The sequence below is a fragment of the Telopea speciosissima genome, chromosome 7 (genome assembly GCF_018873765.1).
Source record: "Telopea speciosissima isolate NSW1024214 ecotype Mountain lineage chromosome 7, Tspe_v1, whole genome shotgun sequence".
Classification (NCBI taxonomy): domain Eukaryota; kingdom Viridiplantae; phylum Streptophyta; class Magnoliopsida; order Proteales; family Proteaceae; genus Telopea; species Telopea speciosissima.
In genome coordinates this window covers 31,539,922-31,603,487 of record NC_057922.1, presented here as the reverse complement: position 1 = coordinate 31,603,487, position 63,566 = coordinate 31,539,922, and the positions used below count along the sequence as shown (strand labels likewise).

General features: G+C 37.9%; 4 protein-coding genes and 1 pseudogene across 4 annotated transcripts; 4 read left to right on the top strand and 1 right to left on the bottom strand.

Moving 5' to 3' along the window:
* Positions 1 to 3,486: 3,486 nt before the first annotated feature.
* On the bottom strand, positions 3,487 to 8,080 carry LOC122666646 (ribonucleoside-diphosphate reductase small chain A). Its single transcript, XM_043862685.1, has 9 exons — positions 7,881 to 8,080; positions 6,704 to 6,864; positions 6,161 to 6,209; positions 5,944 to 6,070; positions 5,056 to 5,121; positions 4,815 to 4,931; positions 4,480 to 4,642; positions 4,326 to 4,396; positions 3,487 to 3,782 (listed from the first exon to the last, which is right to left on the bottom strand). The coding sequence occupies exons 1-9, from the start codon at positions 8,038 to 8,040 to the stop codon at positions 3,668 to 3,670; spliced, it is 1,029 nt and encodes a 342-aa protein (XP_043718620.1). The 5' UTR covers positions 8,041 to 8,080; the 3' UTR covers positions 3,487 to 3,667.
* Positions 8,081 to 16,037: 7,957 nt separating this feature from the next.
* LOC122669704 lies at positions 16,038 to 19,258 on the top strand (annotated as a pseudogene).
* A 5,599-nt stretch (positions 19,259 to 24,857) lies between these two features.
* Positions 24,858 to 25,589, top strand: LOC122668455. Its single transcript, XM_043865018.1, has one exon. It carries the CDS (start codon positions 24,858 to 24,860, stop codon positions 25,587 to 25,589), a length of 732 nt encoding a protein of 243 aa, XP_043720953.1.
* Positions 25,590 to 31,303: 5,714 nt separating this feature from the next.
* On the top strand, positions 31,304 to 35,309 carry LOC122669703 (endo-1,3;1,4-beta-D-glucanase-like). Its single transcript, XM_043866538.1, has 7 exons — positions 31,304 to 31,524; positions 32,928 to 32,949; positions 33,508 to 33,637; positions 33,812 to 33,902; positions 34,034 to 34,123; positions 34,302 to 34,390; positions 35,143 to 35,309. The coding sequence occupies exons 1-7, from the start codon at positions 31,377 to 31,379 to the stop codon at positions 35,281 to 35,283; spliced, it is 711 nt and encodes a 236-aa protein (XP_043722473.1). The 5' UTR covers positions 31,304 to 31,376; the 3' UTR covers positions 35,284 to 35,309.
* Positions 35,310 to 45,959: 10,650 nt separating this feature from the next.
* On the top strand, positions 45,960 to 57,743 carry LOC122669705 (endo-1,3;1,4-beta-D-glucanase-like). The gene is made up of 8 exons (XM_043866539.1): positions 45,960 to 45,981; positions 54,692 to 54,841; positions 55,992 to 56,013; positions 56,214 to 56,340; positions 56,446 to 56,536; positions 56,660 to 56,749; positions 56,878 to 56,978; positions 57,601 to 57,743. The coding sequence occupies exons 2-8, from the start codon at positions 54,694 to 54,696 to the stop codon at positions 57,739 to 57,741; spliced, it is 720 nt and encodes a 239-aa protein (XP_043722474.1). The 5' UTR covers positions 45,960 to 45,981; positions 54,692 to 54,693; the 3' UTR covers positions 57,742 to 57,743.
* Positions 57,744 to 63,566: the final 5,823 nt, after the last annotated feature.

Here is a 63,566-nt window from a genome sequence, read left to right as displayed (position 1 = left end):
TAAAAACCCACTCCTAGTGGTTCACATCTTCCTCCCCCTTAACTATCCAAAAAAAAAAAATAGCGAAGCCTAAAAGGACCCTTTTTTAACGTTAACGTATCGAGAGGGTATTTTGGAAAATACAAAACCCTAGGAGGGGATTGTGAACCCTAGGATGGTGGGTGAAACATCGTCCTCTATGGGTGGAGGAAAACTTAGTCCTAATAAATAAACAAAGCATCCGTTTGTAGGGAGAGGAGAAGTGGCATCACGTTGGTTCCAATAAACTAATAAACCTGCCTAGTTGCCCACTTGGCCACTCACATTTCTCCTCTTATTTAATATTAAAAAAATATATGAAGATACAGAGTGCCATTCCAGTCAATAAAATCGCAAGTTAGGCCAATTATAAGGAGAAAGTATAAGTTATTATTATGGTGAAAGTTGAATGGATATTTTAACCTAATAGCATAACTAATATTTGGGCAAGAGATCGCTATCTAGTTGTCATTATCTAGTTGTATAGCACTTGCACCGATGCGGGAAGGCCAATAAGAGCATGTACAAGAGCATTTAAATGAATGATTTTTAGTAAATTGGGGGTTGAACGGTAATTTTGTGTGGTCTTATTTCTAGGTGTAGGAACTACGCGATTGATTAGCATTTTTTTTCCCTTAATATTGAAAAAAATATTAATTGAATTTTTCACCTAGCAAAGCACACCAAATTATTGAATTTGGTGAGACTTCCATGTTATCTATCAAATACACATACCTCCTCAACCATGCAAGGATAGTGCTCAATTTTATGACCCAAACCATGCTTCTTCGCCATATTAGATAACTGAAACCATTCCTCCTCAACTAATCCTAAATAACCACTTATTGGAAATGTTAGGTCGTCCTCACTAATACATCATCTCATTTTCTCATGTCATCGATTTACCTCATTTTTTTAATCTCACGTTATTTATTTATAAAAAAGAGAGGGAGAGATAGTGGAGGAGACACTTTTTCTTTCTCTTAAATTGTATCGAGTGTGCGAGAATTCTAATTTTTTCCCTCTTGTGTTAGTGTGGGGATCAATGGAGAGAGAGAGAGAGAGAGAGAGTCTTTGTGTTCCTCATATCTGATTGTGGCATGATGACATTCCCCCTCTATCAAGGAAAAGTATATATTGTGGGTTTTTCTACATTTGTGACATTGCCCCTCTATCAAGGAAAAGTATATATTGTGGGTTTTTCTACATTTGTGACATTGCCCCTCTATCAAGGAAAAGTATATATTGTGGGTTTGTTTACATTTGTCACATCGAGGTGAAAGTACGGTAATCTTATGAATCAACCTATTTAGTAAGCTATTTTGTATCCAAGAGTGGTGTTTATTCTTGATGTTTGATAGCCTCTAGCATTGACTAAAGAGGATTGTAACTCTACTATTTTCTCATGGTGAAAGTTTTATCTGAACGAAGTCATGTGATTTTTCTCTTTCTCCTTGGAAATGTTTTCCACATTAAATTTCGTATGTTCTTTTTTTATTGTCTTGATTTGATTTATTTACGTACGTTATTAGCTTAATGTGGCGGAAATTCGTCCCACACTAATCAACACGTAAATTTTCCACACTAATCAGCACGTACGAAATCGAAATGTGTAACAAAGACTCACGGAAAAGTGAAAGTGTAAAGACACGAGATTTACTTGGTTTGGCACGATAGCTTATGTCTATGGGGCAATAACACCTCACTTCACTAGTACAAGAAAAATTACAACACATACCCCTCACTCACAATATTGTATGTGGGACCAACTCAACAAGAAAACTCACTCACAATACAATTCTCACTAATTCTCTAAGAGAATCATACACAGAAAATAACACTCAGAGTACCCTACAAGTGAAACCCAAACCCAAACTCAAAAACCCTTCTCAACTCTATGTTTGGGTTCTCCGTTCTTAGTTCTCTATTTAGTGAACTCATCATCCTACCATAATTTATAGTTGAAGGGAAGGAGAGATGGACGAGAGAAGGCCGTTCCTGCACCCACTCCTTGGTCGATAAGGGCTCTGCCGAGACCCTGGACTTCTCTCATTTGAAACCTTCTTCTCGTTTTTCTTTTGCATTGCATTGATTGCAATTCTGTAGTTGCCAACCAAATATATAGTGCATTTGACATTATATTGCCGACACATAAGACCTTTGTGTGTGAAAGAGGAAATCAGGTAAGCTGCATCATTTACTATTTTGTGTTTATCTCATTTAATGTTGCTGACTTCAATACTTTGAATGCATTTCTATTACACTTAATATATACTTAATCATTGTGTTTCCCCATTAACTTACACACAAATGAGAAAATATTTGTTTTTCCAACAGAAAAAAACTCCTATAATGTTATAGGTTAGGCTCTCCCCAAAACAAAGGGAAAACTTTCCATCGTCCGGATATGCAAGCCCGAATATTATGGCGTTCCACAAGGCCACATCTTTCTTTTGTCTTGAAAAAAAAAACTAGAAATGTGAGCAATGACCATGGGGTAGATATCCACAGAATTTCATCTCTCAGTCCATCAAAAGTATGGTTCAAGATTTCGCGAAATATCGCCGATATATCGGCATATTTCAAAAATCTTGACACTACCGAGACAAAATGGACATACGAAATGAAAAGGTACAAATTTTGGTGAAATTTCGTGATATTTCAAGATATTTCAGGATTTACATGGTAATTATGGATTACTACACTCGTTTCTTTTTCGAAATTATACCGTGCTCCACGTATGTCCTTCAGACAGAGAGCAATGAACGTCGACTCCAATGGAGCATGAGTGGGGTCGATCCAGGACGATATAGCAATTATTACTAGGATTTCTTTTATGACAGTTGTGAGTTGTGAATTGTGACTTTGTGTATTGACTTTTGAGTATTGAACTAATGACTTTTATGGAGTTTATGAGTTATGACTTATGAGCTTATGCACTTATGATTTTATGAGTTCAAAGTTTAAACTAAAGGCTACATTTGATTTTATTTTTATTTCATTACTGTGTTTAAGTTTGTTATTATGTCTTTTAGTACTTATACAATGTGTATTTAACCATTTATACATCAGGATCCGACTGTATACTGTCAATCAAGGGTGCAAACCCAAAACACCACTTTGAGTTCACTTTTTTTTGCAATATGAAGGTCTAAATGTGTTTATTTAGCTTAAATAAGGGTGTACATGAAGTATCATGACTTAATATGATAAAAAAATCCACCTAAATAGACTGCCAAAAATGGCAGAAAAATACCATATTTCGGCAAAATTTCGATAAATTTCGACCTGCCCGAAATGGCGAGACGAGATGAGATCTTGAACTATGATCAAAAGTAACATCCACTAGACAAGCCGATCAACACAAATTGCAAGAATCAAGTTGGGTACTAATGAAGTTCCATCTCTATTGTCTAAAGACCTATTCCATCATGTATTGCTTCTCCATTAGAGTTTCACTGTTCCAGCTTTACATAAATATGAACAATAAAAATGCATAGTGGTTATCAATCTTGAAACAATGCATACACAATAGTGTGAAAGGGAAACTAATAGAATGCAACTTCCTTGCAAGCAATTAGTTACAAAAAAGTTGATGCCTTTTCAACATCTCCAAAATGCTTGTATGAGTATATAGCCCAATTAACCACTAGAAGTCCTCATCCATTTTGAAGACATAATTTCCTCCTCCATTCTGTAGGCTAGACATCACAGAAGCCTTCTGATAGTCACCCACTCTTCTTTCAAAGAAGTTTGCTTTTCCTCTGCATAATTGAAACATACACATTGCTAAGGTCAGAAATATAAAATCATCACCACTGGGGTGCCTTTCATCCAGACTACAAATTTAGATCCACCAATGCATCGATATCTATATCCATTTTGAGTAAGCTTATCAATTTAATAATTAAAATTTGAGCAGCTATGATAAAAATGTCGAGCCATGAAAGATTTATGTATTTCAACCTGTTGTTAATGTTAATTGGTTGGATCTTTGGTCCGTGGCCATCAATATGATGGTCCACATTTCAAATTAGCCAAGATTGATAACTCTGAAGCCATTTGTGGGGCAGGTAAGCCTGGATGAAATGCATAATCAATCAACTTCCAGGGTATAATTCCCATCAAATTCATGAGAGAAACCTAAGATTTCCTTCCCATGGATAGTAATTATATATAGCAACTACACAGCAGAAGAAGAGAAAAACTCAGATAGGAAAAGGACCTGCCAGACTGGTATGAATAATTACTTAAATGAGTTTGTAGGAGTTAAATAGAACAAATGTAGGTGTATGCACAATACTCACTGCAAGGAAATAAACTCCATCCAATCAAAAGGATTTTCTGTATTATATTTCTTCTGGCATCCTAAAGCAACCTGAAAAAGGTAGAAACATTTAACCTGATGTTCCAACCAGAAAGATATTTGAAGTGCTAAATAAATACTTAGACGATGATTACCAGAAGGCGATCCGCAACAAACTTTATGTACTGGCTCATGAGAACTGAGTTCATGCCAATCAATGCACAAGGGAGGGCATCACAAACAAACTGAGTTTCAATTTCCACAGCTTCATGCACGATTTGATGAACCTTTTGTTGATTTAGTTGTCTATGTAACAAACTGTGAAAAAGAACTTAAATAAATAACTATCTTCAGATTTTTATTCGGGGGGGGGGGGGGGGGAGAGGGGAGGCCAAACAAACACATGAGCACATATCTGGATGACAGAGAACCACAGACAGAGTTTAGCTCAATCACATAGCAAATATGAAAGGTGAACAAGCCTGCCTACCTGTACAAGAGGCATGCAAAGTCACAGTGGAGACCCTCATCTCTCGAAATAAGCTCATTTGAGAATGTCAACCCCGGCATTAGACCCCTCTTTTTCAGCCAGAAAATGGCACAGAAGCTGAGAAGAACAAAGGAATTTGATCTCTATGCTATCCCCTTTCATTTTTATAGGCAACCATGGTACATAAAATCATTCATCTGACAAAAAAGTAAGATAGGTCATGACTGAGAAGGAAGCTTACCTTCCCGAGAAAAATATTCCTTCAACACAGGAAAAGGCAACAAGTCTCTCTGCAAAAGAACTTGAGCTGCACATGAAATTAACGAAATAAAATGGTTGAAAACATAAATTTGTTACATTTCCACAAGTACAGAGAATGCAATTAAGTGTATATATTAGGCATATATATACTTTCAGAGTGCATAGCTCATTCGAAGATGCCATCTCAATCAGCATTGAGATTTATTTCTGTACACAAAACTTGAGCTTCCCACCCTCCTCAAAGTACAGAATGAGATAGCTGTAATATTTTAATAGGAAATGTCTAATAAGTAAACATGAACTCTTAGATATGGCATTTTCTTATTCCCTTTAACCCAATACCTGCTGAGGGCACATCCAAGTAACACTCCACCCCCTGAAGTATGATGGCCGGTGAGACAGGATTTCATAGATACAATATGGCACACAGATTTACCAAAAGTAATGTGGCTTTGAAAGAGTTGTTAAGATGAATTATGTTGCAGAAGCAAACAGACAAACTCAAACATGATAAAAAGAAAGTGAGCCTAGTAAATACATTTGGCAGAAGCGATAAACAGGAGTTTTACTGTACTATAAGCCACAAAAATAAAGTAAGTGATGCATACAAAAAAGGTTCAAAATGGCCTATATTCTTGAGGCCTGGGTGTATTTTGCTGATCTTAAGTAGTGCCACATATTAGATGATAATTGTAGTGGTTAACTTTTACACTTGGATACACAATGGTGATATATCATGTCAGATTATTCAAATTTCAGTTCAGATACTAAAATATCATGTCCTTGCCATATCTAGAACATATGACTAACTAAATACGTGCATACATTTTATATGAAGGATGAGGGAAAACTACAATGGACGGAATACCTTTCAAGCCAATCCAAGGCCCATTTGGCCTTTCTCGCAACACAGGGAATGTTTTCAATAGCATTAAACAACCTATGCTTCTCCTTTGAGTCCTTGATGTATGTCTCCAAAAGTAAGCTATACATCTCTGAGAAGAGAAAATAAAAAGATCCACAATCACACCTTGCCATATCCCTAACAGGGTAAAAAATCCTTAACTTCACTTACAAATCTCTACCAGAATGAATATTCTCCATGGCAATTTGAAAACCGTAGAATGCCCGAGCCTACAGGGGATCAGAAGCATTGCTTGAGTAAGACAACTTTAGAAAGAAAATGTGAGAAATTCCAAAGAATTAAAACAAAATGAGAAAATACAGCGAGTTTTTATAATAAGAATATTATTGTACTCCATCATTTTTTATTATATACATTGTCATAGGTGATGAAAACAGGATAAGCTTTGCTTCTGACCACAGATATCCATTTAGTTACTGTAAAACTAAGAAAATGAGTAGTTTTATACGAATCATACTCTATGATGATCTATTTCATTAAAGTGCAGACAGTTAAATGACTATATTTAGTTTACTAATGAAATGAACCAAGTTCACCCAACCGATTGGAAAACAAACTTTGAGCACTCTATATATCGATAGCTCGTATCCATAAATTAGTAAGACATTGAAAGAAACACTTGATTGTTCTATGTTTCAGAAACCATACACATGCGGAAACAAACTTGACTGATGGCACTAGACCATATAGAGGTCAAAGGTACCTCTGGAACTTGAACGTCTTTTAGAAATCTGGCAGCCAAATTCTCCAACACAATGCCATCAGATGAAGCAAAAAATGCCAGTACATGGCTTATAAAATGCTTCTCAGAATCAGACAAAGTTTCCCACTGTTGAACATCATAAGAGAGATCAACCTCCTCCGCTGCAAGCCCATTTCAGCTCAGAAAATGAATGGTCAAAATATTTGAAATAAAGAGTATATAAACATACATTCCAATAACATGAAATGTTTAGGGAGAAATGAGGTTGGTAGAGTAGAACTATAAATGGATACCTTTCCAAACAAAATAAACAAATGTAAACTGGGATTAACCAACCACCAGACCAATCCTTTCCCACTCTCAGAGCAGAGTCCCACAGGGCCAGCTCAATGTAATTGTAAAAGGAACAAAATAAGAAACAAGAAAGGAAACTAAAGTAAGGGGGAGTGGGGTTATCAAAGAAAGTTCAGAAAAAAAATTTATGTGAGCTATATAATTTTGGGAAGAACAAGGACGAGAGAAAACCTGAACACTCAATTATAATGTGACAGGGAAAACAAGAGCAGGTTAGAAATTGAGGTGAACTTAAAGGCTAAAGCAATATAAAACTGCAACTAAAAGGTTATGGAAATATGGTAACTTGAAAAAAATATTCCTAACAATATGATCACAGGGATAGTGAAGGATTGAAAGTACGTACAGAAACGACATATATCAAAGGACTCAAAAAACAATGAACTTTCGCATTGATTAAATGACGGCAAAACCAAATTCAGAAACGAATTCCGGAGTGGGACAAATTCAAAGACGTTTAGAGAAAAAAGAGAAAAGGACTATATTGGTGTTCCTGCAATGTAAGTTCTTCCGAATTCCAATAAGCCCAACCAATGAGATTCCACCAACAAAAAAAAAAGACGAAAATAGAGAGAGAGAGAGAGAGAGAGGTGAAAGGGGGTGGAGGAGGAGGAAGAAAAGGACCCATATCGGGAAACACAAGATATATCCCAAAAAAATTCGAAAAACCAACATCCGAGAGAGAGAGAGAGAGAGGAAGTTTGAATTCATAATGTAAACAACTTTGTAGATGTGCAGGAGAAATTTAATAACAAAAGCAAAAAACCAGAATTCCAGAGAAGAGGGAGTAGTACAAGAACAGAGGAACAGAGGAAGAGAATACCAGTCCAAAAGCTAGCTTCGGCTTTCTTGTACATCTCCCATAGCTGCCTATACCTGATAGGAAACATACAAAACCTCTGCGATTGCTCCATTAAAATTGGCTCTTCTTCTCCCTTATCATGTAACCGTCCTTCTTCCACGCCGTTTACCAGAGAACCCATCTCGCAGAATTCCTCAAAACTCAAGAAGAATTCGATAGAAACTATAAAACCCTTCTAAAACCCACAAGCAACAACGCGGACAGATTAGCTGATAACGAGAAACGTAAGATGGATTGATTGAATAAAATATCCTCTGTTTTTTTCTCTTCGTTTTCTTGGTTGGTTGGTTGGTTGGTCGGTCATTGGTGCTTCCTTTTCTCCTGTGTTCTGAGATAACCCATCGTCATAGGGAAGTTTTCTGTTCCGGTAAGCAGTTCCTTCCGTGTAGTTGTGATTTAAGACTGTTGGATTGGTATCTAATACACGTCTTGCTTAAATAATGTCATCGTAATCAAAGGCGCAGCTGGCCCAATTTCACATCCAGAAATCTCGGCCGTAAAAATTAGTAGGACCACAAGGAAAGCAAGTTGCTTCGACGTGGACCGCATTTTCAAGCACATTCGTCTTTGTCATATGACATGTCCGTCAGGAGGAGGGGATTGGGGGGTGGGGTTGGTTGAGAATCCAAATAATTGAGAGGGGAAGAGGGGGTCATCTGTAAAATTGGTGATTCTAATCATGGTTTCCAGAATCGGAATAGGAATTGGATCGGTGGAATCTGTCGATTCGGACGATTTGGCCGATTTTGTCGATTCTTCTTTATTTTTGGCCGATTATGGTCGATTCTGATTCAGCACTGGAATCAGTTGATTCGGAATCAGCACTGATTCCGCAATTCTACTTTTCAAAACATTGATTGTATTTCTATCGTTTGGCCTATAACTTACTCGTACATTTTATGGTCTAGGGTGCTCAAATTTTTTTTTTTTATTTTTCACATAAGCCTATATATATTTTTATAAAATTTAAATATATTTCATATTAATCAAATATTTTTTTAAATAATGGACAATTTATTAAAAAGGGGAGGGTTTTCATGCATGGCCACATAAGGTGGAGATTGGTTACAAAGTGTCAAATAAGGGGATTTTTAGTCATTTTCTGCCCCCGCTTGTGAGAAGGGGGATAGGACTCTGTATGGTGCCTGGCTGTGCATAGATCCTTTTGCCTAATAAAAAAATATTAAAAAAACAACACAGTCGAATGACGATTTTACGGAAATGCAAAGAAAAAGAGAAATCACACACACCCAAGACAAGATTTTTACGTGGTTCACCCCCAAGTAGGAAGCTACATCCACTGCCGAGCAATAGTATGAATCCACTATTTCTGTGAAGCAATACAAACCCTCACTCACCCATCTCTCAAAGAGATAACTACAATATATAGGAAAACCCTAATCTAGAAAGTACAAAACTACCCCTAGAGACCACCCAGTTTGGTTCGGACCTGAACCAACATAGGGTGAAATACATATAAAATCAAAGATCTCAACGAGCTCTACCAGAGTCAACACCTGTGGCCCTATCGTATGCACTTTTTGGCCATTCTAGCACGTTTCGAGGCCTAAAAAATGTAGTCTTTCGCGATGAAGTCGGTTGATTAGGACAACATAGTATCTTTTAGGAACCGTACATGTACCTCTGGAAATCGAATGCTTTTATTCCTCCAAGTCGATGTGCGAGATCATATTCTTCTACTCTTGCTGATGCCCCAACTCCATTTCAAGCTGCCTCACTCGATTTTTCCACTCCGCTCCGAAGATCGGGATTTCTTTTGACGAATGGATGGAATGATTGGCATAGAGAGACGGCTATGCTTTAGTGAAGAGTTCAAGAAAGAGAAGGGTAAGAAGTGGGGTAGAGGAATTGGTCGACTCATCAAGCCCATGACCTGAAGATTACAAGTTCGAATCTTGTCTCCGCCGAATCACAGTCTCAAGTTTGCCGCTCTCTGAGTAAAAAAACGGATTTAAAATCTCAGTGCTCCTAGTGTTTCTTGTGAAATTATATTTTTCTTTAGATCAGACATATGTCTAACCCAGTTAAAGTTTGCACAATTCCATCAAACATACGAATCATACACTACAAATTCCGACTATCTTTGTGTAGCATTATTTGTCATTCTGACCATACTTTTATTACATGCATTTTATGTAGTAATTGATATATCACTGAATGAATACATATGAAATGAACAACCAGAATCTAAAATAATCGGAATTTTTTTGTACTTGGTGAAGTAGTGAGATAAATATTTCCATCACTTCAAAACCTTTCCACTATAGCACATTTGATAATTTATTTCCATTATGATTCTTGTCTTCTTTCTCTTTTTTATCCTCCCTTATGGTTTAAAAAATATTCAATTTTAAATCACCTTCCTTCTCACAATAATACAAAATATTTTACGACATTTTTGACTTGAAGTTACTTTTAATATTACCGAAATCCTCATGTTTGTCATTTGATCTGTCTTTGCCCATCACCATGTGTAACCAAAGCACTACCCTCCTCTAACGATCTCTCATCTTCTTTTTTTTTTCCACCATGTCTTATTCATCATCAAAGCGACAATAACTTCTTCAAGCTTGATAATATAATTATCAAGCAAAGCAACAATAACTTTCTTAAGCTTGATAATATAATTATCAAACTTCTACCAAAAAAAAAAGAAAAGATACTACAATTATCAAACAAAAGTATTGTTACGATAATGATCAAATGAATAAGATAATGAAAACCAAGAGAAAACAGAGGTGGAAATTTATTTTGTTGGAAGAATCATAAAAGAAGTGTTCAACCGGGAATTAGGTAAATATAAATTAAATTTAGGGTATTGACAAAAAATTTCCCCAAAAGTAGATGGTCAATCTCTGGTTAGGTACTTAGGATTGTTAAGGGTATCAATTGGTCTGACATGATCAGTTTCAGTGGGGCCTAGTCCGTCCCTACCAATTTAAGACCCCATACCGTTTCCTCTTGTTTAGGTAATCAGGCCTCGTAGGCTAAGGCATAAATATGTTTCTATCCAGTCAGTAGGTTACCGATACATAATCAGGCTAGTCAAGCTATAATCGTGCCAGAAATGGGCTATATTCTATAATAAGGTTAAATGTGATTAAAGGCGCTAATCCAGCTATAAACAATCGATTATCAGTCGGTCTCGATCGGACAACTATAGAGCAAGAGTCTAAAACTTGAGTTTTGACTAGGTTTCGATCAGCCACAAAAACGAGTTCGTCTCGGTTTCGACCATATCTCGGTTGAAACTTGAGACTTTCTCCATGCTAACTCGAACCTTGGTTTCGAGGCCTAGAAGTTGTTTTTTTGTTCTAATTCTTGTTGTACTGCCTATTTTAGACATTTTAAACTCAATTCATGCATTAGTTTCACACAGAGAACACTAAAAATATTACTTGTGATTTTGATCCAAGTTCGATACTGGATATTGTTCTTGGACATAGTATCAAATAAGGTTTGACTGGAACATAACTCCTTTAATATAAATGAGATTTAAGCAATCTTGGATTTGTTAGAAAGCTTTATTTTGATAGCTTTTCAATAAGTCCAAGATTGCTTAAATCTGATTTATATTGAAGGAGTTATGTGTTAGAATATTTTATTATATTCTTACTTATTAGGTGGGCTCTATTAATTGTGGCAGTTACTATTTCTTAGTGGTTGGTCTAATAAGGTAGATATGCAATATCTTGGGGATCTAATATGGACTAGCTAGTGTGGGCTCACAGATCACCGTTAGATCTATAATGGGAAGATCTATGGAGATCTGTATAAATGGGAAGCTAGGTCCCCTCTAACCCTAATGATCAATCACAATATTGAAATACCATTATGGAGAAATGATGTCTCTAAGGTTCTACCATTGAGCAAGTGCTAAAGGGGAGTTTATAGGAGAAGATCCTTGCTTCAAGGGAGACTAAAGATCTATTCCGCTGCGTTCTTCATCGTCTCCATGGATCCTAAAGAAGGTACGATCCCATGAACGATTCTGTCACATACTTTGTTGTGTTCTTGATCTGTCTATATGCGATCCTGTTTGGATTTAATCTTACATGTGGTATCAGAGCCAATATAGATTAAATTATGAACCTATATGGATTGATTTGCGACTTCCGTTCCATGTGATTTTGATTCAATCTGTCGAAATTTTTTTTTGGGGTTTTCTGTTGAACCCGTAAGTTTTTCGGCCACTGTCAGAATTTTCGATCGGCGAAATTTGAAACCAACCATACGGGGTTAAAGGTCTCGGCGTCGCGAGCATTTTGGTATGTGGATCGCCGTTGGAGGCCTCCGGACGCGCCCTCACGCATCGGCGGACTCTGGAGGGTGATATCACTCGCTCGGCTGGGTTTTAAAAAAAAAAAAAAAAAAAGTGACCATGACCCGTATGGGTCAAACCGGTAACAGTGACCCTGGCCCATTGGGTCAACCCGGTAACCCGAGACGACCCATTTGGGTCAACCCGGTATCCAAACCACGGTCTATTAGGGTCGACCCGGGAACCTCGACACGATGACCCGTCTTTTTGATCCATTAGGTTGACTCTTTGACCCGGGTTGGCCGTTGACCGGTCCGGTTCACGTGGGTGAACCGCTTTGGACCGAACTTGAACCCGGATTGATTCTGGAATCTTTGACCGCACGTGGTTTGCACGTGCAAACTTTGAACGGCGCGTGAGGGAGCGTGGGAGCTCCGTTTGGGGCGTTTCAGGTGTCGTTGGATTCGTCTTAGAATTCCCTACATTTTGATATGTAATTTGGATATATTTGATGCCTCGGGATTTATGAAAAATTGTAAAATAGTGATTTTGGGTTACTTTTCCACCCTTTTGCATGGTTTCTAGAATTTTTATTATAATTCTGGAATTTTCTGTTATAATGATGTAATTTATGCATGCTCTATATTGTTAGAATGTTCACTTTTGTAATCTAGCAATTTTGGTTAATTATGTTTGATCGCCTTTTGCAATCCCAAACTTTTTCAAACGATGTGATTGGCATATGTTGTAATTTTTGGACAATTCAGCCCCTTGTCATCTGGTCTAAAATTACATACAATATGATTTGTGTGAGTAACATAAAGTATGTCCCTATATGGGAGAATTTCATAGATTTGATTAAGTGGTGACCGCCAAAGTGGCACTCTTGATTAGGTTTATGGAATATCGGTCTCATATGGTAATGGGATTTCTCTGGTTCTAATGCATAGTTATACACCCAAAGGTGGTAATTGTGTATTAGTGCTTAGAGGGTCACATATGCAGCATATGGTTGAGGATTAACTGACCCAAGAAGTCTATACACCCAAAGGTGGTAGATTATCGAGGATTAGAATATATTCTCATGGCTGCTGGCGTGTGAGGAGGTTATTACAACTGTATATCATGAATTCTGCCCAAAGGTGTTTGCATGGTGATGCTTGTGAACTCTCCAAAAGGTGTACTTATATGGTTTTCAAAGTTACACATTACTCACATTGTGCTAATAATATACATTGTTTGATTTTTTGTCACTTTTTCTGAAATAATATGGTTACCATTGAGATTCTTACTGAGTTAAATTTTAAGAAGTGGTAAGAGGACATTATGTTTGCCATGGAAATGGTAGATATGCATACGTCCCTTGTACTGGATAGGCCAGTAAACCTATAACTGATAGTACTGAAGATGAAAAATTCGTGCATGCTGCATGGGAAAAGAGTAATCACTTAGCTGTACTATCTATAAAGAACATCATAAAAGTGGTTTGCCTGATAAATGTACTGCTAAGGAATTGCTAAATGCAATTTTCAACAGATACAAAGTTTCAACGAATGCTGAAATTGGGACACTTCTGTAATAGTTGTTTAATATGAAATATGATGGTTCTAGGGGTGTTAGGGATTACATTATTAGGATGGTTGATTACCAAACTAAACTCAAGGCCTTGAACATTCCTCTTTCAGATGCCCTAATTGTCCATCAAGCTCTAAATACCGTACCATCTGAATTTGACATCATTCAAACCAATTACATTTCCCAAGATGGAGTCTGGAGTATTAATGACCTAATTTTTAGGGTTGTGTCTGAGGAAGAGAAACTGAAGAAAGACAAAAAGTCTGCTGCCCTGTTTACTTCCAAAGCCCGTATGAGTAAAAAGTCTAAATACCATACTCATAAATCTGCCAATAAACAGTTCAATCAGACTAATAATTTGTGACCTCAGAAAGACTCTTTGAAGAAAGAGAGTGATCGCTGCTTCTTTTGCAAGAAGAAGGGTCCCATGAAGAATGACTGCGATAAATACAAGGCTTGGTTACTCAAGCCCAAGCAGTCATCAGGTAATGATTCTTTGATTTTTGTTTGTGAATCTAATCTATCAGAAGTTCCATCCAGTTCTTGCTGGCTAGATAGCAGTGCAACTAACCATGTTGCTTTTACCATATAGGGGTTCATAAATCGGAGGAGGCTAAATAAGGATGAATCCAGGCTGGTCGTAGGAAATGATGGACATTCTGTCGTAGAGTTCGTGGGAGATGTCATTTTATTATTAGATTTTGGTTTTAAAGTGACTTTAAATGACACTTTTTATGTACCGTCCTCAGGCGGAATTTAATTTTGGTTTCAGTTTTGGACATTAGTGGTTTCCATTTTGAAATAAAGAACACTATGGTTAATTTATTTTTTAATTCAACTAAAGTTGGTTCCTGCCTTATGTCCAATGGATTGTACAGATTGTGTTTGTCTCTCAATGATATCTACGTCTCCTGTAATATTGAAAGCGTTATTTTCAAAATACCTTTACTTAAAGAACGGTCTTTCACATTGTGACATAAGAGGCTAGGTCATATTTCTAAGGCAAGAGTGGACAGGCTGAGATCATATTTCTAAGGCAAGAATGGACAGGTTGATAAAGTCTGACATCCTACCTACTCTCGAAAGTGATCTAGAAACTTGTGTAGACTGTTGTAAGGGAAAGATAACCAAAATAAAGAAGAAAACCGCATTCCGTAGTTCTGACCTGTTGGAGGTCAGTCACACTGACTTCAGTGGTCCCTACTGGTCAAACTTAATTTAGTGTGCGCGAATACTATCAAAATCGCTCTGAATGAAAATATTTTTTTGGACATCAAAACAAATGAATATTTTACCACACTTTTGGTTTTTAGCAATGTTTTACCATATTAAGATTTATGAAATTTTTAGATTTGAGAAAAACCCCAGTATTAGAAAATTGAAAATTGCATCTACCGTAAAAAATCCAGTTTTTGTTCTTGAATTGGAAGGTTGAGTTTTTTTTCTTTTGGAATTTGATTTTTTAATTATTTTAATGGATTCAAATAGGGGGTATTTACTTATTTATGAATAATATTTTAAGTAAATGAATGATATTAGACATAACTAACTGTCTGTCCTGGTTTTCGATCTGGTTTCTGACATAAATATCAGTTTGTCCTAGTTTTGAGCCAAGTTTCCCTTAGTTTCGATGGACATGTGTTGAAACTATCGAAATATGGTCGAAATTGGTCGAAACCCGATCGAATCCAAGGATTTTATAAAATACTCCTTCAACTCGTCTTGAATACCTGAGAAACCAAGTTAATTCGGTGGTTTCGACAAGTTTTGATCGAATTTTTGTTCAATGCTATAGAGTCACTACTTCGCATTGAAAACACCCGTTATTAATCAGTTGATACTTGAGCCCGACACATTCAGAAATTAATCGGGCCGATCTGATGCTTCTTCAACCAGTCAATTTAGGTCGAATCTACTGGTACGGGCCAACTTTTGATACGCCTTTGGCCGGCACTAGGCTCATTTACTAACTTGCTATCATGTATCGTCTTACATACCAGACACCGATACCATTCTAGATTGCATTCACCTTCTTCCTCGATACAGAAATGCAATCTTTCCACCAAATGAGTACTGGATCCCCAAAAGCTCCTTCCTCCAAAACCTAAGCCCTCACCAATCACCATGCCCCAACCTCCCCTAGACGAAGCTTCATCATATAACCCTCCTTGAACCCGGGACAGAAAGATTAGTTTGGTGATGTAAGAGGTGAAGTCACTCTTCTTTCCTTCCTTGATCCTTTTCTCTTTCTATAAGTCTCTTCCCCCCCCCCCCCCCCTTCTCTGTGCATGTCCCTCCATTACACTTGAGATGGCGAACCCTCAATGCGTTGAGAATGCACCAATACTCAGTGCAACCTGTGGAGAAGGGTTTGTGGAAGAATTTGCAGGCCTCAATACATACTTCACCGGCTCTCCAGATTCCAAACTCGCGATAATCTAAATTTCTGACGTTTTCGGTAACTACCCACTTCAATCCTTTTTACTGGTAGTAATGGGTATTTCTAATTATTGCTGTTTAATTCTCAGTCATAGTTTCAATTATTCTCTTCTTAGTGATTCTTGCTTGTTATCCGTATCTTTTAGCTTCTTTGAATTATAATCGTTTTCTTCTTTTCTTTAAATCTCTGGAGATGAGTGTTTGTTATACATAAACCCTGATAGGACTTAATGGTAGTTCTAATCAACACAGTGGGTACAAGTTAATTGCTATTGTGTCTTGAACTTCTGCAGGATATGAAGCACCAAACTTCAGGTACGGTGAATTCCCACATCTCAGTCTCCAAACTATCAAGTCTCTCAATTACGGATAAAATGTTTACTTGAGGAATGGGGAATTCTAATCTGCGCCAAAATTTCTAAATTCATCCTTGACGGGCAAAATATACTTCATGTTGCTTAATTTGTTTTCTCAGCATCTTTGCTTACATAATGACAGTTTGTCTTTTCATTTCATTCTTAAATAAAATTAAGGAGGGAATAAGAGGGTTTAGGTTGCCCCTGGAATATACAAGAGTGACAGTATAAAAAAGACTTCTGGTATGTACAAACCCATACAAAAAGAAGACCAAAGATTAGCCTGAAACAATCAGGTTCTGTTCAGCTTCCAAACTTGAACAGTTCATTCATCATCTGAACTTGCCTCTGTAGTGGCCCAATGTATGCTCCAGCACTTTGAGAACCAAATTCATTAAAGTTCTCTCCTTCACCTACTGGATTTTGGAAAAAAAACTTTCCCAATGCTAAAACAGATGCGAGTTTAATGTAGAAAATCTATTGGTATTGTTTTCCAAACTTTTGGGAAATAAAATGAAGCGTTGGGATCACGGCAAAGAAATGCCCATCCCTGCCATCTCTGCCGGCTTAATAGTAGTAGTAGGGGAGTGAATCCCACATAGTCCAATAGATCTTATTTGAATGTTCTGGAATGTCTTCCCCTCCTATAGATTCTAATTCCCTTATCAGTAAAGTTTGTTATTCGGTAAGCTTCTGAAGAAAAGAAGAAGATTGCAGGGTTTCTAGTCAATTTATTTGGAGCACATCTTTTCTGTTGAGAGAGAGAGATCCACATCCTACATCTTTCTTTAAGCATTTAAGTTCTGGTTTTCCACCACTAGTAGCGTATTTAACATTTTTCTGTTAAAGGAAGCTTGCAGACCAAGTTGCAGCTGCTGGATTCTTGGTACTTGTTCCTGATTTCTTCTATGGGGATCCATATGATATGCAAAAAAATTATCCTGACTGGCGAGAGGCTCATGGAATGGTTGGTCTTTGTCCTTATTCCTTTTTTGATAAGTAGTTGGTCTCTGATCTTATTGGTCCATTGTTGAATAAATATACAAGAACACTTCAGGAAGCCAGAAGAGGGTAAAGGGTGGAAGCAGTGGGACACTTAGGAGCAAAAAGTTTGATTAATGGTGAAACTTTGATATCCAAATTAAATTTTCCAATGATCTTGGTTGAGTGCAATTTGTTATTATTTCATTGGTTAACCTATCTTCATCAGAAAAAGAAAATCTCATTTAATCTTCTTCTGGAATAATTGAGTTCATACCAAATGCCACATTCTTGTAGGATAAAGGATTTGAAGATGCGAAACCTGTTATTTCAGCTCTAAAAAGTAAGGGTTTATCTGCAATTGGTGCAGCTGGGTTTTGCTGGGGTGGTAAGTTTTTGAACCCCATCTCTTTGATGATGTAGATTCTTTCTCTCTGGATACTTTAGCCTTGGGCTTATGTGAAGGACAAGGTTGACTGACTGATAAACTCACCTAAATATGTCTTATGGACTACAAGATTTGACATTGTATATTCATGACAGGAAAGGTTGTCTCGGAACTCGCAAAGTCGGATGAAATCCAGGCTGCAGTGCTGTTGCATCCTTCGCGTGTCACAGTTGATGATATCAGAGGTAAGTTCATTGAATTTAAGCTTCTTCTAGGCCATTGAAAGTATCTCAATTTTTTATTTATTTGTTTGGTCTGCAATTTTTTCAGAAGTGAAGCCTCCAATTACTATATTGGGAGCTGAGATTGATCGTGCCTCTTCACCTGAACTCTTGAAAGAGTTTGAGGATATGTTATCTGCAAAACCTGAGGTAAGAAATCTCTGAAAAAAGATCTCAAGCAAATAGGATTGGGTAGCTAGGTTAAATAACCATAGATCAGAATTGGTGGAATCGACTGACCCCAATTTCGATTATGCCTGATTCTTAAAATCCTTATTGGAATCGGCCATGAATGCACTTAAATCTTCTTTCTTGGTCATTTCCCCCCTTCTTTTAGTCAGTAAGTAGTAGAAAATCAATGAAACTTACCTCTTGTTGGTAGATCTACAAGATTTCTGAATTAAAAACTCTAAAAATTAAAAATATGTGAAAATCTGTAGATCTACAAGATTTCTGAATTAAAAACTCTAAAAATTAAAAATATGTGAAAATCTTTGTTTCTTCTTCCTGATTCCATTTTCTAAGGTTTTGACCAACTCCGACCAATTCCAATCCAATCTGAATCAAAAGCAATGAGGGCCAATCCTGTGCCCAAACAGGATTTTAGACCTTGCTGGGCAGCTTGGTACTGATTTGGGATAAGGTTATCAGCTCCTTGATTGTCTGCTCTCCTCACCATTGCTGATGTCCTCTTTACGTCTTGCCATTGTTTGATTTCTTAAATGTTGGTTATCTAAATAAGTGGTTGAGTATACAGTTAATCTTTTTGCCGAGTAATTGGTAGTTTTTATACAGGTAAATTGCTTTGTGAAAATATATCCTGGTGTTGAACATGGATGGACGGTGAGATATGACATTGGTGATGAATCGGCTGTAAAGAGTGCTGAAGAGGCCCATGAGGACATGTTAAACTGGTTCATTAAGCATGTCAAGTAAGATAAGATTTACACTATAGGATGGTGGATTTGTAGTAGAATGACGGTTGTTGTACTATATAGTTTATCTTAGTAACTTATGAGACAATCAACCTCTAGAATGGGTTTCTAATTTTCTTTTCTTCTTTCTGTCTTCCCCCCTCTCCCCTCTTTCCTCTTTCTTCTTTCCTTTCGTTTTTCCCCCTTTGATAGGAGGGGGAGGTAGTGATTACTTGTTCTTAGATGAAGATAGGTTACTGTGATTACATGTATTTTACCAAAGTATTGAATAGGTTTTATGGTATGGTGTCAATAATGTTGTCAAAGTTTATGGATGTGAAAATGATATTATGTTGGTCAATCATAAAAAATACAAAATAAATTTTATAAGGGTAATTACAAGTTGATTAGCTAGAAAACTACTTTTCTGATGAAACAAATATCATTTGGGTGGAAACACCTAAAATGTGGAATTCAATACTGCTAGCTACCTTTATCTAAGCTCAAAAATCCTGTATATTTGTAAAGCTTCACATGTGGAAAATAACTTAAAGTTACTTTCCCTTTGATGGAGGTTGTTGTGGTCTCTATGAACTTTCCTTGACTTTGGCCTTTTATGTTAATGAAGTTAGGCTTGAGTGCACCATATTAAATAGTTTAATGGGCCTTAAAGTTTGACAAAACAAGTGGATGGGCCACTGGGTTCAGCTGTCAAGCATATAAGAATGGGTCAAGGTTCATTTTGCAAGTATAGTCCATATAAACTGGATTGGATGTATAGAGAGACCCAATAATAAGTACTAAAGTGCAAAGTGATCGACCATCACTTCTTTACTTCCGCAATGTAAAATATTTGTGGGGAAAGGGTTACCTACTACTCCAATGGGAGGAATCTCACATACCACACCAATGGTGGCGGCACGGGGAATAGTATAATCCATATAGGCCCACATAGTCAGGTAAGAATGGGGGTTTTTGTGGTAATATGGTTAAGGTAGTTGACTTCATGGATTTAACAGTAGAACTGGTCCAAACAGAGTTGAACAAAAGAGTGATTAATGAAGAAAATGAAAGTCGGTTCAGATGCTAATTGTTAGGTGAAGACAAGACAGGTTTTTAACCCATGTTTTGGTATAGATCCTCTGCTGTTGGTTAAAAGAGTGATTGTTTTGATATATATATGAACTCCTATTGTTTGCATGGATCAAGAAACTGTGGATTCATTGAGGCTAAGTTGGGGATTGAATTGCAATGAAGCATTGGAAAACTCAGCCAGTCTCTAAATTGGCCCAAGTGATCTAAACAGGCCAGACTTGCTTTGAAACATTCATGGAGGCAAGGGTTGCATTGGTACGAACCGCAGGTTTAGTAGAACCAACCCTGCATGGACCGTTTTTTCTGATTTCACACCAGACCAATTTTTTTATTTACTATTTTTCTGGGGTCGTAGCAAAGAAATATCAGTTCTTTTCCTATTACACCTAGCAGAAATAGGAAGACCATTAGCTACCGAAATAAAGGATCTATCCTTCTTGGTGATACACACACATGTTCATAAGATCTTACAATAATTTTGATATCCCACAAAATAGTAAAAGGGGAAGAGTTTTCTGTCCGGAAGTGTGGCACTTGTGCCAGCATGGGGGCCAATGGGGAACACATGTGGAAGCATCAACAGAAGTGGGATTTCTGCCTTTCATAGAGGTGGGGTGATCATTTTGCCTTATCCTGTGTTTGGGTGCAGGAACCACACTCTAGGACACAGTTTTTTTTTCCTATAGTAAAAAGTAAAAACCTCCCATGGCAACTTGTATGTGTCTTGATTCAACCAATGTACCAACTCCTCACAATAAGAATCGAGATTCCCCGATTTGATGACTCTCAATTCCTAAAACCCTGGTTCCACAATACCTCCCACAAAAAAACGAATTGTACCGTCAAGGGTTAAGTTGATTCAGTAGAATTTTTTTTTTTGGTGAAAAGCAATTCTATTGTAAGGGGGCAAGAGGATGTTCAAGGCATCCCGATTACAAGCGTCCAGGTGCCAAAGAGTGAAAAGAGACCAATCTATCTTGAGAATGAGCGACAAATTTTGCTTCTCTAGGGATACAAACAAAATAAACAAATGGAAATTGGGAGCCAAACCACTGGATGTCCTTCAAAATACCATCAACGGTGATAGGAGGGTTCGTCCATAGATTGCCCAACAGGGAGATGACTGTTGCGTTGTCTAATTCAATAATCAAGTTGGAGTCTAGGGTTGTCTAATTCAATAATCAAGTTGAAGACCCAGAAGAACTGCCAACGCTTCCCCTATTAAGGCGTCAGAGAAAGATGAGGGATCCGAAAGAGGTCGAAGCAAAACGCCAAGATCATCACACCAAACCACCCCCAAACCCCCTTCGAAGAATTTGGAAGCAAGGCCGCATCACAGTTAAGCTTAATGGAGCCGGACAGGGGAGGATACTAGTTCTTTGTTGAAACCTGACCACATCGAGAAGGGTCAAGTTGAGGAGAATCACTTAGCTGATATTTATAAATTCCAGTAAAGCCTTTTGAGCTTTAGAGACTACGTCTATTAGAGAGCAATCCACAACTTTGAAGAAGAGCTCATTTCTTGATAAAGAAGATTAGCCCAAGACCTTATTCCCCAATCTTTTACTTGAAAAATTATGACGATCCCAAGATTGCACAAGCAAAGACAGCTTCAAAACTTCATCGAAAGACACACCAAATGATAGTTCAGTACTCTCGAACCATGTTGCTTGTGCAAAGGGGCACTCCAATAACACATGATCCATTGATTCAATTGCATGGCCGCATCTATGACTATAAAATCTAAATATGGGTTTTCACATAATCCCTAGTGGTGTCCCATACAAGAACTAGAATACGAATCAAACAATCAACGGTGAATGGAAGCGTACCTTGCACCTTGGTATATTGAAGATGATTCGATGCAGTTTTCAATGGATTTCTGCTCCCTGATCTTGGATCTTCCACAGCACTTCAAGCCTCTTTGTTTGCTCTCTAACTTTAGTGGTAAGTGGAGAAGAACGAATGAATGCTGTAGGGACTCAGATTAAGTATATATAATAATACTGTCCTGACCCTAAACCCTAAACCCTAAACCACCATGGGTTGGGCCAGCATATCCCTAAACTTGAGAGTGAACCGAACCGATCTGTGTAACTTAATTCCTACCAACCGATCAACCCAAATAATCAATTTAGTCCAAATCTTACAATCTCTCACTTGGGCTACATTAATTATGAGGAAGTCTTTCAATTGGTGTGGCCATGGAATCTCATTACTATAACCACTCTTACTTTGATCCAGTTGAAAAACCCGCTCATGTCGAACAACAACAGAAAATACACTTCAACATACGGCATACAACTTTCTGTCAGTACAAACATAAATGAATTTATCAACATGAATCATGTGGGATATTAACATGGAAATAGTGACATGCACTGCATCTTGACAAATGTCATTCCATGCAGGTCCTTAACTTTGATATTAACCTAACTTTGGCAACCGCCTATAATCTGGGGTTAACATCTAACTGTAGCAAATACTGCCTATGAACTGTGGCAAAACCGCCTATGAACTGTGACAAATAAAACCATGAGTACCAACAAACAAATATATGATGGAATTACTTTGCATAAAATAAATGCAGATGTCAAATAATGAATACAACCAACATCCATCAAACTATGCTCAAATAAATGAGCTAAAATATCAAACATAAAAGAATAACCAACATGAAGTAAAACTCCCACTAACTAAGCATATCGAATGACTCAGTAATACCCATGTTCGAGACATGGCCTTTGAACACTCCCACTGGCAAAGCCTTAGTAAGAGGATCTGCCAACATGCTGTCAGTCTTCAAGTGCTCAACTAAAATTTGTTTTTCACTAATTTTCTCCCTCACCTTCTAGTTCTAGTAGGGGACACCACTAGGGATTATGTGAAAACCCATATTTAGATTTTACATTTGGCATCAGAGCCACCCATACAGGGCTGGAATCGAATAAAACATGTTTATTAAATTGATTTGAGTTTTGGTTTTAAAAAATAAAAAAAACAAAAACTAGGCAACCGGGGTAGTGCACGCCCACGGTGAAGTTTCCGCTATGTTTGGTGCCATGAACGACTCTTTCTCATGGCCTGTCATAGATTCAATCATAAGTTTTATTATGATATTCAATCTGTAAGCATGAAAGACTAGATCTGAAAATGGATTTAAGTTCCTACGGAAACAGTTCTATTTGAAGTTATAACAAGTGAAAAAGATCAAGATGAGAAATCGTATTGCAGAATGATGGGGTTTGTGGCCTTCGCCGGAATCTTGGGCCGCCATCACGGTGCTTTGGCCGTTGATCGCGGCTTTTTCGTTGCGGCAAAACCCTAAAACGGTTAAATATTTTTTTTTGGTTTCCGTTTTGCTTTTCCGTTAAAGACGATGGTGCTTTGCGTGGTTTTGGGGAAGATGAGGGAATATTCCCTCATATTCCCTAATCCACTAACTTTTTTTAATAAAAAAAAAAAAAAAAACCAAAAGGCAAATAGTTAAAAGTAAATAAAGTTAAAACAGGGTCAAACGGTTATAAAGGATTTAGTTTGAATTGGGTCAAACCAAACCCAAAGGGAACCAAACCTGGTGGACCAAACCAGTTCAAGGCATACTCGACCCGGTTCGAGTACTCGGGTCGACCCGAGAACCCGTTAAATGACCCGAAAAAGTGACCCATCGGGTCGTCGACGACCCGACAGGAGAACCGCCGGAATTCGATCGCCGACGGCATAAACTTCGGTGGATGACTGGTGTTGAAAAAGAAAAAAAGAAAAAAAAAAGGGGGTTTGGTTTGATTTATTTATTATTTCAGATTCTGTTATTTCTGTTTCTGTTATGAAACAAAATGAATTTTAGAATTGTTTCTGTTTTGAAACATATTGCTGTTTCTGTCTCTGTTTCTGTATTTCTGTTTCAGAACAGAATATATGTTCCAAAACTGTTTTGAGACTAATCTAGCATGGTTTTTGTTTTTGTTTTTGCTCCGACCTGTTCTGAAATTTTTTTTAAATGTTCTAATCTTGTAAATGTGCGATATTATGCCGCATTTGGTTTCTAATATTTAAGAAACACATTGAATTGTATGTTCCCATACATGTACATATATTCACAAATCTCCAATAGAGAAAAACATGATAGGATTGAGTGGAATCCACTAAAGTGGTACATTTGATTCGATTGTGTATTTTCCTAACAGTAAAGATAGCAATTTCCCAAAGGTAATGTCATCAAGTATAGGCATATGCACATGTATAAGAAGAGACACTAGCTTAGGGATTCTTTTGCCCAAAAGTGATTGAATTTCCAAAAGTTAGTGTTCTTTTCACAGTAAAGATGGCATTTTCCCAAAGGTGATGTCATCAAATTTGTAGTGTTTAACACCTGTAAAAGAAGGGACATGACTTAGGGGTTCTTTGGCCTAAAGGTAATTGAATTTTCAAAAGTTGATGTTATCTTCACAGTCAATAAAAAAAAAAAATAATAAAAATAAGAGAACAAGTAAATTTCTATTCCAAAGGATAGGGATACAGTTGATATTATAACTCTTATTAAAAACACATTGCTGTTATTGCTTATTTTGAATTTTGATTACTGTTTTAAACTAGCATGCACTGTGTTGATTATTGTCCTTGTAAGATGGCTATTCCTTCCAGTTATTTGTCCTCTATCCCAATTCTCACTGGAGATAACTATCAGAAATGGGTGGAAGATTTGAAACTGCATTTGGGTCTCCTAGACTTAGACTTGGCACTCAGGGAGCCTAAACCTAGCCCTCTCACTAATAATAATACCACTGAGGAAAAAACCAAATTTGAGAAATGGGATAATGCAAACAGAAAGTGCATTTTAGTTGTGAAAAAGGCAGTTCCTGAGACTATACGTGGGAATGTCGAAGTCAAAGACACTGTTGTAGAGTTCCTGAATGCTATAAAGGTTAAGTTTGAACTTAACACAAATGCTGAATCAAGTGACTTGATGAGTAAACTGATGAATCCTCATTATGATGGAGGCAATGTTAGGGAATACGTCTTGGGCTTAGCTACTATTGCTGCCAAGCTGGGGGATCTTGACATCAAAATAAGTGATGATCCTGTTGTGCATATTGCACTGCATACCCTTCCTGGTCCATACAAGGTTCTCCAATCTACTTATACTGCACTGAGGGACAAGTGGAGTTTGGATGAGCTTATCTCCATTTGCACCCAAGAGGAGAGAAAGCTAAAACAGAACAAAGTTGAGAGTGCAAATGCAACTTTTCATAGGGGATCTAGTGGTGGACCAATTAGGAGGGACAAGAAGTTTACCAAGAAAGGGAGGTTCAATCCTTATGGCAAGACAAGGGGCACTCAACAGTCCAAGGCATCTTAGAATGCTCAGGGTTCCACAGATAAGAAGGACACAGGCAATATAGAGTGTTTTTTGTGCCACAAGAAGGGACATTACAAGAAGGACTGTTTCATTTACAAGGGATGGTTACAGAAGAAGAAGAATTCTAGTATTGATCTATCACTTGTTTGTTTTGAATCTTTTGCTATTGATGCTCCTATGAATTCTTGGTGGATTGATTCTGCATCCTCAATACATGTCACTCATTCCTTGCAGGGGCTAATAAGCAAGAGGGTGCCAAGCAAGGATGAGGTGCACGTGTTCGTTGGCAATGGAGAGCGAGTAGAAATTGAAGCCATTGGAGTAGTTAGGATTTATTTGAGTTTAGACTTTTTTATTGATTTGAACAATACAGTTTATGTTCCCTCCATGAGGAGAAATTTGATTTCAGTTTCTACTCTTATTAGAGATGATTATTCTTTTAATTTCAATAAAGATAGTTTTACATTATCTCATGGCTCTAGTATTATTGGTAATGGATGCTTAGTTGATGGGTTTTATAAATTGAATCATGAGTCTTCGTAGGTGATGAATGTCGGCACCAAGCGCCCTATTATTAATGAAAAATCTTACACTTTGTGGCACAAACGGTTGGGGCATATCTCCAAGGAGAGGATAGATAGACTTATGAAGGATGACATCTTGACTGAACTTGATTCACATGACATGCGTGTATGTGTGGATTGCATAAAGGGGAAAATGGTTAAGTCTAGAAAAAAGAAGGTAGTTCGAAGTAAGGAATTGTTGGAGCTCATTCACACAGATATTTGTGGGCCTTTTTCTACACCTACCCTTGGAGGTCATCGATACTTAGTACCTTTATTGATGACTTTTCTCGTTATGGGTATGTGTATATTATTTCTGAAAAATCTAATGCCCTAGATGTTTTCATAATCTTTAAAGCTGAAGTGGAGAATTTTCTTTCTAAGAAAATCAAGGTTGTCAGGTCTGATAGAGGTGGTGAGTACTATGGGAAGCATGGTGATACAGATCAATACCTAGGACCATTTGCCAAATATCTACAGGAGCATGGAATATCTCATCAATATTCTATGTTTGGGACACCACAACAAAATGGTGTTGCAGAAAGGAGAAATCGTACATTGAAAGACATGGTGCAGAGTATGATCAGCAATAGTGGTCTACTAGAATCTTTATGGGGTGAGGCACTTAAGGCTGCCACTTATATTCTTAATCGGGTACCAAGCAAATCGATTTTCAAAATCCCTTATGAGCTTTGGATTGGCAGGAAGCCCAGCCTTAGACACTTGCATGTTTGGGGTTATAGGGCGGAAGCAAAATTGTACAACCCAAACGAAAAGGTGTTTGATCCCAAAATTGTCAGTGGTTATTTTGTGGGATACCCTGAAAGATCAAAAGGCTTCAGATTTTATTGTCCTCACTCAGGCACCAGACTAGTTGAGACTAATGTTGCTAAATTCATTAAAGATGATGTTGAAACTTCTGAGGCACGCAATCTTGTGTTTAAGGAAGAGAAGATTGAGATTCCAGTTGAGACAGTTCATTCTACTGAGCTACCCTTGATGACTAGAGATAATTTACCAGAGCCTGTTGTTGAGGCTAATGGTGATGATGTGATTGATGACACAGTTTTACCAGATGTACCTGCAGTTGAGGTTGAGCCAGCATTACCACCAGAAAGACCTATAAGACCGGTTAGGGCTCGAAGGCCAGCCATTCCTTCAGACTATATTGTTTATCTGAATGAATGTGATTTTGACATAGGAGAAGAAGAAGATCCAGTTAGTTTTGAGTAATCCATTAGCAGCAAGAATTCTTCTAAGTGGAAAGAAGCTATGGAGGATGAATTGTTATCCATGAGTAACAATGGTGTCTGGGAGTTGGTTGAAATACCAAAGGGCTGTAAAGCCATAGACTGCAAATGGGTTTACAAAACCAAGAAAGATTCTAAGGACAATGTTGACTGCTACAAGGCAAGACTAGTGGCAAAAGGGTTTATACAGAAGGAAGGAGTTGACTTCAAGGAGACCTTCTCACCGGTGTCATCAAAGGATTCCTTTAGGATTATCATGGCACTTGTGGTATATTATAACTTGGAGCTACATTAGATGGACGTTTAAACAGCTTTCCTAAATAAAAATTTGGATGAGGATGTCTATATGCTTCAACCAGAAGGTTTTGAATGTAAAGGGAAAGAGAGCATGGTTTGCAAACTCAAGAAGTCGATATATGATTTGAAGCAAGCTTCAAGGCAGTAGTACTTAAAGTTCAATGATGTTGTTACATCTTTGGGCTTTGCTGAGAATGCCATGGATCACTGCATTTATCAGAAGGTCAGTGGGAGTAGATTCATATTTCTGGTACTCTATGTTGATGATATTCTCCTAGCTAGCAGTGACATGGCTTTGCTTCTCGAAACGAAGTGTTTTCTATCTGAGAAATTTGAGATGAAGGACATGGGTGAAAGTAAATTTGTCCTTGACATTGATATTGTTCGTGACAGAAAGCGAGGACTTTTGAGATTATCTCAAAGAGCATATATTGATCGAGTTCTCAACAGGTTCAATATGTCCAAGTGTTCAGTTGGGGATGTGCCTATCAGCAAAGGCGACAAGTTGAACAAGGAGCAATGTCCCAAAAATGAAGTTGTAAAAGATTTCATGACAAACATACCATATGCTTCAGCAGTAGGGAGTTTGATGTATGCACAGGTTTGTACTCATCCCGACATATCATTTGTTGTATGTGTGTTGGGCAGATTCCAATCCAATGCCGGCTTGGCTCATTGGACGGCTGCCAAAAAGGTCATGCGGTATTTGTAAAGGACCAAAGACTCTATGCTTGTATACCACAGGTGTGATCAGCTTGAGGTAGTGGGATATTCAGATTTAGACTATGGTGGGTGTACTGATGATCTAAAGTCTACTTCAGGTTACATTTTTATGTTGGTAGGGGGTGCCATTTCTTGGAGAAGCGCAAAACAAACTATTTTGGCTTCATCCACAATGCAGACGGAGTTTGTATCGCTTTATGAGGCTACCAAACAAGCTGTGTGGTTGAGGAATTTCATTTCTGAGTTGAAGATCATGGATTTCATATCAAGACCTTTGATGATATATTGTGATAACAACTCTGCTGTTTTCTACTCCAAGAATAACAAGAAGTCTAGCAGTTCCAAACATATTGAGATCAAGTATCTTCTGGTGAGGAAGAAAATTAGTGAAAAATAAATTTCAGTTGAGTACTTGAAGACTGACAGCATGTTGGCAGATCCTCTTACTAAGACTTTGCCAGTGGGAGTGTTCAAAGGCCATGTCTCGAACATGGGTATTACTGAGTCATTCAATATGCTTGGTTAGTGGGAGTTTTACTTCTTGTTGGTTATTCTTTTATGTTTGATATTTTAGCTCGTTTATTTGAGCATAGTTTGATGGATGTTGGTTGTATTCATTATTTGACATCTGCATTTATTTTGTGCAAAGTAATTCCATCATATATTTGTTTGTTGGTACTTATGGTTTTATTTACCACAGTTCATAGGCGGTTTTGCCACAGTTCATAGGTAGTATTTGCCATAGTTCATAAGCAGTATTTGCCATAATTTATAGGCGATTTTGTCACAGTTAGATGTTAACCTCAGATTATAGGCGGTTGCCAAAGTTAGGTTAATATCAAAGTTAATGACCTGCATGGAATGACATTTGTCAAGATACAATACATGTCACTATTTTCATGTTAATATCCCACAGGATTCATGTTGATAAATTCATTTATGTTTGTAATGACAGAAAGTTGTATGTCATATGTTGAGGTATATTTTCTATTGTTGTTCGACATGAGTGGATTTTTCAATTGGATCAAACTAAGAGTGGTTATAGTAATAAGATTCCATGGCCACACCACTTGAAAGACATCCTCATAATTAATGTAACCCAAGTGGGAGATTGTAAGATTTGGGCTAAATTAATTATTTGGGTTGATCGGTTGGTGGGAATTAAGTTACACAGATCAGTTCGGTTCACTTTCAAGTTTAGGGATATGCTGGTCCAACCCATGGTGGTTTAGGATTTAGGGTCAGGACAGTATTATTATGTATACGTAATCTGGATACCCACAACATTCATTCGTTCTTCTCCACTTACCACTAAAGTTAGAGAGTAAACAAAGAGACTTGAAGTACTGTGGAAGATCCAGGATCAGGGAGTAGAAATCCGTTGGGAACTGCATCGAATCGTCTTCAATATACCACGGTGCAAGGTACGCTTCCATTCACCGTTAATTATTTGATTCGTATTCTAATTCTTGTATGGAACACCACTAGGGTTTATGTGAAAACCCATATTTAAATTTTACAATGACACCTTGGATCGATTGGAAGTTTACGTTTATGTAGATCCTCACCCGATGTTGTGCCCTCCGTGCAAGTTCCCCATATGAAAGATTTGATCTTGGGGAGATCGAGTTGACTCAGTATGATCACCGTCGAAAATATTAGAGAATCTTAAATGAAAAGAATGGTGCATTGGGTCCTCTTTTGGGCTACGCCGTCGCCTTGTTGTATGGTGATGGCCTACCAGTTTTAACGTCTATTCTGGATTTAAGAAGCGACATGAACTGTGCTTATGGCATGAGGTGAACAATGAAGAATCTCATGGGCCATGCATGATGGCTAAGTTTCAATTCGATCGATCGTGGCAGCAACCTCTTTTAAGTTTTCACTTTTCACTTTTCAGGGATGAATGAAATAGAGTTTCAGAGCCGTTAAGGGGCCACATTAGTGAGCTGCGTGAGTCATGCTTACATAATGCTTTGAATCTATAGCATGGGCCCATCAGCCCATGGTCATGCTTCAGTCCTATTCTATTAGTTATAATTTTTTTTTTTTTTTTTTTTGTGGTTCTTACCAAAAAAAAATAAAAGAAAAAAAATTGTTTTGGTGGCCAATACAAAAAATAAATATTTTTTATAAGTCTTTAATTATTTCATTCAAATTTATTGGTCTAATTTATATATGTATATAATCATTCAGATATCTGTTTTAACTTATTGGAAAATTTCTGAAAATTCCATAAGTTGGCTAAGTTGGCAAAAACTGAAACAATAATTTAGGTTTAGGTTTAGGTTTAGGTTTAGGTTTATGTTGTTTTATCCATGTTACAATAGTTAGTGACGTTTGGAAAATCACTAGACAGATCTGAGCTGTCAATTTTCATGGGTTTTTCTTTTTTAAACCGTTTAATTCGGCTGATTCGATTCGGTTTTTATTTTTTTTTGGGGAACAGTTTAGTCAATAGATCCTACCTAGGGCAGAACTTGAATATTTTATATGGCATAGCTCCTACATAAATGGAAATGAGGATCTGGAATGTCAGGTTTGGAGAAGTGGTACTGGTAGTGGTAGCTAGCCAAGAGATTAATCGATTTTTTTTATTATTATTATTCTTAAAATTCCGTTTAAAATATATTTTAGAAAATAAAAAAATTAATATTGTACATTTAGTCAATTCTACTAGAATATTTAAAGGAGATTTTCAATCTCAAGATCCATCCAATGGTCCAGGCCTCAGGAAAAACTTCCTCCAGTAGTTTCCTGTGCTGATGTAACAAATGATGCCAATTGGGTCGTCCTTTTTCATTTCTGCCACTCTCTCTCCTCTATAAAGAGCCGACTTCCCTCTCCAGTTCTTCCCAACTCGCAGGAACGATTGGGTGTGTTATCTCTGCTTCTCTTTTCATTTTTTCTTTCTCTGCTAGTTTGTTTGAATCGTAAAAAGGCAAAGTAGAGAGATGTCAGGGCCTCAATGCTGTGAAAACCCACCTACCCTCGACCCAAACTCTGGGAAAGGAACTGTTGAAGAATTTGGAGGACTGAAGAGCTACCTCACTGGTTCATTGGATTCCAAGTCTGCTATCCTTCTTGTCTCTGACATTTTTGGTAATTACTACCCTACTTCAACACTTCCATCTTATGTTCTTGCTCTTCTTCCTCCTCAAAATTATTGTTCATAAATCGATTTTTTTTTTTTTTTTTTTTTGGGGGGCGGGGGCGGGGCTTGAATTGGTTTGTGTTGTTGGTGTTCTTCACAATTTGGATGAACTATAAACTTCAAATTTAGATAACACCTTCCCAAAAAAAAAAGGGCAATTTTCTAAATTTACGAGATAAGAAAAATAATTATAAAATAAATAGGTTTACAAGACAAAATAAGTGTAAAATAAAGTCAAAACCTACTTGTTTTGTAAATAATTTTTGGGAAGTAGTTTTCTGTTCCGGAGTGTGGCCTTCGCCGGCACTCCCATGTGTTTATTTCTCTCCTCCTTAAAACAAGGGGACAGAGGTGTCTTTTCACATGGGGAGGAAAGAGATAGACTCATGGGAGTGCTAGCGTAGGCCACACTCCCGGACAGAGATCTTTTTCTCTCCCGCGTCCCCCCCCCCACCCAAAAAAAAAATCTAAAGAAGAGAGAAAAACTGGAGAATAAGTTATGTTGGTCATCATGGTTGTATTTATAATAACGATCCACGTAAACATCACTGGCACTGTAGATGATTCTTTGATTGGTTTCATACTCATCAGGGTTTAAAAACTCAGAATTGGGATCCGGATCAACCCTGGCCGATTTTGATCCTAATCAGATCGGAATTGGTCAGGATCAGTGAAGAATTAGTCAGAATCGGTCCAAAGTTGCCCTAATTCTAGATTTTGGAATGGAATCGGACAGTCTGGAATTCTAAAACCATGATACTCATAACCCATTTTTTTAGTCATCTTTACTTTACCTCCCCCCCTCCTTTTGTTTGTTTAGACCTCAATTTTCTCATCTTTGTTTTTTTTGAATCCATATAGCTGACCCCACTAAATTGGGATAAGACTGTGTTTGTTATTTTTACATGAAGATTTTTCGTCGTGTAATTTTTTTTCTTAACTTTTTCAATGCATTTGTTAGTATTTTGCATTAAAACAAACAGTGAAAAATCCTATTTTACAGGAGAAATTTTCTTTTCCCAGCCATTTTACCTGAAAACAAACAGACCTCGGAGAAGTTTTACAGATTTCAGTTTTTTTATTTTGGTTCATTATGGATCGGGCCTGGGCCTAGCATCTGTTAGATTTGGTTCTGGAATGTGCCCAGTTTAAGGCCTGGATTGATGTTGTTAGAATTCGGGCCCATGCTTCATATGCTGCCCCATGAACCCTCCTTAGACCCTAGCCTGTATTGTCATTATCTATTGATGTTGTTAAAGTTATCTTTAATGAATTTTATCCTTTACTTTGTCATTCTCTGAACTTTTTACTTTTGTCATTCTCTGAACTTTACATGCATGGTCCTTTGCAGGATTTGCAGCACCAAACTTGAGGTATCACAAATTCTTGACTCTTCTTTTACCAGTTAATATTTTTTCCTTGTACTTCTTCTTCTGCAATATATAGGGGAGAACGTTCTCTGTGGGGGAGCACAGGGGCCTTGCACGTGGCAGCCAATGAGAGCCCGTGCTGGCATTTGAGGGGGGGGAGGCGAAATTACCGCCTTTCATGGGAAGTGGGGTGACCATTTCGCCCCCCAACTGTGTCTGGGCATTGCCATCCTCCCCACCCCCCACCCCACACACACACACACACAACATTTTCCCTATATATATAAACAGGAAGAATGAAGGCAATTTTGTTATGATCTGGTTGTTTTCTTGTTATGATCTGATTTCTTTCTTCTATGTTCTTCCTCACTCATATTTTACTGTTTCTGCAGCATTCCCCTTTTTGAACCCAAAAAATTTACCATTTACAGTTTATTGGTTTATTTCTGTTGATAAATCTGATTTATTTGAGAATGATTAATATTGAATTTATATGTTGACTTGATTTAGCTCATCATCTATACTTGGAAACTAATATTGATAGAGCCTTATATTGTAAAGGAAGCTGGCAGACAAAATTGCAGATGTGGGATATTTTGTGGTGGTTCCTGAATTCATGCATGATGATCCCTATGACCCTGACAATGCTGAGAGACCTCTAATGGTATGGCTACAACAAGATCACGGATGGGTTAGTTTCTTCATCTTATTACGCCGAATGGCATGACTTCTCCCCTTGTTCAGTTTTGATTTCGACAATTTATCAGCACATTAAGGTTATTATGTACATTGATGATTTACTTGGTAGCTCTGTACTTTCTTTCCTTGTTACATTTTAAGATGCAATTGCTTTATATTCCTGTAGGAAAAAGGAGTTGAGGAGGCTAAACCAATTGTTGAAGCTATAAAAAGTAAAGGCTTTACCACAATTGGGGCTGCTGGCTTTTGCTGGGGTGGTGAGACATCTCTTTATTTTATTTTTATTTTTGGTTTCTTTCAAGGCAGCATGGACTTAGACTTTTACTATTAAGTATACTTAATTTATTTACTAGCACAGCTATCTAAGATACTTGAATTTCTTTGTCAGCCAAGGTGGTTGTGGAACTAGCAAAGGAAGGTTATATTCAAGCTGCAGTGCTTTGCCATCCTTCATTTGTCACTGTAGATGACATCAAGGGTATGTATGGACTTTGATAGTATAAAATCTTCAAGATTGTTTCCTTATTTCATCAAAATTTGTACATGCAAGGTACCTGTGATATGCAACAAACAGATTTGATATTATATGTGCTAGCTATTGAATCGTTTATTTGGCTCTGAGCTAATAATGTACACAATGGTTGGGTTATTTTCAGATGTTAAGGCTCCCATGGCAGTCCTTGGAGCTGAAATTGACAACTTCTCTCCACCAGATACTGTGAGACAATTTGAGGGAGCTTTAACGGTAATGATCACCAAAATTTAATAGTGTTAATGTTATGACTGGCAGAATTTTTCTGTTGCCTTTTTTTTTCATTTTGTTTATGACAAATTATTACAGTTCAGTAGTAGCATTTTCTATTTATTGTTTTATTTCCTTTTCATACTCTTAGGGGAGGACAGGCTTCATTATAATGTCTTGAGAGCATATTAACCTACTACCTGTTCATCATTCTGATTCCTCTCCTAGAGGAAGGGAGGAATCTCTGGATTCTATTATTGTACATAAGATCTTGAGACCAGATCTTGTAAATCTGGTATAAATACCACTTGTTCCATTAATGCATTCTGGTTTTCCCCCAATTACATCTGAAGGGGTTTTGATGAGTTAGTTCCAAATTGCAGATTTGAAATGAAGTCCATCACATTCACTGTCTGACTGCTTTTCTACATTGCTTCCCTAGATCCAAGTAACAAACAGGTTAAACTAACTGGATTGTTACTTACATTATATTTTTGAAAAGGACCAGGAGATGTGATTGTGTAATGAAGAGCTTAGCTAACTAAGGGTCTTTGTACTGTCGTCCTAGAATTAGATTGTCCCCTGCATTGATACAATCACATTGCTTCATCAATTGGATTTCTATTTTTAATCTGACCAACTTCCATCCATTTTTTAGAATCCTCTTGTATATCTGCTACACTGCATACAGTAAGTAAGGTGGAAGATTTCTGTCCTGATTAGTCATTAAATTGGTTTTTGGTCATCATACACAGGTTGATGGATATGTGAAAATTTTCCCTGGGGTAGCACATGGATGGACAGTGAGGTACGAAGTTGATGATGTAGAAGCTGTGAAAATTGCTGAGGAAGCCCACCAGAACATGTTGGACTGGTTTGCCAAGTATGCCAAGTGAAGAGCAGAAATATATATACAAGAGGAGAAGAAACTATATATTCCGAGTGTTTTTGTCGGTCCTATGTCCGATATTATCTGTTTTCCCGGACAACATTGTTGTTCTTAGCATTAAATCATGTGTAATAATAATAATGGTTTAATAAAAATTTTGATTGTGAATTATCTTGGTTTATAAACTTTGTATACAGACTCTGAGCACAATTTTGGAAAATTAATAACAATCGCACGGTTTGCCAATATAACCTTGTTTTCAGTTCTGGGTACTTCCATCCGTCTCATATTTTGATTTCTTAGTCTCTCAAATAACTTATATCTTGTCTCATGCTTCAGAAAAAAATGTATACTTGATTACCTTAGGCACCGTTTGATAACATTATGTTTCTAGTGTTTATGTGCTATTTGTGTGCTGGGAACACAAATGGCACAGAAAAACTGGTTGATAAATCCATTTCGTTTCAAGTGTTTTTTATAACAAAAATCAAAATTCATAACAATTTATGGCCCAAATAATGTTTTTGTAATAACAACTTTTTCTTGTTTTTACCATTTTGTGGTTTTTATCAAAAACTGTTACCTGATAAAAACCGCAAGACGCTAACGCTATCTCGAGCTCTCGCTCAACCCAAGGTAGAAACCTGCAACTCTCAAGGTCCAACAGAGGAAAACCCTGGCAGAAACCTACAACTCTCTCTCTTGCTTCTGTTATCCCCTTTGACGCACTTAGGTAACTACCGTAACCTCTGCTCGACTTCTCATCTTAAGCTCTCATCGTCAAATCCTCAAGCTCGACAATCACCGTTGTTGTCCCTCCACCATCCAGGTAAATCTCTCTCTCTCTCTCTCTCTGTCTCACTCTTTCTCTCTCTCGTTCATGGTGGAACGGATTGGTTTTCTCTAAAAGGAAATCTGTTGCTAATCAAAACCCTAGATCTCAGCAACAGGATTCGTCACTTTTAGGTGATATTTGGAGGACCATATATAACAGCACCCCAGGACCTCCACTCGAATGGAGTTTGGAGCCTATCTGAACCCTGCTTTGACAGAAATAAAAAACCCCTAATTGTAAGCTGGGTTGTGCATTGCCCTTTTCCCTTCTTCTCTGTGATTGGTGTTCTCTCTTCTTTCCAGGTTCACTTTCCTTTCTAGTTCTTCTTCTCTTTCTGTGTTATTTTTCTGATATCTATGTTGGATTTATGTGTCCATCAAACTTGGTTTGGTCTGGTTCAGTCCGGTTTTATTTTGTATTGAACTTTTATATATTTTGATTTAATATTATCACATGCGATATAAACTTTTTGAGCATATGTATCCGTAAATATTACTTAAAATGGTAGTCATCACGACTAGGGTTTGGGCTAGGCACCCTTTCATATGGTCGTTGCATTGGGTATGCCTAGACACGTGATGTCAGGGTACGAATGCGAGCACTCACATGTTCGATGTGTGTAAATCTACTTTGTCAATTCCCTCATGTTTTACTACCAGATGTAGGATGGGATAAACATGAGTCACCGAGACCCTGTACCTGAGGGAACCCTGTCACTGCAAAATGTGACCGCATTCTTTGGTTCATCAATGACTGAGACTCAAGTGAGTCAAAGCCGGTGTTCTGGGAATGCACGAACACTTTGTGAGTCAAGGAGTTACTCTACATGGTCACCACTGCCCGATTGGAGAATACCAAGATTGAGATTGTCTGTGAATGGTCGGATCGGAATCTGGATTCAGTGCCGTTGTGAAAATGGTTTTTGCAAAACCTATTTTACATAAAATAATAGATTATATATAATTATCTAATTAAAATGTTTTATCAAGTTTTGCGGGACCCGATCAGATACACAGACACTCTTATATGGACATGTACCTACTATAGAATGGGGTTTGGCAGTACTAGTGTACATGCCCTAGATTCCATAATGATGGTGTTGATTAGTGGGGGGGGGGGGGGAGAGTTGTACATGATAATTTATTATCATGTAGGGAGTTATTTGGAATTTGCTAAAATAATTGGTTATTTATTTAATTAATGGATATGGTATTAATTGTAATTATCCATAAATTAAAATTATACCATTCCCTATTAGATTTTGCTTCTTCACCAATTAGAAGCACTTTGAGATTAAACAGGAAAACCAACAAAGAGAGAGAGAGAGTCAAACTGTCACAAGGATTTTTTCCATCTAGGGTTTTAGAAACCCTAGGTTTATATAAACACCAAAAAACGCAGAGGGAGGGAAGTGCTCCACGTTTTTGGCTGCTCCCCCCTTGGACGAGTTTTGGCTCTCCCCTTCTCTCTCTTGTGATCACTTCTCTTCCCTTCTTCTAGCTCTCTAGACTTTTGAGAGTTAGGGTTTTGGAAACCAAGATCTGTGACTAGGAATTGAAGAGGATCTAGGGTTGGCTTGAAGAACCCTGGCTGTACCATTGGAGGTTCAAATCTATTTACTTGGGGTGCTCGTTGGAGGAAGAACCACTGTCTATTGGAGGAGCAATACTTGAGGCTCATCAGATTAGCAAATATATGTTAATTCCTATTGTTTTAATTTTATGATCATTCATGGGGTGTGAAAGTAACCCGAATCGATTCTTTTCCGCTGTGCATTCGGGTATGAAATGGATCCCTCTTTCCATGGGATGGAATAGAGATGTGTTTTCTCTATGACATAGATCTCATTATTTTATGGGACATCAAAGAGATTGACTGGGCATTGGTTTGTCATACCAAACCCTAATAGGGTCTTAGTAGGGCACAATGAACAACCATGGAAAACCCTAAAATTTGAAAATAGGATGCCCAAGCCAGTTTGGGATGCCCTAGGGCAATCCTAGGGTTCTCTAAGGACAACCCTGGAGATCCCAAGAGCTAGGAATTCGAAAAATATTGTTTATTAATTTACCAAGGTGAACCACCATGATCCCCTGGACCGTAGCATTGCCTACAATCTACTTATTTGTCTGCTTTCATTTTGCAATTTCTTCAATTTTTTGCAGCAAAGCGATAGTGGTTTGTCTTCAAGGGTTGAAACCTTCTCAATTACAAGATTCTTTTGCTTTATAAAATATATATTACATATAAACCATGTAACTTTTTTTGTATTTAATGAAAAACCAGTTCGGTCATCCATTCTGGACAGTGAAAATTTAGCTTATTTGAAGTAGGCAATCCCTTTACAAATCAGTAGCTACAATTAACAATGGTTTGGATGGTGGAACTGATAATCTGGGACTAGCAGTCAATGGTATGAGCAGTAGTACAACTGTGGCATGCTGATACAACCAAGTATCAATTCCTTGAAGACCAGTTGCAACACCAAAAAACAATTTTTGAGAAACTAATAAACCTTCATTTGTTTGGAAACTGAAAAGGGGCTAAATTTCTAAAATATTGACTAAAACATAGTTCAAATCAAAACCCAAACTAAGAACCGATTGAAAAGAAGAGCACATTCACAAGATTCATGAATAAAGTACTTGATTATGTGGCTCAGAAGTTCAATACTGTAACAGGAGAAAGAAAAATACAAGAAGAAAAAACAGAGAAAAAAGGTGGGCGAGATTGAAGACTATTGATGGAAGAAGAGGATATTGGGTTATATATACTAATCCCACATAATCAGTTCTAAATAATTTGCCTTCGAGGGGCTATGTGGATGCTTCTTCAAAGGAGCAACTTTCCATCATTCATCAACCTTCTGCTATTTACTGTTCTCTCTATCTCTCTCTCCATAATTTCTTCTGTTGTTCAATATTTCTTTTTTGGGTTGATGGGATATAGCAATTTGCCTAGAACCGTAGTAATCCACCTAGATTCCAAGTTCGTTTGGGTCATGGTTCTAAGTATCGGTATCGTATCGTCCGTATCGATTTTGCTAGTCACTGATATCGATATCGTGCCAATACTGTATCAATAACACGATACGGACAAGGGATAAAATAGCGAGAAAACTCATTTTTTAAGGAATTTCAGGGGTAATTTTGTCCAATACAGCTGATCAGTTCAGTAACACCTACTCAGCATACTTATATGGTTCACTAACAGTATTGAAATATTCAATTGGAATTATAGGTATTTAAACTACTATGTAGATAAATCCAACGAAAGAAAAAACACTTCAGTAGAGGGAAAAAAAAAACACACAATTGTATAACTTGAGAGAGAAGAGAGTTATAGGGTGGAAGAAGGAAGGTCGTACTCGTACATAAGTTGTTTCTCAATTAGGATTGAGGTTGGGTTAAGGTTGGATACTCTTTGAATTCTTATTCTCCACGTGTCACTCAACCAAAAGAGTACTACCAAGCAACTTACATGGGGAAGAGATTGCCGGTCTAACCTTTAACTATTCTCCTGGGTCATGGAGTGGAATCCCACCCCTGCCCCCAAACAAACCCTCATATACCTTCTCCCTCAGTCCCTCGCCTCCCTCCTCCGTCCGTGGGAGGTAGCGGCGCATCACTTTAGATCGTGAGCGACACCGACGTGGACTCTGCAGTTGAGAAAGCGGCACAGTGGAATAAGGGTCAGCAATCATAAAACTTCTCTCTCCATCGCAAAATCCTTTCTTTTTCTAGTTTTCTTTCAAATATTTGAATGGCAAGAGTATCTGCATTCGTTCCACTCTAAAACAATGGGTAGGCTTGTTGTTGGGTTATTTGCTTCACAAGTCCAATGGACCTGATGTTTTAACTTGGGAGGGAAGAAAGAGAAAGGAAGGACTTCCTTCCCTGAACTGAGATTCTCCCCTTTTTGCCCTTTTTCCGTTCCGCCTTCTTGCTCTCCTCTCTATCGTATCTGAGATCTCATTCCTGGCCAAATTGATGTGTTGTTGAGTACAGTAGGGGATTTCGGTACCATTTTTTTTTTATTTGGTAAAAGGGATTTTACTATACCTGGAGAAAAAGGCTGTTGTAGTTTAAAACTTCATTACAAATCCAAGAAGCTGAATTAATTTGGTGTTTCCTCTATTTTCGTTTCCTAATGTTTGCAACATTGGGTTTTTGTTTTTTCTACCGTTTTTATGCTTCCTCTCTTTCTGATAGCCGTTATTGATAGAGTGGGTTTAGTTTCAACCACCATGATTGTGTTACTGGAGTGAACATGACCATAAATACAGGTCCAATGATAGTGGATGAAGCCATTGCAGCCTTAGAGGACCGTGATTTCCATATTTCAGGGTTTTAATTTCTTAAGTAATGTATTTACATTGTGCTGTAACAGTGGTAGCAGTAGCTTGCAGTTCGTTTAATGATCAAACCATGTTGGCTCCTTTTGGAATCCTTTAAAAGTTGTCCTAGAATTTCAGCAGATTTGCACAATCTGTATGCTGCATCACAGATTTTTTGTGTGTGATTTACATTCTCTTGGCTTCTTCATTGTTAGTTGATAAGTGTTCTAAATGATTAATTGTTCAAAGTAATTGATTGTTAGCTTGAAAATTGATTGTTGCTTGATAATTTTTACTTCATATGTTTTATTCAGACTCACACTTTGGAAGTGTCCTATAATTGATTCTGAGATTGGAATGTATGGTTTAATTGTACTATGTAGGCTATAAAGACTCGTGAGTAAAGAAAATTGGTGAATTTATGTGTGTATATTGCCATAGGGCTGCAACAGGGTCGGGGTTGGGCCGGGCTTTATAGAACCCTAGCCCAACCCTAAGTCCCCTTAGCTTGGCCCAGGCTGGACCCGACCTTGACTCAGGGTCAGAAAAATCCAACCCTGACCCGCCCTAAGGGTCGGGCCGGGCTGACCCTGATTGGCCCTGATCATGAGGAGGGGGAAGGAAATGCATGGGCCGGGCTTTATAGAACCCTAGCCCAACCCTAAGTCCCCTTAGCTTGGCCCAGGCCCGACCCGACCTTGACTCAGGGTCAGAAAAATCCAACCCTGACCCGCCCTCAGGGTCGGGCTGGGCTGACCCTGATTGGCCCTGATCATGGGGAGGGGGAAGGATTTAGGTTTGGGAACTGAGAACTGATTAATAATCAGTATGGTTTCAGTTTCGGTGCTTTGATGGTTGATAGTTGATACTGCCTGGAGAACTACAAATATGAAAACTGGTATCAGTGTTATTGCTCAATTGGAAAAATTGACTCTTTGAGTTTTCTAATATTTAAAATTGGAATTGGATTTTCTTTCTATGTAATATATTGTTAAGGTGTTGATTGATTTACCAGTCTCATTTAATTTTTTTTCATTACTTTCTAGGAGTGTCTCTTTCATCATTTCTTCAGCAGAGGACTTCATTTTCTTCTCTTTTTCTGCGATTGTATACTGGAGATATGGCTGCAGTTGCTCAATCCCAGTCCAAGAAATGGTCAGAGCTTCCGAAGGATTTGGTTGTTATGATCGGTGAAAGGTTCAGTTGTTATGCTGATTATGTTCGATTTCGCGCAGTGTGTCTCATGGTGCTCTGCCCTTGCAAAGACTCACCACCATCACCACCACCCATCTCGGCAGCATCAGTAGTTCCCCTTCTTGTTGCTACCTTGTGAGGATGATGGGGATAACAGTGATACATGTAGTCGTAAAAGTGCATAAGGTTGTCTTATCATCAAGTCCTTTGTCTTCCTCAATAATGTCTTCTTCTTCTTCTTCTTCCCAATTTCAACCTTCTGATGTTGTGGCTGTAGCCATCTTTCGTCGATATGAAGTAGCGGCCTTTTCTAGACCTGGAGACAAGGCATGGACTCTTCTTGCCTCTGAAGGAGATCCATTTATGGATGTCTTCTTCTACAGGGGCCATCTCTATGCCGTAAGAGGGACCTACAACTGTGAGATCTTAGTCTTCCACATGGACGTGGATATTGGTGGTGGTTTTGTTGTTCCGAAGCTTGTAGATACCCTAAAACCACCCCAGGGATTTCATTTTACAAGGATTCCTTATCTGGTGGAGTCGTGTGGTGACTTGCTAATGGTTGGAAGGGAAGTAATACCAAGTGATTTTAACAAGTGTGCACTACATGAGTTTAAAACAATTAGCTTCAGGGTCTTTAAGCTTTTGCGGGGAGACTATGATGACAACAAGTCTTCAATGTGGGTGCAGATAAAGAACTTAAGTGACAGAATTTTGTTTTTAGGATTGAATTCCTCTTTGTCCTTTTCATCTCATGACTTTCCTGGATGTAGAGGGAATTGTATCTATTTCACCCATCATGGGTTCTTTGGTAGGTGCTATATCAAACAAGGTTGGGATTTGGATATGGATGCATTTGATATGGGTGTATTCAACTTGGAAGATGAATGCATTGAGGCATTGCCATTGCAAGGTTTCACAAGCAGCAGAGGACAACAACATCCCCTGCCAAGACTTTGCCCTCCACCTATTTGGCTTTCTCCCAGCCCAAACTAATTTTATTTCTTCTGTTACTCAATTATTTGAACATTGATTGTGATTTATCCTATTTATTTCTGTTTGGATGATAAATTTATCATCTCTTAAATTGTCTATTTGATCTTCTTTTGCATTTACTTTGATAATTCCTTCTTTGTTATTGTGGTCTATCTTATGACTTACATCGCCCAACTTAACCTTTTTTTTTAGTCCTTCTATTTTCTTTCAAAATCAACTATCTTTTTCTCCCTGTGGATAAGTTTGGCCTTGGTAGTCTGGTTTTGTTGAATCAATTATTACACAGTGCACAGCTGGACCATGTGAATTCTCAAGGTCAGTCTATAATGAACTTCTCCACCACTGCTGCTTTAATTGAGTTGGAAGGACAATGGTTCCTCTCCTTATTTTTTGACGAAATACAATGGGATCGGCAACCAACCAAAGAAAGAAACCTTTTTGATGGGCATGATTTGAAGTGCTTACATTTTTACTATCCAACTGGCCTTGATGGGAAGTAGATAGGTACTGATTCAAGGAGAGCATTCAACAGGGAACTACTCATTCCAGTATCGAGAGTTATGGTTGGTCACCTGGGCAATTATAATTGTTGCAAAGAGAATATGGGGAGGAATGGACAATTTTTTCAAACCGCTCAGAATTGGATACCAAGAGAAGCAAGTACAAATAGAAAGCTAGACAAGAAGAAAGCACCTTTTGGCCAAATCACACAAGAAACTACTCTTGTTATCTTTACATTTCATGATTGTAGTTAGGATTAAAATTAGTTTATCCTTATGATATCAGTGCAGTAGTGATACGACTCATATATATCCAGCCTCCAATGCTAGTTAGACACATATGAAAGGACCAGACCAAGGAACCGGCTCAAAGAAAGAAACGCCTACAGTCTGATTGGATCCTCGATCACGATTCCACGCTGAAGGCACGCACAAATGAGCTTTACACGTGGACCACCAAGGGGACAATTATTGACAAATACTGACAGTTTGGTTGACGGCCCCCAGATCGGTTCACCAATGCCTTGAAGACTACATAACTCTAAAAAGGGGGCAAAAAGGACATTTGGGAAAAGCAGAGCCAGGTATATAACAAACAATAGAAGGAATGAAGGTAAGACTCTAAGACTCAAAGGAGAGGACCGTAGGTTTTGACCATTGGAAGGAACTCTGAGACCAAAGTCTCCATCTTCGGCCCCATTAACTACTGTTTGACCTCGGAATCTAACTTAGGCATCGGAGAAATATCCTCTAAGACACAGCCCAGGGTGCTGACTCTCCCTGCCTTCTGGTTCTGTTGTTGTGCATGTTCGCGTTGGACTAGACCAAACCAGAGGAAGAAGGATTCTAACGTCAACAAATTGGTGCCCACCGTGGGGCCAGGGAATTTGGAAAACAGAGAAAACTTCGGAGACACCATGACAAGCAAAACCGATAGAAGAAAAACCAGATTACAGCTGAGAAATGAAAATCCTAACTCAACAACGGCTGATCCACAAGTTAGCCCCCAACAATCCATCGTCTCCTCTGATCTCAGTAACAATCTCCATGACCATCTTGAGGAAACCCTCCCTCGACACAATAGGGTGGACTTCAACGCTCCAGTGACACAGAGACAATTCGTCACCATGGGAGAAAGGTTGGAGGAGATGATGCAAATGCTTTTACAAAGCACTGGCCAACAAGGGAATCCAATTCACCATCATCAGCGCCAACACACCCAACTCCATGCAGAGGAAGGAAACAATTCAGGCTCCAGTGGACCCAACAAAAATCCTCAACTGCGGCAGGAAAACCATGCAAATCCGCCCATACACCCCCCAATCCCAAAGGCACTTGAGCTGGAGAACCAGTGAGACCTAGCTGAGAAGATTCAGGACCTACAACAGCAAATGTAAAGGATGCAAAAAAAACCAAGAACCCCATCAGAAAGAAACAAACGATTTGGGATTCTCCAGTGAAACTACCCTCTCCGACTAGGTAATGAAAGCTCCCCTCCCCCCAGGGTTTCAAGATGCCATCCATTGGGAGTTACAATGGGACTACAAAGCCAGTGGAACACTTGAAATTCAAAACGATTATGCTGCTGCATGGAGCCCCAGATCCCATCATGTGTAGAGCCTTCCCTGTCACACTCACTTTAGGAGCCAAAGCCTGGTTTGACTGTCTCGAGCCTAGGTCAGTGAAAACTTTACTGAATTAGGAAAGATATTTGCTAGAAATTTTCTAAGTATCAGGAATCACAAGAGGAGCACAGCGAGCCTGGCCACAATCAAACAACAGAAAGGGGAGTCTCTCCGTTCCTACCTCATGCGGTTCAACAAGGAAGCCATGGAGGTGGAGAACCTCAACCCCCAGACAAAACTGAACGCATTAAAGGAGGGGGTCAGGAACACATTGCTGAGAGTTTCGATCGTGAAGAAGAGCCCGAAAACCATGGAAGACTTCATGGCGCGCTGCGACAAGTACATCAGCGTTGAAGAAGCTTTAGCCACCTTCCACTAGTGTGAAGCCGGTCAAGACCTCAAAAGGAAGAACTCCACCGATAGTGACATGAAGCTCAATTATAGGAAGAGATACAAGCCCCACCAAAAACCCAGTCCGCTATAGGGATCCCACCTGAATAGACAAATTCACTGCGCTCAACAGGAGGAGGTCAGAAATCCTGATGCATATTGAGGGAACCAACCTCCTTAGAGAACCTAACAAGATAAGGCCATATCCAAATGCGAGGGATGATGCTTTTACTATAGGGACCACTGAGATCACGATCATGATACAGACAATTGTTGTCATCTGCGGAGCGAAATAGAGCGGTTGATACAGAGGGGGTATTGATGAGCATATTTTATGTGCGAATTTATCCCTTTATTTTCATCATTTAATTCCTAGAATGGTGCTACTCGAGGTATTTTTCTGTGTTTTCAGATTTTAGGATAATTTTAGTAGAACTGGAGTAATAAAGCCAAATAGCCAAAAAGAAGAAGGGGGAGGGGTTTGATGAGTGTTGGTGGAAAAATCCAACACCTACCCACGATGGCACAATGCACGTGGTGGAGGTAGCACGGGTGTGCCAGAACCTTTGCATAGGCTCAAAAGAGGCCGAAAACGTCCTATCTTGGCTTCTGACCAGGATGAAACGACCTATTCTAAATTTCAACTAGGACGAAACGGCCTGTCCTAGCTTCCAACCAGGACGAAACAACCTGTTCTAAATTCCAACCAGGACGAAACGGTCTGTTCTAACTTCTAACCAAGACGAATGTGAGATCTTTCCAATGCCTGAGTAACTCTAAGGACTTTTGGGTAAAGAAAAATCACAATGGAAGAAGAAGAGGAAGAAGATTGAAGATCAAATTGCTTACTTGCAGTCGGTATCCTTTGGGGTCATTACAACTTGTGAAATCTGACATTGATGAGGTTTACAACTTGGTATTTGCACTACAACTACCCTACGACCAAATCGCATAATCTCACATAAACGAATTTGATGAAGCTTTCACAACTCTGCCAGCCACGGACTGATGAAGCTTGCAACTTGATTCTGATGGTTGTCTTCTGAAACACTAGCCAAAAGACAAAATTATTGGAGTTATTCTCCAAGCAAGACCTACATGAATGCCCCTTGAAACACGAGCCAACGAGACATTAGTGGTTGGAAGCCAACTCCAGTGAAAATTACAGGAAAAGATGAGAGATAGAAATCGATCTACATCTTGAAAGATAAAAAGCAAAAGATAAAAGGGAAAAATAAAGATAAAGACTCTGTTCTAGAGTGTTGTGTTGTTGATTCGAGGGTCCGTTCTTCTTCGCACTCTCTCCTTTTTATAATTGCTCCTTTGGCGGTTGTGGTAGTTACAGCAACTTCCACTTCTCATACTTCCATAACCAACACTTCCATACCCTTCCTTGTATCAAAGCCACATTCCTTCCAAAGTACTAACTCCCTGAACCACATGTCCCTGTGGGTTTGCAACATCCTACCATCTACGGATATGACGGGTCCCACCTTTCACGATTACCAACCCCTGTGGCCACTTTCTTGCGTGTCGTTGACTGGTCCCTAACCGATCGTCCCTCACTGGTTCCCTAATTGATCACGACCTTAACCATTCACCCTTGTTGGATCGGCCTAACCCTTGACCGTAAAATCCGGGTGTAGACAATGAGTTCCAAATAGCAGATTTGAAATGAAGTCGATTATATTCACTGTGTGACTGGATTGTTACATATATTTTCATTTTGAAAAGGACCAGGAGATGTGATTGTGTTATGAAAGGCTTAACAAAATATAAGGGTCTTTGTACTATCCTATAATTAGATTATGCCCAGAGCTTAGCCACAGAGAGGACAATCACATTTCATGTGAGGGTGGTACAAACCATGTCAGGACAGGACATTCTTTTGCTCCACAAATAACTTATATCTTGTCTCATGCTTCAGAAATAATGTATACTTTTGCTTTGCATTCTTCAATGATGAGGGCATTGATTGAGACTAAGCTTCAGCTCCTATGCAAGTAGGGATGTAAACGGATCGGATTCGGATCGATACGATCGGATGTGATCGGGATATTCCCGCGATACGGATACCTCTAAACGGATTCGAGATCGGATCGGATTTTCACCATCCGCTTACATATCCGCTTTGTGTAACCCTTAGTTAGTAAAGTCGCGATCATACGCGTATTATACGTGTTCCCATATTTTTAAATGTATAATACTCCCATCCCGTATTTTCCCGTATTTTTATAAAAACGCATTTTTAAGCAAGCACGATTATACTCAATAATACACGATATACGTTTTTTATAAAAAATTATCCAAAAGATTAGAATTTAGGGAAACGATTTCACTTTCCCTTTCGTCCCTTTCGATTGCGTTGAACATCCAACCGTAGCGCCTCCATCTCCAATCATCTCGCCATCTCCGTTCAACAAAGCGGCACTTAAGCTTGTACTCTCCTCTTGTTTCTCTGGTCTTTCAACTTGCTCATGTCATTTTCGGATAATCTACATTCATTTCTTGTAGATTATTGATATTTTGGTATGTTAAATGATAATCTTAGAGATGTTATATAGCATATTATATTATTGTGTTTATTTTAGTTAATAAAGTCATGATATTATTTTGTTTATTAGGTGGTGAATGCATGTTATATAATGAATATATGTCCGTTTTTTAAAGTATTATTGCCGTCTATGCCGTATTATATCCGTATTAAACGCTGCATCGTATTATTACCGTATGCATTTTATGAAGCCGGATTTTTGAAAAGTATTATTACCGTCTAATCCGCTTAATCGCCGTGACGTATCCGTTCCCGTTCAATTGCCGTTCCCGAACTTACTAACTAAGGTGTAACCCGGACCTTCCTCCCCTAGCGGATACAATTCTCTCTCAATCCATATCTCTTAGATCATGATTCTCTTTTCATCATATTCTAGAACTTGTTTAATCTTCAAAAACCCTAAAAATCATTATTTATGCGAATTCGGATTCGGATTTCGATTATCCATTTACATCCCTAACTGCAAGTCAAGCAATCTTGTTCTTTCTAGTTCATTGCTTGTGGCTCTCTAGTTAAGCATTTGCATTGAAAGAGTTGGGAGTGTCCACAATTCTTGATCAATCTGCCAACTTGCCTTTCTGAAATTTTGTGCTAATTAAGGTTTGGCAAATCCTGCATGTTCATATAATGATGTACTTGGATTGCTTGCTTTGGTTTGACTATTACTACGTACTCCTATACATCCATTTGGGCTGGGTTTGGAACTGGAGGGCATTGAACCGGTTTATATTTGCAATTGGGTCCAGTCTTTGGCCCGGACAGGTTGATCCATATGATCTAAGGATCTATGGACAGATCAACAACCCAAGCTGACAGTTTACCCCTGTCCAATTTAGGGTAGCTATTTAAGATTGGGATTTAATTTTTTCTCCCATTCAATCCATTGAGACAAGGTTGAGTTGAGTTGAATTGTTTTATTGAATCTCAAAATTCTTTGGTCGTTTATGTAGTCTCTCTGTTTGTTCACAAGGAGGTTCAAGTAAGTGGAATCGGCAACAGAATTGATTTCCATGGATTCCGATTTTGATTCATTTGGAATCAGTCGGAAATCAGCGAAAACTGGTCAAAATTGGCTTGAATCCTAAAAAATGGACCCATTTTTTTTGAATCAGAAATCAAATCCATCTGATTCCAATTTGATTGGATACTCATCAAACTCGGTGATTCGGTTGGATTATGTATTGGATGGATATCAATGTTACTCCTTGGTTGCTAAAGCTGGATACTCAATCTATTTATTACTCTTCCTCTCATTTCTTTGAGTTCTAGAGGCACAAAAAAATCAATAACAAAACCGTTTATGAACCGTTAACAAACCATTAAAGGGCCGGCCGCTTGTGATTCTAATACTTCAAACCGGTAATAAAACCAAGAGTGAGTGAAACAGTTTAAAACCATGAAATCGATTTCATACACTAGAACCATTTAATAAACGTTTAACATCCTTAATTATGAGTTCGCTTTAATTCTTCTAATCCTTCACCTGTTCCATCCATCGCCTTTGGATAAAGATTGCACTAAGGGATAAATAATAATAAAAAAGTAAATTACATGCACCCCGTGTATGAAACAATAACAGAACACCACCCGTAGTTTCACCTTTTATGTATAACTAATCCTCTGATGGCTCACGATGTTAGTGAACTGTTAGTTTTGAAAGTAAAAAAATAGTTGTACCTTTTTTTTTTACTTCAGTGACTTATTTAAAGTACCATTTTACCCTTATTCCCATTATTCTCCTCCAAACGTGAAGAGAAGTTGATCTTCTTCTTCTCTTCAGATGCTCAAGCCGTTTAACTAGCTCCTTCAAAACGTGGTACCATTGAAAACCTGTCCGTTATTCGATTTGCAAGAAATCAATGGGTAATTTTGTCCAATATAGTCAATCCAAGTCGATGTTGTATCGGTATCGTATCGATGTTCCGTGTTGCCGATAACCGTTTTGATACCATGTACTAAAACCATGGCAGTAGCAACACCGATGATGATAAAGATACTTCGCAGTTAGTTCGTCGGAGAAGAAAGGGATAGGGGGAGATGGGTTTGGGCAATGGTTATGTTCTATAAGGGTAAAATTGTCCATGACAAAAATTGAAGGTTAATATAAGGGTGTCAAAATGGAACCGAACCCGATTGTCGGAACTGGAATCAATCGTTTACGATCAAATCGAACTGCATTGTATAAAAACGACGCGATTTTGGTTTCATAGGTTCTATTACAGGTTCGGTTCAATTCAAAATCGGAAAATCGTCAGTTAACCGAATAGAAACCGGATAGAAAATCGAGATTAAGAATTCTTATTTGTTTAAGAATGGGGTTAAGCACTCTAAAATATTAGGATTGCTTATTGAATTTTTTTTGAATTTTAGTTTGAGTGCCAAATTCATGAAGGAATGGAAGATTTTAGTACGAGCATGTCTTAGTGGACTTTATTAATGAATTGAGTGGGGTATGGATTGGTGATGTCCTTAGGTTTGCTTCCCTTGTAATACTTAGAAGCCTTGAGTAATCACTTAAAATTATCATTGCAACTAGCATTGTCTAAGTGAACTTTGCCTAGAGTTAGATGTGTATGAAACAATATAATTTTTCCTACATAACAAGGATATGAAAAATAAAATTAAAAGGTACAAAGGTGAAACCGGTACTACAAACCGCATGTAAATAGGATAACGAAAATCGAATAGAAGCCATTAAAACTACACCGCATATAAAACGATTCTGATGTTGAGTGATTCTTATCCGATGAGGTTTTGATTTATACCTTGCAAAACGTGCATCAAATCGAAACCCCATCGTATAATTAAAATCGCACCATTTGACACTCTTAGATTAATATAACCATTTTCAAATATTTAACTACACCTAATGGTTTAAACTTAACGGTTAGGGCTTATTTGTAAGCCTCCTCTCTCAATCATACAGGGATGCACCATACACATAAAAGGTGAAACTACGAGGGTGTTTTGTTATTGTTTCAAACACCTAGTGCATGTATTATTATTGTCACCACTTCCGTAAAGAAAAAAAAGTAGATCCATGGGCTTTCGCTTTTCTAATAATGGAAGACAACAATCTCTAAAAGCTTTTCCAAAAAAGTAGATCCTTGGGCTTTCGCTTTTCTAATAATGGAAGACAACAATCTCTAAAGGTTTTTCTAAAAAAGTAGTTCCTTGGGCTTTCGCTTTTCTAATAATGGAAGACAACAATCTCTAAAAGTTTTTCTAATCCTTCTTCTTTAGATGAAGATTGCACTAATGAATAAATAAATAATGAAAAAGTGAATTATTATTGTCACCACTTTCGTTTGTCTTTTATTTTATTTTATTTTTTAATTTTTTTTTATCTCCTCACGTTTATTTGTCTCTTAGAAAAATAAAGAATTATTATTATCGTTACTTTCGTATGAGAGTAATATGTTAATCTTTCTACGAGTAGTTTTGGGAGCCCACTCCAGTAAAGTTTTAGCAGCAGTAGTTATATTGAGGGGATGATTATAATCATGACGGTCATACATACAATGGACCACGACATTTAGTGTGATGAGACTACTAATGTATGTAAAATTTCAAATTTCTTTAGATTATATATGCCTTTTTTCATAATGAAATTTTAACAGATTTGATAATTGAAATACAAAAATAAACTGGATTCTAATTGTTGTTGTAGATTACAAGCAAAGGTTGCTGTGTGATGAGTGATGGTGACAATTGAGGGTAATTTGTACTTGTGGGATAATAGATATTGTAATATGATTATGGGAAAATATTCTCTTTGGAGGGAGGCCACGCCCAGACATAGTGGGTGAGAAGGGCAAATGACCTCCCACCCCCATGAAAGGTGAAATCCCATCCCCACAGATGTTACAATGCTCACTCTCATTGGCTGTCACGCACGCGTGACCCATATGTTCCCCCATAAATTCTATTGTGGTGATTGCATTATGGTTTTGTTAATTTTTTGCACTATTTTTTCAAGTTTGCATTATGGTTTTGTGAACCTTTTACCACTTTTTCAAGTTTTTCATTGGTTAAATTACATATTGTATGAGACGATAATTTTATGCGTCACTTTTATATCTTTTTATTATTACATTTTTTTTTCTGAATTTTTACAATTTTTTTTACATATTTATTGTAATATTTGTTGTATTTTGTACAATTTTTCATTTAAAAAAAAAAAACTACTTTTTATTTGTTTTATATACACTTTTTTTTCTTTTTGGTGAATATTTTATATACACTTATTTACCCTGAGATTTCATTTGCTATGATATTCTATTATATATTGTTTACCAAAAAAAAAAAAAATACATTTTAGGATTTACTAATATATTTTTGGGATAAAGAATGTCATCTGCTCACGCAGTGCAACGTGTATTTGTGTCCGGACACAATTGCGCAAAAAATGACTAATACAGCCCTTGGAAAGGTGGAAAGGGCCATTAGTTAACCCTATGTTAAAGTGAAAACCAGTTGGATTGAGGGGTAGATGAAGTAAGTATGGGCATAAATTATGTTTGTAACCTGCTTGGTTATAAACAGACAATTCCTGTATTTTAAGAATTCTTTTTTGGTTATTTTTACTATTGATACTGAGGCTGATTTGGGTTCCAATACAAAATAATAATAATAATAATAAATAAAATTCAAGCTTTTGAACCTGATCCAAGCCAATACATATTAATACTAGTATTAGTATTGATAATTGATATTGATATTTTATGAATCAGGTTCATTACCCAAAATCTTGGGCTCGAGCTTTTTTTAATAGTCGGAGACACAGGTAGTAATCTCATATCAGATTGGTTAATTTTAACTGGATCAGATAAGTATCGGCCAACAGCCCTCGCTTTCTCCCACCCTCGATCTCTAAAAAATTTTCCAAAATAATTGCATAAACGCCTTTGGCGGTTCGGCCTTCCCACTTTCGTTTGGCATCATTTCCATCTCTGTCTTTCTCTCAATTTTAAATAAATCCTAAAAAGTGAAAGCTCATCATATTGTTTTTAAAGTTAAAATTCATCATGTTGTTTTGATTACTTATTGGGCCAATTACTATCAGTACCCTAAACTTAGCCTATATTTATTTAAACTATCCAACCTTAAACTTCTTTTCTGATAGTATTCTGTTTTTATATTTTTACATTTCTTTCTTCTCTCATGTTTTTAAATACCCAGGTTATCCTTCCTTTTCAACTTGTAACCTGCTAATTTATTTAAGCTACCATTCTTCTATTTTTTTACTATTTTTGTCATCAAAATAGTAAAAAAATGAAAGCACCCACCCGCTTCTTCTCTCTCCCGTTTGTTACTCTATTCAGTTTATTTTTTTTTTCTTCAATCTTTCTATTTAATTAATTTTTTATTCAACATTTCATCCTCATTGTTCTTCTTCGAACAAATTGACTTGATCCTCACTGTGATCCAGTTCTTCTCCTTTGTCTCCGTTACAGGTGTGTTCCCTTCTCTGAAACCGATCCATCTTTCATTCAACTGAAATCACCAAGAAGGTAGAGACAATTCGATGATTGATCTTGTGCCGTTTTATCCCATGGCTGCAAGGTTGAAGAGAGATGAAGATGGTCGTGTAGAGATCAATTGTAATGGAGAGAGAGGGTTGTCTTCTGCTTTTGCGAATATGAAGAGAGAAAAGAAGAGTGACGACTCGAGAATCGCGTTGTAAGTTAATAAAAAATAAAAAATATGAAAAGATAAATTGAATAAAAAGAGGAAGAAAGAGAAGTGGGGTGCTTTGAAGAGAGTTGATTTGTTCCATGGTTTTAGTGCACAGAATGGGTATCGGTAACCTGCAAAATCGATACGATACTAATACGGTATTGGCCTGGATCGGCTGTATCCGACACAATTACCCTTGAATCTCCTTAAAAAATGAGTTTTTGACCATTTTACCCTTTGTCTGTATAGTGCTACTGATATAGTATCGATATCGGTGACTAGCAAAATCGATACGTACCAGGCGATACGACGTTGATACTTAGAACCATGATCTGTTTGAAGAAGAACGATGATGATGAAATGTTGAATAAAAAATTGATAAAATAAAAAAGTAGAAAAAAATAAACCGAATGAAGTAAAAAATAGGAGAGCAACGAAAGCAGGTGGGTGCTTTCATTTTATACTATTTTGATAACATAGTAAAAAAATAGAAGAAGAATGGTAAGTTAAATAGATTAGCAAGTTACTCAGTGAAAAAGAAGGACAACCCAGGTATTTAAAAACTAGGGTAGTGATAATAATTACCCCTTAATTAAGGATTTATGGGATCCCGTGGCCCTGCAATAGTGCAACATTAATGAGGGGTCTTTTTTCTTTTTTTTTTGTGAAATTAATGATGAAGGGACATGTAGAGCATTGATGAAAGGTATTATTTTGCAGTGGCATAAGGTCATTATTTCAGGAGAATGTGTTTAAATGTGCAGACTACATACGATCAGATAGTGTTATTTTTCTCATTATTTAGTACAAAAGCGAAAGAACGCGCCTGGGCCTCTAGACTCTGCACGTGCACGTTGGGCAATCAAAGAACATGCACAAGTATTGACAGGGTGGTACTGTGTCTAGGGAAACACAGAAGCCACGCTATCCATACGATCAGGTAGAGTTTTTGTTTTTCTTTTGTTTTTTTTTTTTTGTGGTATAAGAACATTCTTTTTCCCTTTTTATAAATATCTAATAAGGGGAAAAAGAATTGGAATTGGAATTGGAACCCACGTGCTCTACTCTAATTGAATATGCCACCACTGTCCACTTACGATGATAAGACGAGCGACGGTCTCTAGTCTTTACTGCCTGAATTACTCAATGATCATTGGTTCTAGCTGGCTATAAAAAGGGACTCCTCCTGTCTTCCATTTTCACAAACCATTTTAGTCTCTGAGATCGAGTTCCAACTTTGAGACTTCTACTCTGTTCGTAATAGTGTGACTGACTGTGTTAGGAAAATTTAGTGTAAGGAAAATTTAGATGTCTGGGCCACAGTGCTGTGAGAATCCACCAGTCCTCAGTTCAAACTGTGGGCAAGGTTGCGTTCAAGAAGTTGGGGGACTCAAGACCTATGTTACCGGCTCATCACACTCCAAACGTGCCATTCTCCTTATTTCTGACATTTATGGTATAACTGAACTACTAACTTCCTCCTCTCTTGATGCAATCTCCTTCTCTTTTCATGGTCCTTAATTTCCTGAGTTGTTCTTGGTGTTTTTTGAAGAAATTTATGGGTTTTACTTTAAAATTGGTGTTCTCCCATTACCCGAATGCATGGACTAGGATTTTCTGGTTATTATGGTGTTATTTTACACTTCAATTAATTATGCCACCAAATTCTATATTTTACCTTTTAACCCAGAGTTATGGTGTTAGGGCCAAGGTTCATAATCTCGGTATTGGATTGGATCGGGATCGAACAAACTTGGACAAATATGACACTTTTACCCCTGGTTTTTTTTTTTTGTAAAAAATCAGATTTTTTTTTATACCTTTTTACCCTTGTCCGTACAAGTGGATCGGATCGGTATTGGGATCGGTCTCGGCCGATACTGATCCGATCCAACAAAAATCGGCCGATCCGATCCGAGATTACAAACCATGGTTAGGGCATATGTGCTTACTATAGGTTCTGCCAAGGTTATAAAATGTGGAATCGGTCCCAACAAACCTTAGAATTGACCGTATCGAATCATCAGGAATCGGGATTGGTGACTGCTGATTCTGTTCCAAATAGGGGCGATTCGCTGATCCAATTCCTAATTCTTGAAACCTTGAGTTATACCCTTCTGTAATTGTGATTGTTTATTTTGGTTGGCACTTTGGCTACTAGTTTTCTATCATCATCCCTGGTTAAAAAGGGCATACCCAGTGCACGAGGCTCCCAATACTGTAAGGTCTGAGCAGGGGCATATCTATGCAGCCATACCTCCCCCATCCCTTTGTGGAGAGACAATTTCCTTATTCGAACCCGTGACCACCAGGTTGCAATAGAGAAACCTTATCGTTGTTTGCTTTCAAAATTTTGAATAGATGATTGACAAGGAAAGGATTCGGTTTCAAATAGAGTTTGATTGGAGAAAGAAGATCCATGAGACTGACCTCATTTAGTTGAGATAAGGCTGATGAGTTGGGTTGAGTTGAATTGAGTTGCATTTACAAGGAAAGGATACTCAAAGACTCATATAGACCTAAATGGAAATTATGTTTCATTAACAAATTATGCCTTTTTTGTTTCTCTGTCATCATCTGAACTGTACATGCTTGGTCTTCTGCAGGATATGAGGCACCAAACTTGAGGTACTACAGATTCTAAACTGTGCTTCTACAACTGATTTATAGATTTTTCACAGTGAAAGAATGTGAAATTCTTAAATCTGTTTCCCTTGCTATTCTTAAAGTCTCTGTTTATTTGTTGTTATTAGGGGTTTTAGTAGAAGTTTTCTGGTCTACTAAGATTCTGTTCTTAACTAATATGTCTATGGCATTATATTGTAAAGGAAACTTGCAGATAAAGTTGCAGCTGCAGGATTCTATGTGGTCGTTCCCGACTTCTTTTATGGGGATCCTTATGCACCTGATAATGCTGAGAAGCCCATTGAAATCTGGATAAAAGAACATGGACCGGTTGTTTTCTATCTTCTTGTTTTAATTTATTTTTAAAATCTCTAATGGCATGATACTGTAAAAGTTCTTTTTAAAAGCTCTGATGGTGTGAGACTGTTGCTGTAGGATAAAGGATTTGAGGATGCTAAACCAGTTATAGCAACTTTAAAAAGTAAAGGCATAACCACAACAGGGGTTGGAGGTGTTTGCTCGGGTGGTGAGATTTCTTTTCGATCACTTTATTAAAACTCTGGAACATTTCTGTAATAGATTATTGACATCACGATTATAGAATGTTAAGTTATGGCAACTAAGATTTGATTTATTGATTTGTTTTCAGGCAAGGTGGCTGTGGAACTGGCAAAATCTGATTACATCCAATGTGCAGTGCTGCTGCATCCTTCATTTGTTACCGTAGATGATATAAAAGGTATGAATATTTCTAGTTCATATCAGTGCTCAAAGAGACATTATTGTACTTTTTAGCTTTTATAGGTGCTTTTGAATCATATGTTGGTAGAGAGACCTTATGAATAATGGTTGGTTGGATATTTTCAGAGGTTAAGGTCCCCATTGCTATACTTGGAGCTGAGATCGACGAGACAACTCCGCCAGTACTTGTGAAACAGTTTGAACAGATTTTATCCTTCAAACCCGAGGTAGGGATCATGATTTGATGTTGAGATTGTGTTTTGAAGAGCTTAGAATTGTCTGATTTCTGCTGATCAACTCTGCTTCATATGTCCAATAATTGGATATTTCTCTACAGCTTCCAAGCTTTGTTTCTCACCTGATTTCTGCTGATTAACCTGTTTCATTTGGAGACAGATCCCACCCCCACTTCTCAAAAACAAGCTTGACCATCTGAATCATAAAAGGCACAATTATCCTTTTTGATTGCCAGAATGACAGCAAACTATTTTCAGGTTTTATATCCTATAATAGCCTCTCTGCGAAAGCAGGGGTAAGGCTGCATACATTATGACCCTCCCCAGAGCCCGCAATGGCGGGAGCCTTGTGCACTGGGTATGCCCTTTTATTCTTTTTTTTTTCATTCACTGGAGAGATAGATGCATATGTCAGGTGGTTGAATTCATGATACATTTTTAAAATTTATGATTTACTTGTCTTTTTAATTTTTTTTGATAAAAAACGAGTTCCAGTTTTATGTAATCAACTTCCTCTGTAGTTTCCTGGGGTTAGATTCTTCATCTACGACTTGATTAGTATGATTTCCATTTCAATCAAACAAACCATTAAGAGGGGGTTGGTTTTCTGCAGGTTGATGCGTATGTGAAGATATTTCCTGGGGTTGCACATGGATGGACTGTGAGGTACAATGATGAAGATGAAGAAGCAATGAAAGCTGCCGAGGAAGCCCATCAGAACATGTTAGACTGGTTTACCAAGTATGTTAAGTAAGGAAAAGATCCACAGTAGTAGAAATCTATTTGGTCTCTGATGTTATACTACAATAACTGCTTTGTTGGACATTACCAAGCATGTTAAGGGAAAGATCCACAGACAGCAGTAGAAACCTAATTGGTGTGTGATATTATGTGTTGGGTATTTGGGACAGTTGTGTGTTGTTATTGTCGGTAATAGTGTAGTGGTTGAGGTATTCCGTCTGTATTTCAGGTGTTTGCGAGTGTTTGGACTCATTTAATAATGTTTAAGATGCTTAGGGGCATTCTGGTAATTATTCTGGTGATGTGTATGGTACATCTATGTTGATGATGTGTATGGCATGTGGTTCGATGATGGAACATGGTGGCATACATAATATATGCATGTGACATGTATGGCATGGATGCATGAAATGCATGATGGAATGCATGGGCAGATTTTATGAGATACAAGGGAATGCATGTGGAGACATGATCATTTTGATGCATGATAATGCATAAGAATACGTGGTATTATAAAGGCTTAAGATGTCAACCAAAATAAATAAATAAATAAAAATAAAGGCTTAAGATGGCACATAAAGAATAAATAAATAAATAAAATTATGACATGGCATGCCACGAGACAGGGCAGCAACATGGCAGCCAGCCAGGAGTGAAGTCAGCAGGGCATATGGCTAGCCTCATGAGCAGCAGGCGGGCCACAAGAGCCACAATGGCACAAGGGCCAGACACCACTTAAGCGCGGCCGCAGGTATGTGGCCTGAGCTCATGAGCTGGGTGGCTTGCCCTGCAGAGGTCCCCGCGCATGGTTCCCATGCCGGGCCAGACTGCAATGCATATGGCTCTATGGGTCCTTTTATCGAGCATTTGAGCGGCAATTACTTGCCTTAAAAAAATTTCCTTTTTTTGGGGGGTAAAGCCTTAGAAAAATTTCAAGGGTCGAAACAAGGTAGTTCTGGGGATAAATCAAGGTTCGTAATCTCGGTTTTGTACTTGTATGGGTTGTTGAGTGGGTGCTTGACAAGTGTTCAACAAATTGTCTACTTACATAGTTGGTGCAAGTGTAAGTGGGGGAGGAGGGGGGGGGGGTGGGGGTTGCTCTAAACAGTTGGGGCACTGTCAGAAGCACGAATAGGGGTTTCTGAACAGTTAAAGCAGTCTAACTGTATTGAATTGGAGTGTATTGGGTAAAATACGATGCCTAGGGTTGGGCATTACCTCATGGATGTAGGCACATTGCTGAACCACGTAACTTGTGTTTTGTGGATTGTACTTAAGCATAGTAGTGTACTCTGTTTTGTAGGGTGGGCATACAACCCTTGGCAAGCCTGACCTCGATCTCTTGGTTGAAGGCGAGGTTGCTGCAAGTTGTAGCCGATAAAATTGGACAGCTCCAACCGGTGGTGTTTACAGTGTCTGAATTAAGTGATTTTAGAGGCAATACAGTGACACTGTTGTAAGGATATTTCAATCAGTGGATGGTTGGAGGTTTTTGCTTGTGGGAGAAAATTTTTAAAGAACACTAATTCACCACCCCCTCTCAGTGTCGACCTGAAAATATCATTATATAACATTATCTGCTTTGTTGGACGTTACTGTTACTATAAACATAAATGATCATACATTTCCTTGTGATTGACTTATCTTGATTTAAATGGCTACCAACTTGAATTTACTAGAGTATAAGAATGCTACAAGAATAATCAGGAACTTGTCTACCGCAACAGAAAACTTTTAATTGTTAAGAGATATAGTGAGGTTGAGTCGTGCCATCGGTCACTCTCCTTAAGATTATAAATGCCCCTTTAAAGTATAATCCAGGTTGTGTGAATCAGCTTCCAAGAAGGAACAGCTCTGCAAGCCCTATGTTGACATCTGGTTCATTCTGAATGATGTCAAAGTTTGCGTCAGACGACCCACATCCAACGTTGGTGAATCTACTCTGGACGTTACACCTCAAGATCTATGACTGCAACTTGAGCTGCAGTGGGCTTATCTGATCAAGCTTTAGGTTGGGCTTGGGTTTCGAAAATGAAAGCCCAAAATCAGTGGTTTCAGCTTCTGTAAGGATCTTCAATCCCAACCATGTGTTGCCAAAATCATTACCTTGATCAACGATGAGGCAGATCACTAAAAGTCATTGATTTATGTGATTCATGATGAGTGGTGGATGATGAAGGATTTTAGCTTTATCTCATGGTCAGCCTGATTGCATGTTACTTGAAAGATCTGTTTCATTCTTGGGAGATTAAATGATAACTAACATACATAAGGGGGAAGGAGCGATGACCAAGAGTAAGGGTGTCAATTCACCGATTCGGTCCAAATTTGGTTGGTCTAAATTGGTTTCAGTCTGTTACTAAGCCAACCCGATATCAAACCGTTAAGAAAGTTTCAGTTTTGGTTCGGTTTGGACAAGTTTTTTGTTATCAGCTTGTAATTAAGTTACCATTGGGTCATTCCGGTCCGGTTTTGTTTTTACATTTATACATAAGGAAATCAATGGAAAATTTCTGGTTATTTTGGGTTTCCGGTTTCCTATCTTTTTTTTATTGGGCTCGGTCCACTTTTCATTTTGGTTGGTGCATTCGGTCAGTCCAATATGGTTTCGATTTCTACCTGTTTCATAAAACCCCAACCCGGAACTAAGTCCTTCACTCTAAAAACACAATTTAATTTTGAACATCCACGTAAATATTCTTGTTTGGTGGACAGGCTTTCACATTTTATCTCTGAGAAATCTCTTTAGGGTTTGTTTCTTTTTTTGGCCAGAAATGGATTAGGAAAAATAAATAAATAAAAAGACCTTAGTTTTGATGAATATAGATAAAAAATAATGATAAAGAAAAGAGAAAACTACCTTGCTGGGTGCGGTATGCAGGGTCCCAGACACAAGAGTGGGCAAAATGACCGCCATGCCTTCGGGAAATTCCACCTTCTATGGGGGCGTGACGATCGTTTTGCCTGCCCTTGTGTCTAGGCGGAGGGCAACGCACCACACACGCCTAGGTGGTGTTCTTTCTCCCTAATGGTAAATAAAGACAAAAGTTTGTGTTTTTCTCTCATATTTTTCTTTTAGTCAGGTTTTTGGGTATGAGCTAGGTTTTACTTATGTGACAAAACCATTTTACCATTATTAATCAAAACACTTTTTTTACCGGTTTTTAATCTTAAGGATTTGAAATACTATTGGAGGCCTTTTACCATTATTTATCAAAATACATTTTTTACCGGTTTTTAATCCTAAGGATTTGGAATACTATTGGAGGCATGTGGAACCTCCAGAGCTCTAAATAATGGATCCCGCAACATTTCAGAACATCCTTGATTCATCATCGCATAGCCTGTTGTGAGGTGACAAAATGAGTTGTTCGTAGAATACCTCTCTTTGACTGAGACTAGAGAACAATTGAAAGCCAAAGAAGTGATTCTCAGACTTTAAGATCATCAGGTTAGCAAAACTCCTCAATATTTTGCTGAAGGTACTAATGTAAAAATGAAATAAAATAATACCAGAAAAAATAAATAAGAGAGAAAAACACCAACTTCTTTTTTTATCATTATTTTTATCTTTTAATCCAAACTATGGTCATTTTATTTTATGAGAAAATGGTTTCTGTGGGGGAGCATGGAATGTGAAATGATTGTCTCTGTTGATTAAGGGGGTCAAAACCTAAATCAAACCGGTCAAATCAGCCTGGTTTGGCGCAATTGAGCCCGATCCAAACAGAACTGAGGCCTTATCGGTTTGGCTCCGGTTTGTAGGGTAAAGCACCATTCGGTTTCGGCTTGGTTCGGACTAAACCAATGGGCCACCGATGGGATCGAACTGAACACTAAAACCCTACCTAATCTCTACCCAAAACCAGTCTATTCTTGGTTTCCAAACCGAATTGAAACCAATAGCACAAACTGAACGAACCTGAGTCCAAATCGAACCGAAAAGTTCATATTGGTTTGGTTTCGGTTTCCCTGAAACTCACACCAAAACCAAAAAAGTCAAACCAAACTGCCCAATTGACAACCTTACTGTTGATGCTACCATGCATGTGCAGGGAGGGCCACACTCCCCCACAAAAAAACCACTTCCCCTTATTTTCTTTTCTAATCCATTTATTGGCAACTAAACACGCCCTTAGTGATACCTTATTTGTCAAAACATGACTGAATCAAGCACCCCAAAGAAGAAAGAAGAAGATAGGCATCTTTTTGTGGATAAATCAAAAGGTCTCCTTTACCTTTTTCCCTGTCGTATATATACAGATTAATGTAGGCACAGCAAAGCAAAGCCCTCAAAGTGCTCCAAATGATAACATGCAAAGATCCTATTAGATGAGTCTCTGAAGTGTTATGCCTTTCACCTTCCCTGTGATTTCGATTCCTACACTTTGTGATTTTGTGTACCTAATTAAGCTTTTCTAACCAGATTGAAAATGTCTGCAACTGCTAATTAGAATAATCCTTTGCTGCTCTTCCTGCTTTTTAGGGACCATGGCTTCCATCCCTATTTAAAGTGAGAGAGAAATGTGCTTCTCAACATGGAAAAATGTTTGTTATTAGCCACAAACTTTGATGATTCCCTTGACTTTATTATTGCTTACTTCCCTCTTTGTTGTTATGCATTTGATTTTGGAAGGAATTAGTCACAAAGAAGTATTCTTTGAGGGCTTGGCCTTTGTGCTTTTTAAAGTATATATAATTACAAGCATTAAAGGTCTGAGGGATCTGAGTTGGATTGCATTCAGAACCCAGCTATCTCCACGGACAAAAATATATAGATATTATATACCCCTCCCTCCTCTAAAGACTTTGAAGAGCTTTTAAAGCTGTATCCATGCCTTTCAAGTATCATTTCTGCCAAGTACTATTTAGGTGGACTTCTTAAACACAGTCATTATCAATGAAATAGGTGCTAAAATGAAAAGGCCTAACTCCTCTTTTTCCTCCCCAACATAATTGTGGAAAGTTTAAGCCTTTAAGGGTGATGTGGCTACTCCCATTGATGGATATAGATAGATTATAGTCTAATTGTCATATGTCAAATTTCATACTCAAATTAATTCATTCAGGGTTTTAGTGTACGGTATCAACACCGAATTGATTGATGCTAATACCAATACAATTCTGGATCGGTCGTATCTAGCTGGATTAAACTGTTTTGTCCCTCAAAATATCGATACAAATTTTTTGGACCATTTTGCCCCTCTTGTTCCGGTATCATCGATACAGTATCTGCCGATCCGATCCCAATACCTAAAACCATGCTTCAGATACCATCCCATGTATTGGCATAAATCCTCATGGTAGTCCTAACATAGGCATGCACCCTCACAGTAGTTGTCGATATTTTCAATATTATACAATGTTCATTATTGCTTCCTGTATGTGAGGGAGAAGTTGATTTTTTTATATTAGACACATCTAAGGTCCTAGATAACTGATGTGGGACATGTAGCGTCAACGTACAAATAGATATATTCACTTGACTCTGATATTATGTCAAATAAAATAGAAAATCCCATGAATACTACTTTGGGTTCAAACCCAGAACCTTAGGCATTAGGTGGAAATGACCCAAGAGGATATTAAGATACATCTAGAATCCCAGGTAATTGATATGAAACTATACCTTTATAACTCCCAAAATCTCGATAGTCGATGTTTCGGGGTGTTGAAAAAATATCCTCGTCCCCCTTTGGAGTCCTTGGTGCATGTTTGTTTGGAAGTGACCAAACAAAAATTGAGGTTTTTTTATTCTAGGTCATGTTTGTTCCAAGTTGTAACTTCCATGTTGTTTTGGGTTTTGAGAGATAGGCACTTCAACAAAATTTTATAATG

What these genes read in the sequence shown, in the direction of transcription:
- LOC122666646 (XM_043862685.1), bottom strand. Translation starts at nt 8,040, where the DNA reads ATGGGTTCTCTGGTAAACGGCGTGGAAGAAGGACGGTTACATGATAAG. An exon ending in AAGACGTTCAAGTTCCAGAG is followed by an intron (nt 6,210 to 6,703) that starts GTACCTTTGACC and finishes GATCCCCTGTAG; the next exon opens with GCTCGGGCATTCTACGGTTT. An exon ending in TTTGCATGCCTCTTGTACAG is followed by an intron (nt 4,643 to 4,814) that starts GTAGGCAGGCTT and finishes TCTTTTTCACAG; the next exon opens with TTTGTTACATAGACAACTAA.
- LOC122668455 (XM_043865018.1), top strand. Translation starts at nt 24,858, where the DNA reads ATGGCTATTCCTTCCAGTTATTTGTCCTCTATCCCAATTCTCACTGGA.
- LOC122669703 (XM_043866538.1), top strand. Translation starts at nt 31,377, where the DNA reads ATGTCAGGGCCTCAATGCTGTGAAAACCCACCTACCCTCGACCCAAAC. An exon ending in CACTGTAGATGACATCAAGG is followed by an intron (nt 34,124 to 34,301) that starts GTATGTATGGAC and finishes GGTTATTTTCAG; the next exon opens with ATGTTAAGGCTCCCATGGCA. An exon ending in AATTTGAGGGAGCTTTAACG is followed by an intron (nt 34,391 to 35,142) that starts GTAATGATCACC and finishes CATCATACACAG; the next exon opens with GTTGATGGATATGTGAAAAT.
- LOC122669705 (XM_043866539.1), top strand. Translation starts at nt 54,694, where the DNA reads ATGTCTGGGCCACAGTGCTGTGAGAATCCACCAGTCCTCAGTTCAAAC. An exon ending in TGGAGGTGTTTGCTCGGGTG is followed by an intron (nt 56,537 to 56,659) that starts GTGAGATTTCTT and finishes ATTTGTTTTCAG; the next exon opens with GCAAGGTGGCTGTGGAACTG. An exon ending in TACCGTAGATGATATAAAAG is followed by an intron (nt 56,750 to 56,877) that starts GTATGAATATTT and finishes GGATATTTTCAG; the next exon opens with AGGTTAAGGTCCCCATTGCT.